Consider the following 72,089-nt stretch of genomic DNA (forward strand, 5'->3'; position numbering starts at 1 on the left):
TTTCCCCCTCGTGTCATCTGGAGGGCCCTTTTTCTAAACTCTCTAGGATTGTTGTTAAAGTTGATTGCTGTATCTCACCAACAAAAAATTCCTGAGTTATTGAAACAATCACCTTCTTTCTGCTTGGGTTTTCTGTATCACTATACCTGGCATTGTTTGCTCTTATAAATTTTAAGGATATTTTTTTTTTCATTTTTTTCTACCTTTCTGATATTATCAAAACAACGATTTCTAAGCACTGTAGTTTGTGTTGGGCCCATGGCTTTGTAATAAACTTGGTATTTGTTAGCGCTCCAGTCCTGCAGGAAAACAGTAGAGATGGACACTCTATAACTGGGAGAAGTGGGATGGGCTGAGAGCGGCTGCGAAGGGAGTGAAGAGAAGTGTAGAAAGAGAGGGGTGGGGTGGGGAAGGACAGAAAGGGCCTTCATGAGAAATGTTCCCTTCAGGCACTGGCGCTTCTCTGTTGAGAAAAACTTCCCTTTTTTTATTTTAACTACTTGAAAGTGAATTGTGTGAAGGAAAAATGACCTCACACATTACTCTGCTTTCCATGAAGTAAAATAATCGTGGTGGAAAATATATAAGAAAAACATTTTGATTTCTCTATTTCCCTTGCTGTATGATTTTCAAGATTACTCAACACGTGGACCATCCCTGCTAACGGTCTCTCCTTATTTACCTCATTTGTATTTCTCAATGACTTTATTTAGCAGCTTGCTAAATATAATGCCCCCTCACCCTGGGTCTTCTTTTAAATAGATAAAGGATGAGACAGGAAGTAGTGAGGTAATTTCTTTGGACTCAGAGGGAAGAACTCAGACCAGCTCTTTCCCTAACTTTGTTCTGGGGTGTGAATAGTAGGAGACAGGCCGCCCCTCCAGGGTGGAGAGTGTATCAGAGGTTAACAATTCATTCTTGTAGAACAGGGATGGGTAAACCACAGCTGGGGGTCACATCTGCCCTGTTGTCTTTTTTCTTATGGCCCTTGAGCTAAGAAGGGTTATTTGCATTTTATAAGCTTTTTAATGGAAAAGAAGAATAATATCTCATAACACATGAAAATTATATGACAGTCAGCTTTCGTGTCCATAAATACAGTTGTATGGAAACACAGCCACACTTGTTGTTTACATATTATCTTTGGCTGCTTTCACGCTACACTGGAAGGGTTGAGTGGTTGCAACAGAAACTCAAAAAGCCTAAAATAGTTTATGATTTGTAAATTAGATGGCCTGAAAAGCCTAAAATATTTACTGTAGGGCCCTTTACAGAAAAAACTTGCTGACCCTTGATATGGGAGATTCTGGGAAATGAGGCATGGGATAAGCATTAATTTTTTGGCTCATGTCTAGCGGCCCTTCTCTGTAGCAATGGGAGGCAGAAAAGGGTGGGACAGTGGATGAAGCTACAGGAAGATTCTAATTTTTCTCAGAGCACATCCTGTACGAGTTCCTAAGTACATGAAAGAACTCCCTCCTCCCTTTTTTAAAAAAAGTCGGTTCTGGCTTTTTCAGTTACAGAAAAGAAAATGACACTTAGGGAAGGTTAGTGATTTTCTGAAAGCCACACAGCTGATCAGTGGTCCATGTGTGACTTAAGCCTAGATCTTCTCCTTCAAGTTTTCCATTCTTCTACACGCTGGGGTAGCCAGAGAGAAGCCCTGTTTACTGGTGTATGCCAGGAGGAACCAGAAAACATGGCTTCCCTTCTTTTATTCTGTACTGAAAAATAAGGGAGGGCTTATTCTTGCTTGGTGCCACCAGGGCTTCCTCCACTGCTCCCTCACTGTGCCACACTGTTCTTGGCGTGCTCTGCCTTGTAGTGCTAATGGCCCATAGTCACATCTTTTTTTCGTCGGCTGGAGGATGAGTCCTTTGAATATGTTTTTAAGATTTAACAAATTAAAATACAAGATGCCCAATTAAATTTGAATGTCAGATAAGAAAATTTTAATGTATGCATATCCCAGCAATATTTGAATTTATTTACCTGAGATATATATTTTAAGTTATATTAAAAATTATTTGTTGCTTATCTGAAATTCAATTGTAACTGGGTATCCTGCATTTTTTCTGATTACCCCTTTTGAGGGCAGGGACCAAGGACTTTATTTAGTATTTGTTTACCTCCCTTCCTTCAACATTACCATTATTCCCACAGTCCCATAGCACTTAAACATTGCTTTTCAAAAGATGTATTTCCTGAACTAAAATGTAATGAAAACCAACCTTTTTCAGAGTAAGCACTAGCACGTGAGGACACAGATGTGTAAATAGATTCATTTCACTGTATTCTGATACTTGTTATAATAGCAGAATAAGAGTTGTGGGGATCTCAGGGAGAGAGTGTCTCAGCCTTCAGGGTATACATTTGAAAGGTTTCCCAAAGGATGTAATCTCCAAGGTGGGTTTTGAAGTAAGGATAGGAGTTTACCAGGACAGGGAAGGAGGAACAGGAAGAGGGAGTAGCATGTGCCAAGTTATAACTAAAGTAAAAGAAATAATATGGCCAGCAATAATGGGAGGAGCTGGGTGATTGGTATGCCATATCTGGGATGTAGTAGACATTTGATAAATAGTGACTCAAAAGTTAGTCTCCCACCCTGGCTGGTGTGGCTTAATGAATTGAGCATGGGCCTGTGAACCAAGGGGTTGCTGGTTCGGTTCCCGGTTGGGGCATGTTCCTGGGTTGCAGGCTGGTCCCTGGTGGGGGGTGCACTAGAGGCAGCAACACATTGGTGTTTCTCTCCCTCTTTTTCTCCCTTTCTTTTCTTCTCTCTAAAAATAAATAAATAAAATCTTTATAAAAATTATAAAAAATTAGTCTCCAAAACTAAATTAAGCAGCTCCAGAGAAGTGGCCCTGGAATTAAGACCACACATGAGCCTTGTTCACAATACTGTAACTCTTAACTGCCAGTTTTTGAGCCACTAGCCTAGCAGGCTTTATAATCAAGCATATGTTCTTGGTAAGTTCCTGTCTGCTTCAGGTTAGCTGCCTAATATAGTTTCCATGTCCTTTGCCATGGTGTGAAAGAAATCACATAGTGAAGTCCAACATTCAGTCACTGTACTTGAACTGGTAATCGGAAGAGGCCTGTGGCCTGCCTGGGCCTGAGGTTGGGCATTTCTTCTACCCTGAAGATCTAACTGGCCATAAGTGACTCTTTGTGATGTAAAGAAGTCTGTTGTTAGTCAACCTATCTCCGTTAACGTGAACTTCATGCAAAATACCTGTAGATTTTTTCCCCAAACAACTCTAACATAATATGCACGGTATCTCCTCAGTATCCTTCTTCTCCATACCTCTCCATCTTCCTGGGTACCCAGAAGGTTGCACTGTATGGGCTGTCTCAATGGTGAATGAGGTGGCTCTCTTCCTGTTGAGTCACTCTAAGTTCATGGCATCCTCTACAAAGTGTCACAGCTTCCATCAGGTGCCTTTTCCGTACAACTGCCCTCTCTGGTCCTAGTAAGTGCTCCAGTCTCTTGTTCCTCTCCTACTGCAGGCTTCAGGTAGACATGGCCCTCAGTCTTGCTTAACATGGGGTATGCACTTGTCCTTCTTGGTTTTGTCTGTGCCTTGATCATCACTTCATTGACTCCCTCAGTTACTCAGTTTGAGTGTGCCATTTGTTCTTGATGGGGCCCTTACTGATACAGATGGAACAAGTATTACAACAATCCCTTATTTGCTTATTACTCATATTTGTAATGTTAAAGATAAAGAAAAGGTTAGTTCAAGGATATCTCATACTTAACTTTATCATACATGTAAACAATGTATTGTGTAAGGAAATATGCTGGTTTTGAAAACAAATTGTATTTCAACTTAGTTAATAACTCTAGGAAATTACAAGTGTTAAAAATTCAAAACCAGAGTTCTGACCAAGATGGAGGCATAGGTAGAAATGCTTTGCTTTCTCACACAACCAAAAGAAGGATAACAACCAATTTAAAAACAATATACAACCAGAACTTCCTAATATCAAACTGCATGGACTACCAACGAGTTAAACATTCATCTGGACCAGTAGGAGGGGCAGAGATGGGAGATGGGCAGCCGAACAGGCAGGATGTGTGGCACAGTGGTGGACTGCGTAGGCAAAGTGAGGCTGGTTGAATAGGAAATTAAAGACTCAAAACCTCTAGCTGTAAAATACTGTGGGGGTTGCAAAGGTGGGAGAAACTCCTAGTATCACAGGAGAGTTTGTTGGAAAGCGGGGCTAGAGTGGAGCAACCGAGTGGCATTGTTCCCTCTCTGACCCCTTCCCTACAGGCAGTGGTACAATGCACAGCAAAGAGGGTTGCCCTGCTCTGGTGAATACCTAAGGCTCCACTCTCTTACAACATAACAGGCACACTGAGACAAAGAAATCAGGCCCAAATGAAAGAACAGATCAAAGCTCCCAAAATAGAACTAAGCAATAAAGAGATCACCAACCTACTAGAGGTATAGTTCAAAACACTGGTAATCAGGATGCTCACAGATTTGGTTGAATATGGTCGCAAAATGGAGGAAGAAATGAAGGCTACCCAAAGTAAAATAAAGCAAACTATATAGGGAACAGTGAAGGGAAGGAAATTGGAACTCAAATCAATGATTTGGAATAACAGGAAGAAATAACCATCCAATCAAAACAGAATGAAGAAACAAAAATGCAAGAAATGAGGAGAGGCTTAGGAACCTCTGGGACAACTTTAAATGCTCCAACATTCAAATCATAGGGGTGCCAGAAGGAGAAGAGGAAGAAGAAGAGAAAGAAATGGAAAACTTATGTGAACAAATAGTGAAGGAAAACTTCCCCAATCTGGCAAAGGAATAGACTTCCAGGAAGTCCAGGAAGATCAGAGAGTCCCAAAGAAATTGGATCCAAGGAGGAACAAACCACACCAAGGCACATCATAATTAAGTTACACAAGATTAAATATAAAGAGAAGATTTTAAAATCAGCAAGAGGAAAGGAGAGAGTTACCTACAAAGGAGTACCCATAAGACTATCAGCTGATTTCTCAAAAGAAATCTTACAGTCAAGAAGGAGCTGGAAAGAAGTATTCCAACTCATGAAAGGCAAGGAACTACATCCAAGATCAATCTATCTAGCAAAGCTATCATTCAGAATGGAAGGGCAGATAAAGTGCTTCCCAATAAGGTAAAGTTAAAGGAGTTCAATATCATCAACTCCTTATTATATGAAATGTTAAAGGGACTAATCTAAGAACTAGAAGATGATCAAAAACTATGAACAGTAAAATGACAACAAACTAATAACTCTCAACAACTGAACCTAAAAAACAAAAACTAAGCAAACAACAAGAACAGGAACAGAATCAAAGAAATGGAAATCACATGGAGGGTTACAGTGGGGAAGGGGAGGGTAAGAATGGGGGTGGAAAAGGTACAGAGAATAAGAAGCATAACTGGTAGGCATAAAATAGAAGGGGGAGGTTAAGAATACTATAGGAAACAGAGAAGCTAAAGAACTTAAATGTACAACCCATGGTCATGAACTAAGTGGGGCAGAATGCTGGAGGTCAGGGGGTGCAGGGTGGAGGGTGGATAAAGGGGAGAAAAAATTGGGAAAATCGTAATAGCATAATCAATAAAATACTTAAAAATACTCAACACCAAGTGAATTATTCAATAGACTTGCTCTTTCCTTGTAGGTGCAGATATCATGGTAAAGCACATGAGTTAGTGTCAGAAAGATCTAGTTTTTAATATGAGCACTTTTAATTACTACATTGTGGTTGTGGGACAAATTATTTTGCCTCTCTTGGCCTGTTTATAACATGAGAGTGATAATTCCTCTCTCACAGGATGATTGTGAAGATTAAAGGTGATCCTGAGTAAAGGGCCTTACTAGACATTTTCCACAAAAGAAATACAAATGGTTAATAGGTGTAGGGAAAGGTGCTTAACATCACTAATCGTTAGGGAAATGCAAATCAAAACCATGACAGATGTCACCTTACATTGTTAGAATAACTATTATCAAAAAAAATAAGAGATAACTAACTTTAGTGAGGATGTCAAGAAAAGAGAACTCGTGTGCACCGTTGGTGAGAAGGTAAATTGATGCAGCAGCCATGGAAAACAGTATAGAGATTCCTCAAAAAAGTAAAAATAAAACTATCATGTTATCATGTTAGCAATCTCAACCTTGGGTATATATCCAAAGAAAATGAAATTAGGACCTTGAAGAGATATAGCTGCATTCCCATGTTCATTGCAGCATTATCCATAATAGCTAAAATATGGAAATAACCTATGTGCCTGTCAATAGATAAATGGATAAAGAAGATGTACTGTATTTATAATACACACACACAATGGACTATTGTTCAGACATAAAAAGGAGATCCTGGATAAATCTGGAGGGCATTATGTTAAGTGAGATAAACCAGACAAATAAAGACAGATATTGTATGACATCACTTATATGTGGAATTTAAAACAAAACAAAACAAAAAGCTAATCTCATATAAACAGAGAGAATAGTGGTTGTCAGGGCATGGGGAAGGGTGAAATAGGGAGATATAAGTCTAATGGTAAAACTTCCAGTTCTAAGAAGGATAAGTTCTGAGGATCTAATATAGAATGATGACTGTAGTTCATTTCAAATATACAATACTATATTGTATACTTGAAATTTCCTAGAGTAGATCTTAAGCATTCTCAGCGCACACACACACACACACACACACACACACACACACATGAATCATTAAATGAAATAATGTTTATAAAGCACTCAGCTTGTTGCCTGGTATGTAACAGGATTATTTAAATGCCTGTGTGATGTTTACAGACACATCATTTTCATTGTGTCCAACCTTGGGATCTAGAACATCACCTTCCAGACCTTTCTGAAGTGATGGAACTGTTCTATATTTGTGCTATCCAATATGTGTCTATTGAATACTTAAAATGTCCAAATGTCATTTCTGATCTTACAAAATGACTGATTTTTTAAAATTCTCACCCAAGGATATATTTATTGATTTTAGAGAGGAAATGGAGGGCAGAGAGAGAAACTTCAAACTGAAACCTCTTGTTGTACAGTATGAGGCACCAACCAACTGAGCCCAAACTGTCATGATATGGTGTATGCTATAGTCATAAAAAATGTTTTTTTTTGTCCTCAACAAAGCAGGTAAATTGAAGTTATACACAAACAAACATACACATCCTTAAAAGGAATATTTTGGATAAATTTATTTTGAACCAGATTACATGGATAATTTTCTCAATTCTTACTTTTGCCTTGGTTCGCTAGATATACTACGCTCACACTTGCGGAGGTGTCCCTGGTGGGCATTTCTCATCAGCACTGCACTTATTCCTGCTGAGCCCAGTGGGGCCTCCCAATCCGCAACTCAACACTGCAGGCAGGTGCGACCCATTGATCGGAATTGACATGTGAGATAAAGCCCATTTCCCACTCTGGGTTTAGACACATACTTTTAAGAGAGTACTTGGGCAATCTGGAAAGAAAAATATCAAGTTATCTAATTCAAAGAATATATTTAAAGTTACACAATTCTAGAGCTGGAGAAGACTTAAAGAAATATCTTAATTTTCATGGATTTGAGTTACTTGAATACACACAAATGTACATTATCTGCTGTATGTCTGCTGATTTCCCTCTAGGCCCAGTGTCCATCCTTCTTTACCTAGCTCTGTGCCCTGGTAGGCTGCCCTGTGGACTTGCCCTGGGCTTCCTGTTGGAATTGGTCAGTTGGAGGCACCAGCAGGAGATTTGGCAATCAGATTGGAATGAAATTAGGGTATTTCTTCCCCTAAATTGCTTCCTGTGCGGACAGTGTGGGCTGTTTGGGTCCCAATACTGTTATATCTCCTGCCTCCTTTTAGGGACCCCTCCTCACAATTCTCTCTCTTTAGAAACGGGCTCTTCTCCTTTGCCTCTCAGGCCCAGGGATAGTGAGGGGAGCATGTCTGCTGCTAGCCCTAGATGCCACAGTAGTTCTTATTTCCCCATTCCCTGACCATTTCTCTGAAAAGAGTCTCTTTATCATAAACTCTTCTCCTGTTACACAATTTGAGTGTGCCATTATTTATTTTCTGCCGGGACTTTGTCTGATATATCTGTGAAATAGTATCTGGATGCCTTCTCTCTGGGCCTTTCTTCCTAGAGGCAATTGCTGCAGGGATAATTTAGGACATTGCTTTTTAAAGCAGCTGTTTAATCTCACTGCCTTACCAGACACCAACTCAGACCCCTCTGGGGGTGAGTCATTCTATTTGTGTGGGTGGGGTTGTTGAACTCCCCAAAGTGTAAGATTGTCTTGATAATGGTGACAGAGAATTTTCTCAAAAGTCCAAGTCCATAGCCCCAAATAAAATAAACAACCAAAAAAAAAAAAAAAAGCCTTGTGCATTTAGATGCCTTGGGCAGTGACCCACAGCTTAGCCCCTCCTTTCTGGGAAGGATGTGGTCAGAGGACTGTACACGGTTAAGAAATTTCCCTTTTGAACCTCTTCATCCTGTAGTTTGGTGTGGATGAAATCAATCCCAAGTAATGCCTAGAAGTTGAAATATTATATGTGCAGAATTAGTAAAAGAGTTTTGGAAGAATCAGGATAGCACGTTATTTTTCTTCTGCTCCAAAGATGATTAAAAATGGCTCTCAGCAGGACTCCCTTTATTTTGGGCATGAGCAGAAAGGACTGGCTCTCTACAGCAGCAGTGATGGTATGTCACCTGCTCTTGTCTATCCAGTGTAATGCTTGTAAAAGTGCTAAATGCCCCTCCTGCCCCAGACCTGACATACCTTTACTCCCAGAAACTGGCACAATCCCAGAAATTCCCATTATTTGTATGATACCTTACGGGTATTACAGACTGGTTCATTTTACTGGTTTAAGGCATCATTTTTTGGGGATTGGGCATTACATTTCAGCTGGTTGACATCTTGGAGTGATTAACCTATTGCCACCTAGTTTCAAGTGCAGGGAGAACGGGGAAATGGGAGTCCTTCTTCGGAAGGTGGTAAGCAAAGGTGTGAGACCTACAGAATCACTCAAGAATGGCAGACTTGTTGGGGACAGCACAGTGGTGTAGCTGGTAACAACAGAAGGTACTGAATACCTGAATGTGTCTGGGTATGATTAACACTGTCATAAAAGACGAACTCTGCCAAAACATGACAATACATTTATTTTCCTGGTCCACTCATAATGTGGCTGAAAGTGATTCCAAATAGGAGAGTGTCACGGGCTACCTAAGGATGTGTCTGATCTTGAAGAACTAAACCATTATGATAAATCAGGAGACAGAGTGCCAATCATCTGTCAAGTCTGACTCTAACTGATAGTGACTGAATGAAGTGCTGTATTGATAGGAGTGTGAGGCAGCGTCTAGTCTCAGTGAATACAAATGACATTGTAGATTAGCAATGGGCTCATGGGTTTGGACTTGGAGGTAGAGGGAAGGGGGAAGTGATATAAGTGCCATGTTTGCCAGGTTTAGCAAGGGCCTTTTTCTGCTTTAATACATAATCAAAATGTGGTTTCTGGGTGTTCAGGGACCCTGCACTGGCTTCAGGAATCCCTAGTCCTGACCTCCTTGGAGTTTACTGTCACTGGATCAGTTTACAAGTGCTGTGAGTTGCTAGCACAAAGAAGTTAACATTGAGACACTTTATATCTCAGATGGAAAGCTTCCTGAATGCTTTAGGCTGGAACAGGGGCCACCATGTAGGGCCTGAGTAGGATCTGAAGTTGAGCTCAATTCAGATTCAGAGATGGTGAACTGGTCTATCCGAGGAAATTGTAGAGAGAAGCCCACCTGCTATGAAGCTATCATTGATCAATCCCTTTAATTCTGTGGAGCCTGGAGAGAGATGTGCATTTTCCAAAACCAGTTCCCAGCATTACCAAACCCCCTTGCAGATGCTCCTCACAAAAACAATTACGCAGTGGAGATGTCAGCTTACAACGAGTATATATGCTTGAAACTTTTCACCTCTTCCCATGATTAAGTCTATAATTCGAACTGAGGTCTAGTGGGCTGAGAGGCTCGGCCTTAAAAGGGAGGAACTGATAAGGAGCACATTTCATGCACTTGTTTTCTCATTTCTTACCTCTGAACTAGGTCAGTACTGGGAAAAGCCCTAGAGGTCGTCCTTGACTCCTCTTTCCCTCGCATTCTCCAGCCAGCTTATCAGACAGAATATATGCCGATATGACTACATCTCATCAGCCCCACTGCCATCTTTCCTTTGGTCTGCTGTCATAGATTCCTATCTGGCTCCCCACAATCTGTCCTCCACACATGTTTTGAAAAGATGAATCACTTCATATAATTCCCCTGCTTCAAACCCTTGACAGGCTTTCCAACACACTTGGAATCCAATCAAAATGCCTCACCACAGCCTCAGGTATCCACAAGATCTGTGATCTGGCCCATGCCTGTCCTTTGGCCTCTATTCCTCCATTCTACGAATCTCTCTCAATCTCTTCCAGCCACCCTACCTACCTTCTGTTCCTCCATCTTGCCAAGTTCATGTTCACCTTGGCCCCTTCACCAAGTCCCCCCCCTAGACCTCCACATGGTTTTCCTCCTCATTCATCCAGGTCTCCTTCAGCTGTTATCTCCTCCCTTGACAACTTTATTTGAAATGGCATCCCTTCCCAATGATGTTATTCCCTATTCTCTAAGCTTACTTTATTTTTTATGGTCCTGCTCATTACTACTAAATCATATGTTAATTCTTTATTTATTTGTAGATTTTCTTGCCTTCTTTCTGGAATGTCAGTCATTGAGGGCAGGGACTTTTACCTGTTTATTGTTGTAATACCTAGAAGAGTTCCTAGAACATAGTGGATATTCAGGAAATACTTGTCAAATGGTTGACGGACTGTTGAAAATAAGGGGTCTTTCCTAGGTTATGGGATTGCCTGTCAAATCATGTGGAGAATCAAGGTAGTGGTGCACATGGATAAAGATGGAAGTCCATGCTGCAAGGAGTGTGGGGCCTGAGACCAGGCCCAGCCAGCTGGTGCTAAGGGCTGATGTGGGAGCCATAAAGCAGGGGAACCGTCAGAAACTACAGAGCTTCCAGGGAATTGTGAGTCAATGGTGGAATCCAACTGAACAATCATGACAGCAGCTGGGAGTTCCTAGCACAAAGAAATTAACATTGAAGCATTTTCTATCTCTGGTGGAAAGCTTCCTGTCTGGAACAGGGGCCACCATGTAGGGCCTGAGTAAGATCTGAAGTTGAGCTCAATTCAGATTCGGAGATGGTGAACTGGTTTATCCAAGGAAATTGTAGACAGAAGCCCACCTGCTATGGAGCCATCATTGATCAATCCACTTAATTCTGTGCCTTCCAAAACCAGCTCCCAGCACACTATAACCAACCCCCCTTAAAGATGCTCCCCCCAAAAGTAATTATGCAGGGGAGATGTCATGGTGCCAACGGTCCCCCAGAGACCAGTGAGTTCCATGGCCCACTCACTTCTCATGTCGGGGAACTCCACTCAGCAGCAGGGGCCTCTGTGCTGGCTGGGATTCCCCACTGCAGCAGCAGCAGCCTTTGTGGGGTTGAGATGCCAGCTACTTTTCAGATTTAGCACACAGCTTTATTAGGAGGCAGAGCTGTGTTGCTTCTGGTGAGCAGCAAAGCCAGCAATGCCAAAATATCTGGGAAATAGCAAGATTCTTTCTAGAGGTTGGAAGCAAATGTCCAGACTGGGAGTGTGGCAGGAACTGGTTTTGTGTAACCCCACCCCATTCTCAACTCTATTTGTATATTCCTGGGATCTACAGAAAGAAGTACATTGCTATCTGTTCATAACTCAGCTGCTCATCATTTGAGGGTAAGAGGCAAAGAGGTATGGCATGGCTTTGAGAGGAAGTAAGGTGAAGATTCTTCTCTCTCAACCTGCTAAGTAAACCACTTCTGGCTTTCATGACTCAGAAACCACAGTCCCCACAGCCAACATGCATCTATTCATTCTTGTCTACAAATATTGATTGAGAGCCTATTGTGTGACTAACACAATGCTTGGGTTAAGGACGTAATGGTAAAATAAGATTCACCGTCTCCCCTCAAAAGTAGATAATCCCATTTTACATGTCTGACAGGGAGGGCAGTATAACCTAGCAACAAGGAATGTAAGCTGAGTTTTGCCACTAACCAGACTATGTGACCTTGGAAGAGTCACTTCCCTTTCTGAATTTAGATTTTCTTATGTATATTTCAAGGAAATTACCCATGTTATTGTATTTAATAAAGTAGTGAGTAGCAAGTATTCACCCCACATTTCAATAAATGTAAGCCCTGATTCTCGTTATGCTTTTGTGGTAAGAATTAGTAGTGAATGCTGTGCAGACACATTTATATATCAAATATCATGTTTCTGAGCAAATATATTCATATTCAGGGCCAAACCCAGAAAAAAATTAATTAGATGTATTGTTTTTTTGCTTCTTGCCTGAGAGCCCTCTATTCAAGTTTATCTCCTTCCCTCTTTCTTGGAAGCCCTGTGTGCTCCAGAGTTCCCTCTTATCATCTCTCACTGTATGGACCGATTTGAAGGAATCTAAGCAAGATATGCACAATACACTGTCACTGATTTAGAGAATTGCCCTTCCTGGAGGTGTTCACATCTCACCCAAAGAATGATGTCATACCTGGTATCAGTAAGAGCTTCCTTTTCTGAAAACGATGGAAGAGTTTGCTTTTTGAGCAGGGAGAGACAGATAGACTAATGGAATAGTTCCAGAGACACACTCATGAGTCCATGGGAACTTAGCTCCTAACAGAAATGGCAATACAAAGGAAGAACTATTCCATTGCTAGGATAATTGGCTGTGGGAAAAAAACATCCCTACCTCACACTATATAGACAAGTAAATTCCAGATGGAATTAAGACCAACAAATGAGAAGGAAGTTTAAAACCTTGAGGAGAAAAAAATGGGAATTTTTTTCTTTTTTAAAATATGGAATTTTAAAACATAGAGAACTATGTCTACAAGGCATACACCAAAAGAGAAGTTTTAAAATATGATTAAACTGAAATATCACTCTTTTGTACCAACAAAGACATATAAACAAAATTAAAATACAAGCTGAAGACTGGAAGAAGCTATTTATAATGCCTACAACCAACAAAGAACTCTTAATGAAATTTATTTTTCAATTTCTAAAAATCAATAAGGAAAGACAATCTAAGAAACACGAACAAATAATATGAGCTGAACAGTCACAGAAAAAGAAAGAAACTCAAACTCATTAATATCAAGGTAAATTCAAATTGAAGCCATCATGTGATACCATTTTACACCTCTGAGGCTGGCCAAGTTACAACATCTGATGAAGCTAGTTACAGCAAGGCTGTGGGGGAACAAGCGTTCTCACACATTGCTGGTGAAAGTATAAAAAATTGTTAAGACTACTCTACAGAGCACATTGGCATTATCTATCTAAAGATCCAGCAATTCTACTTCTAGGCATATAACCTAGAGAATCTCTTACACACACGTACAAAGTGATGGGCACAGGAATATTCCTTGCATCGTTATTTGTACAGGTAAAAAATTGGAAATAATTTAAATGCCCATCAATAAAAAAATAGACAAATCAATTGTGAATTAGTCACATAGTGCAATCTGTACAGCAGTGACAATGAATGAGATAGAACTACATGTACTAATATGGATCAATCTTTGAAAGGTAATTGTGGAGTAGGAACAGCAAACTATAAAAGGAGTTATATGAATTATCATGCATAGTAATTCATATAACTCAAATGGCATTACCATTACCATTTAAATAAAAGTGTGAAAATTACCAAACTTTATATCAAGATTATACATATGTGTATGTGTATATATATATATATAATATGCTACATTATCTATTATGTTATATGTGATATATATTAAATATGATATATGTAGCTTATGTATTTATTGTGTATGTATATCTAAATCATATGTAGTTTTAAAAACACATACATGTTGTTTGTGTAAAAATACATAGTGAATACATTGTGTTTGATAGTGAAACTATCAAACACAAGCATGAGCAATACATAGTGAATACATAGAGTGTAGAAAATACATAGTGAATACATTGTGTTTGATAGTGAAACTATCAAACACAAGCATGAGCAAAACAGATAACCACTGGGGGAGAGTTTGGAGACAGAAGAAAGAAAAGGGGATGGTAGTAGTTTGGTGCGGGAGGGCTAAAGAAGCTTTGAACCAAATATGACAAAATGCTATTGTTAAATCTAGGTGGTTGATAGTACATGGACAGATGTTTATACTTTTCTGTATGTTTGGCATTTTAAAATTAAAAAACAAAAGAACTTGCTCACTTCTATGTTCATAGCAGTGCTATTTACAATGGCCAAATGCTGGCAACAGCCTAAGTGCCCATTGGTGGATGAGTGGATCAAAAAACTGTGGTACATTTTATACAATGGAATACTACGATGCAGCAGAAAGAAAGAAGGAGCTCCTACTGTTCATGACAGCATGGGTGGAACTGGAGAACATTAGGCTAAATGAAAGAAGTGGTAGAAGACAAATACCATATAACCTCACCTATAAGACAAATCTAATGAACAAAATAAACTAACGAACAAAATAGAGCCACAGGTATGGAAACATAGACAGACTGACAGTGACCAGAGGGGAGAGGGAAGGGGAATAATGATGGAAAGAAGGGGAAGGGACCAGACAAAGAACATGTATGAATGGCCCATGGACATGGACAATGGTGTGGGAATTGACTGTGGGAGCGGGGGTAGGATGGGCAGAGGAGGGCAAAGAAGGAAAAATTGGGACAACTATAATAGAATAACAATAAAAAAATCTAAAAAAAAAAAAAGCAAATGGGAAAGAACCTGGACTTCCTTGTGGCTTTTCCAATTAGTTCTCCAATTAGATAATGTGAAGAGGTCTATTTATTCCTTACAGTACCTCATGCATTTGAAGTACCTGGTTTGGTTCCATATTATGTTCTCTTCTTTGCTGTAGAAAAGGCTCATCTAGGGCGTGGATGCCATACAGGGATGTGCAGTCCCTTTACTTCACAAGGGTGCTAATCTAGGAGAGAAAGGGCCAAAATTGCTCCTCGGGCAGTGCCCCCTGGCACAGGACTGCACCCCTTATGGGGTTGCATTGTACCAGTGTGGGCATCTTTTGCTAATTCAGGTGTCTGAGAAAGAGTCTCGTTTCTAATCTGCACAGATAGTAGGCAGTGCCTTTTTCTGTTTACACAAAGGCACAATCTAGGGGGAAAGCAAACTTGACCTAAGAGATCGAGGCCATGACCAGGGTTTCCCAGCTCTGTTGAGGTGGCTATTAATCAAATCAGTGGGATAAGGATGAAAACATGCTTATCCTGCCTGGGACAGCCAGACAGAAGGGTGAGGAGGATGGAGTTTGTCTACTAGTCCCTACCTCAGCTCTCCTTAGCCAGTCACCAGTTCTTTCAACATTGCCCAAGACTATAGCACACGGGAGCAATGCAGGTCTCGCTGACCAAGAGGCACCCATGATTGATGGACATATGATGAATTAAACCTTAACTGGGAATGCAAACTGAGGTGTCAGCAGTTGTTTGAGGTGAATTGTTCAGATTCACTTTATTCTATCTGGTGTGTTTACCTACCATCTGCCTTGGAGTAGGTACTATGAGGCCAGAACATAAAATAATCCTCAAGATGCTAATATATTGGTGCTACTTAGGGACATGGCACACCTCACTATTTATTCCCTGCCTTAGGAGAATGACAGTGATTACCTTCACTCCATATATACCTCTGAGCATCATAAGACAGCAGAGGAAAAATGAGCTGTTGAGTATTAAATAAACAGATATTTATAATCTATGTCCCAAAAGCTCAACAAGTATTTTAAGAAATCTGTATTGATATTGCCCTGAAGATGATGCTTATTGGATTAATACACTTATAATTGATTCCTTCTCTCTATATAAAGATATATATATATAACTTAAAGTTAGGATAGTTCAGATTCTATAAAGTATCTGATTCATTCACTGGTCCATCTGTTCAGTGTCCACCATGTGCTAGGTGCTAAGGATAAAAGATTAAATGATAAATTGTTTCTTTCCTCAAGGAAGTCAGACACTCCCATAGTTACACTCCAGTGTGTTCAGGACAGTAAGAGAAGGGAACCCTGGAGAATGTGGGATGCCTAACTCAGCAGCTGGTGAGTGTATATGTTTGGGTTAGGGAGGGCTTCCTGGAGGAGGGGACATCTGAGTGGGCCTCAGAGGTTGAGTAGGGTCTTCAGTAAGGAAGGGCATTTCAGCAAGAAGAGGCAGCCTAACCAAAGGTAGGGCAAGTGGCATCTATTCTTTTATTGTCCACTAATATGTCATTTTTCTTTTCCTGATAACCCCTTGGGGAACTCCCCCCTCCTCTATTTGGTGCAGTCTAGGTGGAGTTGCCAGTCGAGGTGCCCTGAAATCTAGGCTTGAGGCAGCTGAGCCAACCTTGCCCAAGAATTTAACTTTTCTGCTCAATTATTGCAAAGAAGGAAAATAGTTGTTGCAGAACCCTGAAAAGAATGTTCATAATTCTTACTACCTGGATCAAGACCTATTCTGGTTCTCAACCTTTTCATGCCTGATACTTTAGTTTTTCCTTCAATTCTGTGAGCTATCTCATATTCTTACAATAAAATCTCTTTTTTTTATAAAAAATGGAATTCAACTTATAGTTTGTTATACAGAACCAGTACCTATAGCTTGCAACTAAAAATCCCTAACTGTTACCAGGGGGGAAAAATCAGCAGTGGAAGCTGTAATTAGAAGTTTAGGAAGTTTACTCTGTAACTACCTGAGTTCCTTGAGGAAAATTTCCAAACCCTTCATAGATGAGGGGTGGGAGGGAGAGAGAGAAGGAAAAAAGAAAGAACAAACTGTGAGAAAAAAGAAAGGTGAGAGAGAAAGAGAGAACCTCTGGGGATGGCTGGGTTTGCAGGGTGGATTCCGTTTGACATCATATAAACTTCTGCCACTGGCTGGCCTCTGTCTCCTTCCATGGAATAGTTGTTACATGCAGCACGCAGAAGAAAAGAAATGGTTTGATTCTGCTTCACATAGAACCCAGTGGGAATTCATCAGAGACCACTCTGCCTCTGGAGACTATTTTACCTGGTTGGTCTTTAGGACAGAAGTGTGGATACAAAGAGCCAAAAGGATGTCAGATTATGAGGCTGTGGCTGGCTGAGCTTCTTCAAGCCTACAAGCTCAAGGTCTTACAGTGGAAACAATTAAGAACTCTGGGTTTTTCATTGTATTGTAATTACAGCAAGGACTCTGGTACAAAGTATGACTCATTAACTCTTTAAGGCAGTTAGCATCTGCACTGCCATCAAGGAAACCCTTTTTATGTTGCAGAGTGGTATTTTGGTGCCCTCAGAAAGCTGGAAGCTCCAGTACATGAAGGAAGAGGCTTTTGCTCAATGCAGGAAGGTGGGGAGAATTACCCTCCTCATAGATGGGGCATCTCATTGCAAATACTAGAGCTCTGACTACCTCCTGGAATGTTATTGGTAGTTACAAGCCCTTATTTTTATTTTTTAAAAGATTTTATTTGTTTTACTTTTAGAGAGGGGGAAGGGAGGGAGAAAGAGAGGGAGAGAAACAGCAATTTGCAAGAGATACAACAATTGGTTGCCTCTCGCACACCCCCAACTGGGAACCTGGCCTGCAACCCAGGCATGTGCCCAACTGGGGATTAAACCAGTGACCCTTTGGTTCCTTTTGGTTCACTGTCTGGCACTCAATCCACTGAGCCATACCAGCCAGGGCTATTGTTATTTTTAATATTGCATACATTGCTATAATCAAAACTTATCTGCAAAATGACCATGGCAGTTTAGCCTACAGGGAAGTATCTAATGAATTTATGTGAATTCTTTTCACTTCAATTTCTTCTTCTTTTCCATTTCTCTGTTGGAGGCAGCAAAGGAGGGTCCCTTTGGCAGATATATAGAATGTGGTATCTAAAAGAAAGCAATCAAAATTCTGTCGCAGCTCTTGGAGAATCAGGATTTTATCTCTTCTGGTTAGTACTTACATACTCTCAAGTTGCCTCAAATACACAGGTGGCAAACACAAGGCCTGCGGGCCAAATCCGGCCCTCCATCTTGTTTTATGCGCCCTGGACACCTTGTTTCTGCCTGGCAGCAGCACCAAGTTCCTTGCCCCTAGTTAAGGAGTAGTTACACTTATACAGTCCTAAAATTATGTCGGCCCTTTGAAGGCAACCATGAAGCTGAGGTGGCCCCCGGTGAAAATGAGTTTGACACCCCTGCTCATATCAAGCACAACTCTTGCCATTGACAAAAATCTGGGCTTGAACTGGCCTAAGCACAGTCTACTCTCTCTGGTCATTGGAAAACACAAGATGCTGGTTTGACTTTGACTGGATTTGGAGTTCAAGCCTCTTTCCTCTTGACTGTGCCTTCTCCTGTGTCAGGTTCATTTCCAGGTTCTACCTCAGATCTCCAGAAGTTCCATGTTTATTTGATCACAGGCCTAACCCATCAGAGAGCAAACATTTTGACCCAAAATTTCCTGCTATATCTCTGAAAGTCACCAGATTTGACCAATTTAAGTCACATTGTCCACCCCTGAACAAATCCCTGTGACCAGGGAAGGACCACGATCCTACTGGCTTATGTACAAGGTAAGGATAGAATCTGATACCCTGGGGGGCTGAGAGTCAGGGAGAATCGGTCATCATAAGCAAACCAGCAAACCAACCAAGAAATCAGCACCTTCACAGAAGGAAAGGGGAATAATTTCTGGAGACAAAAATGTCAGATGGCCATTGGAACCTCTTTATAGTCTGGGGTACCTCTAAGGATAGTCTGAACAACACAAGGAGGGCAGGGGTAGTGGGACCTCTGTCTTGAGGTGCTGCCTTCATTTAATTTTGTTAACTCCCCAAAGGTCTTCATTCTGTTGAACCCAGACATCCATAAGGCAGCCCCAGCCACAACCCTGCTGTGAGGGTGTGAGGAGGAATGAACTAACGGGTGAAAGGGGCGTTCTTCCAGTTACTTGCAAACTTTCCCAGAGAATGTAAAACAGTTTAAAAATTTATTCTCTCTGAAGGAATTTACGCAATCTGGTGATTTTTAAGTAGGCCCCTGAAAACTACTAACTTGAACTCCCATTGACCAAAGACACCCTCAATCGCCAGGGTTGATACTAGATGCTTGGTTAACGATTTCCCACAGCAGCCTGCTGGGAAAAGTGTTGTTGTCTCTTTTTCAATCCAGGTGCAGAAATTGCAGGTCAGAGAGGTTAAGTTTCTGGGTCCAGGAAGGATTCGAGCCCCATCCTATGCAGCCTCAGAGCTCCCAGGGTTGACTACCGTGCTCCGTCTGCTCTGTCATCCTCTGTGGAATTACAAAACTGAGAAAATCCATCTCTTTCCCACGAGAGAGCAACAGAGATGAGAAAATCTTCCTTTGGTGGTGTTAGGGTGCATTTTTGTACCTTTTGCAGTGGGAAAGGGAGAATAGTATTCAACACTTCTGGAGCATCAGTTGGATTTGGGCCACTGGGAGTGGAGGGAAGAATGCTTTAGAGTCTGTTTTGAATACTCATTTTGAGTGGAGGAGTATGTGATTTCACTGGCCTCTCGTTAGATCTGGTTCCTGCACCGGGCTGTGGGTAAATTGTAATCAGAACCAATGGGAGTGCTGGAGATCAGCGTTAGCAGACACCACGTGACTCTCCACCTGCCTAGTAGCGACTCCCGAGCACTAATGAAATGATGCATCACAAACCTGACTCAGTACTGGAGTCTGTCCACAGCAGCCTCTGCCACCCCCGCTCCACAGAGACCACACTTACTAAGATCGCTGAAGATCCTCTCACTCCTAAACCCACAAGGAAATTCTTCTCTGTGCCTATTTCTGGTCTCCATGGGGCTTAATCCAATGGGTCCCTGAGAGGATTGATGCTCAGTATCCTCTCTAATGAGCAATAGCATCATTTCTGGGCTGTCTTCTCTTCCAGGACAGTTGTAAGGTATTTCCCATAATTACTAGGACTTCATAAGTGTTCTATCTGGGATTGACAGTATTAATGACAAACCAGGACCCTGAGCAGTTCCCTGCAAGTTCAACTTGTATATGTGTGTTCAATATGCAGGGATTCTGTCAGATAGACTCAACAGTAAATCTCAAGATTTTAATAAATGACCTGACTTCTACATAAAAGTCATCCAACAAGAGTACTAGACACACAAATCTATTTTTGACCCCCTATTCCATTGTAAACCTGCTATAGAACCATGTTTATATTTTGAACTCTGATGTGCAAATGTTTTGTCATCAATTTAAGGCAAGCACAGTCTATCTTCCTTCACTTAAATAGAACTTAATAAGGAATTAACTAAACAGGTATTGAAGGGTTGGAAATGTACAAAAGGGAATGCTAAATTGTCACAGAAGGCTTGGCTACAGAAAGTAGCTAAGGAAACAGGGAAGAGGTTGGGATGATTAAGAACCTAGAAGCTTAGAGAAGGAGATACACAGAACTAAGAGCAAGACTGTGGCCAGCTGGTGCAGGCACCTCTGTGGGGGTTCTAGGAGTGTAGAAAAAACTCTGGACCCTGAAACTAACAACTGCTAAGTTAAAGGCCATAGAATAGAAACAAAATGCAAGTCCCTCCTCCCTACCCCTCCTGTCTCCCTCTGCCTGCCCCCCTCCTCCCATGAAGAAACCTAAAAGGATTCAGCTGGCAAAAGTGAAGTATGGTTTGCAGAGTCCCAGCTCCAGCATTGCAGAGCAGAGTGTGGAGGAATAGACTGCAGCTGAGACACAGCACTTAATAAACACATCTCTGACAAAGTCCCCTTCACCATTCACTCTCGCTACTGCCTGAACTTTCTGTAAGGAGCATCATTTGTCCAGAATTTCCATTCTGCAGCCCTGCTGAGTCATTATTCCTAAACATGAAAAATCCAGATATCCAGTTCCCTCCTGAGATCTGCCTGGACTGATCAGAGAAAAAGGGAGGGTTGTCCTTGCCGATCGTGTTGCACACACTGCTCCGCAGCCTCCCTGCCAACATGCACAGTGATGTAAGCATCTTTTCCAGCTGTATTTCCTCTGCGGTTTAAAGGCGTTCTGTGTATTTGGTGTACTGGGACTGGCTGAAATATCATCTCTCAGCTATGTGCAAACAATACCTAATTTTTTAAATGAAAGTACTTACGTTTCTTTGACAAGTGCCCATTCCCTCTTGGAAGAAAGGATACTAAATTCCATCCAAACTGTGAAATCAGGTCAGATCCTGAAAAATTTAAGGATGGCTTACTGTAGTCTCGTCAAATAACTATTCAATTCAAATCAAGTGTTTTTTTTTAAGTTTTTATTTATTTATTTTTAGAGAAAGGGGAAGGGAGGGAGAGAAACATTCATGTGTGGTTGCCTCTTGCACACCCCCTACTGGGGACCTGGCCTGCAAGCCAGGCATGTGCCCTGACTGGGAATTGGACCAGTGACCTTTCAGTTTGCAGCCTGGCACTCAGTCCACTGAGCCACACCAGCCAGGGATCAAATCAGGTGTTTTTATAGTTAGCCACTGTCTAGGTTAAAACACTAATTTCATGGTTTCCATCCATTTCTGAAGGACTCCCCCTTACCTTGACATCCTTCCGGGAACCTTGGGCTTACACCTCCATTGCAGGGAGGAGACTGAAGACAGTTGCTCCCGCAGGTGCGGTTACATGAGTGGGAAGGAAACTGATCAACTGAGAGTGCTTTTCAGCAGGGCCCAGCTACTGGTATTTTACCAGTCTGCTGTCAGGTGCTGGTGATGCCAGCATCCTGACAGGTGGGTCTCTTAGCTCTGATAGCACCAGCTGCGTATTTCTCATGGGGCATGTTGGATGGTCATCAGTTTTTTAACTGGCACATGTTAGCCTGGAAGTGTCAGGATGCCATCGGGTAGCGCTGCTTCTTTTCCCGCACCCTTGGAGAGCTGTCTTTCAGGACCTACCATACTCTTCTCTCCAACAATAGGAGTCTCTGGGACATGGCGAGCTGGCCTTCCCTGCTCTGCTATCCTGTGTCAGTCTCAGTCATTTTACTCTTGGTGTCATTTTTCATTCTTCCCCTGCTACCCTCTGTTATCACAAGGGACTGATCCAGATTTTGTCCAGATTTAGCAACTGGGAGGGTTGGCAGGAGGTTAGAAGTTGCAGGTGGCATTACTGGCAGCCACAGAGTATGGTCTGTGGCTCCAGCCCCTCCTGGATGGGTGCTCCATGGTCCCTGGCCCTGCGCTACCTCCTTCCTGTGTCTCTCCATCCTAGAGCTAGTCTTCATTCCTACTTTGCTCATTTCTACATTGTTTCGCCATTCCTTGTTTGACCACTGGCTCCTTTATATGCTTTAAGGAGCCTTAAAGAATATTTCACACTTTATATCACATATGTATCTGTGCAAGACCCGCCCATAGGCTAAAGTCTTAAAGACAGTCCTAGAAAACTGTAGCATGTGGGGTAAATCCTATCACACTAATGTGTTGGATCAAATTTAAATGAGTATCAAAGGAAAACTTGTAGGGGCAGAAGACATCACAGACAGGAAGCTTGACTCTTACAGGAATGTGGTTTGCAGAGAGAAAAAACAAAAGTCTTTCCCTTAGTGATACTATATTCCTGGATCTTCCTAATACCACCTGGTAGAAGGTACCCCCTTTCCCAGGGACCCACACCCCCATCACACTAGCATATGCTTGCCTGAGAGTAAACAGTTATCTGTGGAGATTTATCTTTTTTTCCCATTTCTTGCCCCCTCACCCTTAAGCACTAAAAGGCACTTTGAAAAACAAAGTGGATCCATGGAGGTTGCCTATGAAAAGTGATTCAAAGTAAAACAAAAACCCAAACTCCACTGAACTCAAACAAACAAACAAAGCCCATTAGTTCTAATTCTATATGTTATACTAGACACAACGGATTAAAACTGTGACACTTACACTTATCAAGCCCAGGCCTTGCTGAAATCCCTTTAGTTTTATTTTTATTGTCTGAAATTCTCCAACGATTCAATGTCACTTTTCCCCCTTGGGACCATTACTTTTCAGGCTTAGATAGAGGTCAATAGCCAGAGTCTGAAATTGGCATCTTTGGAGGAGAAATATGTTGCTCCTCCACAGTCCGTAGATTGGATGGGTCCTGGTTAAGATAATGGTGTGCTCTTTCATGATCGTGTTCATCGACAGTACCACAAGCATTATTTTATCCTGTTGTGAAGATTCTGACAGTCTCTTGTAGTATCTTATCTATCACCAAATTTTCTTTTCTCTCCTTTCATACTTGGTTTCTGGAGTGGAACTTTATTTAAAAGGTCCTGACAGGTGGAAGAATGGCCAAGGCCAAGCCATTCTCCTTGGGCACTGAAGAAAGCGGCCAAGTGGTCAAACACCCAAGTCAAGGACTCAGTCTAGTGTCCCTGCCCCCACCCAGGGTGTGGCTAGCCAACTAAACAATCTTATCGGGCAGACTATATGACAATGGGTACTTTGATCTTCTATAACCTTGGGCAAACTTGGCAGGGTCTTCCTGAGCCTGGTCACTGCCTGATGCCTGCCTCAGAAGAAGACAGCCCTCAGACTCACTCATCTGGGAGGGAGTAATTAAATTTATTCGTTTGTGCTTTGAATAAATATTTGTTAAGCTCTGGCTAGTGTGGCTCAGTGGTTGAGTGCCAGCCTGTGAACCAAAGGGTCACTGGTTTGATTCCCAGTCAGGGCACATACCTGGATTACAGGCCAGGTCCCCAGTAGGGGGCATGTGAAAGGCAACCATACACTGATGTTTCTCTTCCTCTTTTTCTCTCTCCCTTCCCCTCTAAGAATAAATAAATAAATTCTTTAAAAAATAAATATTTCAGTACCAATAATATGACAGGTGCTATAAACACAGCAATAAACAAAATTGATAAACATTTCTGCCCTTATGGAAATTATATTTGTGCACATGTGCATGTGTGTAGACAGACAATTTAATAAATTAACCAAGAAATTATCTATCCTTTCTATCTATCTATCTATCTATCTATCTATCTATCTATCTATCATCTATCTATCTATACTTCAGATGGTGATAAATATCGTGGAGAAAAATAAAGCAGGAAAGATTATGCTAGGGTATATGTGCAGGAGAAGAGTTGCCATTTTAAACGGAGTGGCTAGAAAAGGCATCATTGGCAAGGTGACATTTGATCAGAGACCTGAAGGAGGCGCAAGAATAACTTATGCAGACATTTGGGGGAACAGCAAATGCCAAGCCATGGGAGCAGAAGCAAGTTTGAAAGACCAGCAAAGAGGCCATGGTGACCCAAGGGAAATGATTGGAGGAGAAAGTGGTAGGAACTGAGGTCAGAGAGGTGGTGAGGACCAGATTGTCCAGAGCAAAATCTCTTACTGGGGTTCTGCTAGATATTGTTGTTCAATGTAATAAAAAAGCCCATGCATTAATATATCATGCATTTGGACTTAATTTTTGTTCACTGTATTTCAGTATAGCTGGTTTCTCTTTTAATCCCATGTATTTTATTTTCTGTATTTAAAAATGTTATTCTGACAAGATAGAAACAAACTCCTAGATACAGAGAACAGACTGATGGTTTCCAGATGGGAGGGGATTGGTGGATTGGGTGACAAAGGAGAAAGGATTAAGATGTACAAATTGCAAGTTATAAAAACAGTCATGCAGATGTAAAGTGCAGCATAGGGAATATAGTCAATAATATTGCAATAACTATGTATGGTGTCAGATGGCTACTAGACTTAATGGGGTGATCACTTTGTAAGTCACATAAATGTCTAATCAGTATGCTGTACACCTGAAACTAATATCAACTGTAAATGAAAATTTTTTAAATTAAAAATAAAAGATAATAATATGTTTTTAAAAAATAAAATGTTATTCTGAGAAGTAATCTATAAACTTCAACAGTCTTCCAAAAAGATTCACATCACAAAGAAGGTTGATAATTCCTTATTAGGGCCTTTAAGCCGTTGTAGGACTTCAGCTTTTATTCTGAGTGAGATAATAAGCAATCAGTCTGCCTGCCATATTGATTAAAGAGTGACAAGTTTGGCAGCAGGGACACTGGATAAAAAGCTGTGGCAATAATTGAGGCAAGGGGTGGTGGTGGCTTGAACCAGAGTAGTAGCAGTGGAAGTAGTGGAAAGAAGTCAAATCCTAGAGACATGGTTGGGTTGTACATGTAAGTTCTTTGGCTTCTACATTTCCTATACTATTCTTAACCTCCCCCTGTCTATTTTGTACTTAACATTTACGCTTCTTATTCCCTCTACTTTTCCCCCCATTATTCCCCCTCCCCAGCCCTGCTGTTAACCCTCCCTGTGATCTCCATTTCTGTGATTCTGTTCCTGTTCTACTTGTTTGCTTAGTTTGTTTTTGGTTTTGGTTTTGGTTTTTCTTTCAGGTTCAGTATTGATAGTTAAGTTTGTTGTCACTTTACTGTTGATATTTTTTATCTTCTTTTTCTTAGATAAGTCCCCTTAACATTTCATATAATAAGGGCTTGGTGGTAATGAACTCCTTTAACTTGACCTTATCTGGGAAGCACTTTATCTGCCCTTCCATTCTAAATAATAGCTCTGCTGGACAGAGTAATCTTGGATGTAGGTCCTTGCCTTTCATGACCTGGAATACTTCTTTCCAGCCCCTTCTTGCCTGTAAGGTTTCTTTTGAGGGATCAGCTAATAATCTTATGAGAACTCTTTTGTAGGTAACTGTCTCCTTTTCTCTTGCTGCTTTTAAGATTTTCTCCTTTTCTTTAATCTTGGGTAATGTAATTATGATGTGCCTTGGTGTCTGCCTCCTTGGGTCCAACTTCTTTGGGGCTCTCTGAGCTTCCTGGACTTCTTGGAACTCTATTTCCTTTTCCATATTAGGGAAGTTCTTCATTATGTTTTCAAATGAGTTTTCAATTTCTTGTTCATCCTCTTCTCCTTCTGGCACCCCTATGATTTGGATGTTGAAGCATTTAAAGTTGTCCCAGAGGTTCCTAAGCCTCTCCTCATTTCTTTGCATTTTTGTTTCTTCATTCTGTTCTGGCTGAATGTTTATTTCTTTCTTCTGGTCCAAATTGCTGATTTGAGTCCCTGTTTCCTTCCCTTCACTGCTGGTTCCCTGTATGTTCTGCTTTATTTCACTTTGCATAACCTTCACTTTTTCCTCCATTTTGTGACCATGCTCAACCATTTCTGTGAGCATCCTGATTACCAGTGTTTTGAATTGTGTATCTGTTAGGTTGGCTGTCTCTGCATCGTTTACTTGTATTTTTTCTGGAGCTCTGATCTGTTCTTTCATTTGGGCCATATTTTTTTTTTAATCTCGGCATGCCTCTTATGTTGTAAGGGGAGGAACCTTAGGTATTTGCCAAGGTGGTTAGTCAAGTAAGATGACGCTTGTGTGTTGCTAAAGCAACTTAAAATTCATTAGTGACCTAGTAGAGAGTTTTGGCCAAAGGACTGAGACAAAAGTCCAATTGGAATAAGTTCAAGAAAAAAATAAGGAGAGAGAAGTTGGAGACAATGGGAATAGGAAATTCCTTTCAGAAATTTCCCTCAAAGGAAAATAGAAAAGTTAGATGGTAGCTGAAAGGAATATGAGGATCAAATGATTGTTGTTTTAAGTTGGGAGAAATTTCAGCATATTTGAATGTTGATAGAAAATAATTTTTTAAAGAGATAACACAGATAATTCAGGTTAGATGGAGGCAATCGCTGAAGCAATGTTTTGGGTAGACAAGATGTGGTTGGTAACTAGTGAAGGAGTAGAGAGGTCAACCTGAAACAGGACCTGAAAGAAATGACCCATAGTAACAGTTGGGAGGGCAGAATAGATGGGTAGAGTATTGTGGATAGAGATGGTAGTGAAACACGTGGAATTTCTCTTCTGATGCCATTTTTTTTCTTAAGGGAAAAAAGAAATCTGGTGACTAACTAAAAGTGTGAATGGATGGGGAGAAGATGTTGGAGGTTTGAGAAGAGAGGAAAAGGTGTTGAGTGGTTTTCTAGCATTGTGGAAGAGTGAATGAAATAGAAAAATGCATTAGGATTGCCAGGCACCATTAAGATTCCTCTTCAGATTAGTGGTGAGTACTTCAAATGAGTTTATTCAGAATGTTGTTGTTTTCCCCAGTCATATTTAACTCTTTGAGGACAGACCTGAAGTAGGTGAAGAGTTAGATTCAATCAGGAATGGGCTTTGTCATGTTAAAGGGAGGACAGAGCACGAGAACTGAGGTAGACCAAAAGGAATAATTGATTAACTATGTAACTTAAGTAAAAGAATGAGGCTATAAAGATGATGTGAAATGGTGGTAGAACCCAGTGGATTATAGGTTCTGGTACAGTGGAACAGCTTCCAGAGTTGAGGCACTAGGGGAAGAGAATTAGAAAGATAGCTGATGGGGTACAGAGAGTAGGATGGCTAAAATAGAGATTATGGGAGGGATGTGGTGACTGGTAAGTACTAGACTAAAGTGTGGCCATGACAAAGTGGAACCAAGTTAGGGTAGAGAGTAAGATCACCAGAGGGAAGGCGGTCAAGGAAGCAAGAGGGCAGCTTCCTGGAAGGATCATCTACTTGGATACTGAAATCACTAAATATTAGGTCAGGAGTAATATTGACAGTGACAGTAATTGAACCTGGAGAGGAAATTTTCAAGAAATATTGTTTAAGTGATGGTAATAATGGTTTGTTAGATGTCTGCAACAAGTAGAAGAGTATAAGATATATAGCCTAAAAGCATAAGATTTAAAGCTGGGGGCTGGGATAGTGATGTTCTGCCTGCCAGGGCCAAGGCGATGACAATGATCTTTGACCCAAATTCTTAACTCTGTCTCTGGAAACTTAGTTCATTAAGGAGGTAGATGGAAGAAGCAGATAATTACCCTTGTCTTTTTATTTCAGGAAGATTTTATATTTTTTGTCTTCATTTTGGTGGCTCACCTTTTTTCATCATTTACTAGGATGGCAGACTATTGTGAGTAATGGTGAGGGTTGACCTGACATCCATAGGTCCTTTCTGCCTAGTCCCCTTCTAGCTGGTGGTGGGTATGTGACACCATTCTGGCCAATGAATATAAGACATAATTGAGTGAGGTGTCTGAGAAAGTTTTTCCTTTCCTGAGAAAAAGAGACAGACTCAGCAATCATTTCCCTTTTACCCCTTTATCTTCCTACTTCTTTTCCTTTCTCCAAATCAGGTGGGCAGCCTCAAGGTGCAGCAATTATCTTGTAACTAGGAGTGCCAAGCATGAAGCACTGAGTATGTCTACACACTGAAGGTGGCACAACACAAAGATAGTAAGAGTCTGGGTCCACGATGGCATTGATGAGCTGTCACTCCAGTCCTCAACGTCTACTTCTGTATTACTTGTCACATGAGACAAATAAATCCCTCTTGCTTGAAGCCAGCACATTGGTTTTCTGTTGTTGTTGTTGTTGTTGTTGTTATTTGTAACTTATTGCTTCCCTACCTCATAAAGCTACTTTCTTATGAAGATATAAATGGTAGTCAGTTAGATTTAAGAGGTAGTTTCACAGACTTATTTGTGAGTACACTTATTTTGATACATCTCTCAACCAAAACTGTCTCTTCAACTTTACTTCTTAAGTTACTGCCATATTCTCATTCATCACTTCACTGTCATATTTCTTGTATGAGTAGCCCACTCATGCTTTCTCCATGCCTTTGCTTTCCACCACATATCAGGTCCATAGAGTTGATCTCTTCATAACTGCCATGGCAGCTGTCGTAACTAAGATTACTGATGACCCTGTGACATCTTTCCTCCCTCCTCCTCTTCCTGCACTGGCTTTGGCAATACTCATCTTTCCTAGTAGAAGTTCTCAACTTCTGAATTATTATCTTGATCCTTTACATAGCTTCTGGTTATCTTCCTAATTTTCACTATTTTTTCTCCAGTGCATTCCCTTTAATCCTCTCCCCTCTATTTTCACAACTCACCCCCTACCCCATCTTCTTTTCTTTCACACTCCACATTTTTCTGAGATGATTTTATATACTACCAGGTCTCTGCCAGCTTCAGAGAGGTCTGTCAGTCATTTATAAATTTGTAATTTCATTCCAGAACTTTCACTAGTGTTTTAGATTCCTATTTCTGTTTCCATAACATTTTACTTCAAACACTGCATTATCAAAACTGGATCTAATTATCCTATTCAAAAATCTTACCTGTTCTTTCTTATTTTGTTTCCTCTATCACTACCATTCATCCAAGTGCCCAAGTAAGGAACTTTGAGAACAACTTCAACTCTACTTTCTCTTTCCCTCATTTTCCACATCTAATTGGTGAATAGCCCTATTAATGGTGCCTTGGAAACATTTCTCAAACAACTTCTCTCTTCTCCATTCTCATCACTTCTGCCTCTGTTGTGAACCTTCCTTTCCTGTATGCTCTCCCTTGGCTTACTTTCAGTGAAGAAAGGCTCTCTTTTTGTTTCCCTCATCCTTATGAAGAGCTGCTCTCAACTTTATAAAAGATACCAGTCCTTTCTTTAACCTGGTTATCTACTAAGACAAAAAGATTTCTAATCAAGGGCAGCACAGAGTAGCTTTTGGCTCCTGTTAGTTGAGCCGTTTCTAAATCCGGACCATTCAGTTTTTATCAAGAGCTCAGCTCAGAAATGCAATATGAAGGAAGGATGGCTAGAAGGACCCATCCAGGGGAAATCTAACCCTATATCAAACCAGATGTGCAGAGAGCTAGATGAAACAAGATTATCAAGTGTTTTATCGATGACTTCTCTGAGCCCTACTTTTCACTCAGGAGACATTTCTGTCTGTGTCAAGAAGAATGAATTGTACTTCTCTTGGGGAATTGGTAACAAATATGTAGAGCATTTATTTTTTAACCCTTAATTTGTGGGGCTTCATCGCTAATGGAATCTTTTGCCTCTTGTTTTTCATTTTTTGTTTGTTTGTTTCACATTTATTTTATGCCACTTTATATTTTATGTATTCTCGGATGCTACCTTCAATTTTCCATAGAATGAGGTAGAAAACAAACAAGCAAACATATAAATTGTCAGATCCTCATTACCTCTTTCCCCACCTTCCTTGCCCATCTCATGTCTCTCCTTCTACAGATCCTTTACTTAGTAATCACACTTAGTAATTCTCCTGTTTGGAAGCAGGAGAATGCTTCCTTTCCCTGTTCCTTAGCAAGGTCCCTCGCAATCCTATGACTATCTTCTTGCAACCTTGACTCCTGTGCCTCCCTCATGTCCTTCTTTCCAGCTATGCCAAGCCACTCACTTGCAAATGTATGTTTTAATTCTTCTAAACTGGTAAATGCTAGATATAGTTGTTTATGTATATATGCTATGCCTGCTACTCATATTCATTACCCCTAGTCATTTTTCAAGACCCATATCAAAAGTTACCTTCTCTGAAAGTTTTTCTTTCCTATAAGTGCTCCTGTAATACTTTCCAGATTCTTTTGTTAATGTAGTGATCACATTGCATTTTATTGATGTATTCTTTTGTATATTTCTTAACCAATTATTAAAATTCACCTCTGTATACTTTGGTCTTGGCAGAGCATAAGCTTAATAAAAGTTTGTTTTGATTGTGCAAGTGAACATTACAGTGTGATTTTTGGTGGATGCCTGTGGCTGACATTTCACCATCTCGTGATGCTCTGGCCACATGACTTTTTGGATTTGTGGGTTTTGGTTGTTACAACAATAAATTACTTTTTTTAAAAAAAGCTTTGACTCCAATAATAGATCTACTGAGTCATAATAATCATCTCTAGATCAAAATAACTAGAAGACAATATATTAATGGCTTATACTAGTATCTTTTGGGACCTCCACCATTCTATCTTTAAAAACATCATTCAATCAACCTATAACTCTCTATAACAGTTTCACTGACTGGAAGGGTAGTAAGAAATCTGTGGTGTCTAAGATTGTTGAATTAAAATTGAAATGCAGGCTATTATTAGGGATGCCATGTAGATAACTACATAATGAACCATTATAAACTGAAAGATTTTTGAAAAATAGATTTTCTGTGTTTTATTAACTAGTTCTTAGGCATATATGTTAGTACCTGTTTGCCAGCAATTTACTAGTCACTTTATATATATATAGCTTATTCCTTCAACTAGATTGAAGGCAATCTGAGATCAGGGATCATACATTATTTACTACAGGCTACAAGCTGAGCATACCAGTGGCAAGTACCACCTGCCATAGCCCCTTGAACATATGCATAACATAGGAGGAATTCTTACTGCATTGTGGGAACACAGTTTAGTTTAAGCGGCTCTGAATGTGGAACATCCCTCTTCTTCCTCTTGCCACAGGACTCAGTGAGCTCTGTTTTGCTTTGTTTTCTCCATATTTGGCTCTGTAGGAAGTCATCTGACCTTGGGCCCTACACGGGACTAATGGGCACATGAGATCTTGAGGGTTCTTTCTTGTCCAAAATACAATAAAGAAACACAACTGACTGATAGACTTTGACAAGGCAGGACCAGCCAGCTCTGCAAAGGCACCGAAGAAATGAAACATTCCCAGAAAACTCACAATGAGGATTTTCCTGATCCTGGGCCTAAGTTGTGACTACATTCATGCAAAAGGATCTCCTGGGGACAAAAACCAGAAAATATTAAACATAAGTTTTCTGTCAGGAGTTAGAACACACTTTTAAAGAGAAGAGCTGACCTAGAAAGTGAAGATGTGATCTTAGGAGAGTTTGCCTCAGTACCCTTTCACTACTGGTTAGCTCTTGTCTTGCAATGCGTGTTAGAGATTAAGCATTTTCCCTGTATTAATGACATCAAAAAATGGAATAAAAATATATAAATATACAAACTCAATCTGCTAGTGCAGCAAGAAAAGGTAGATTAAACCAATGCAATAGAATTGACTTCTTTGTATGCTAAAGCAACCAAAACCAACCAAACAGCAACAACAAAAAAAAAACCCTTCAATGTTATTATGCTAGTTTGAATCCCCCAAAGGTCAAATGATAGTTGAGTGGTTCTAGTTATGAAAAGATGAATATTTAATTTAGCAAATATATTTTCTTCATTGGTACTAGGTTATAGTTATCCATGGGAGCCAAGTTACTTATAGTCTCTGACGTATATTTTTTAGCATCTGATTTTTTTTTAGCATTAGTAGACACTAATTTTAGATAATTTGCATAGCATTCGTAGAACATGGTCTCTCCTAGACATTCATGAAATCAACAACTGAACCAAGAAGAACAAGACACAAAAGAGGCATGTTTATGGGGATCATTTAGTCTTTGCTGAATAATACATCTAAAAGGCATACTTGAAAAAGTAATTTGGAGGGTCCTTATTGTATATGTCAAGGGGTTGCTTCTTTATTCAATAACCTTTTAGATGAGACTAAGTTGTTAGAGAAGAAGCTTCCATAGCTTTTGTGTAAGGTGCCGTTAACATTGAGTACATAGGACAGCATTCAAAGTGATGGAAAGATTTCATCACTATGAGTGTCTATAGTTCCTAATAAGTGGTAAAGGAAAGGACTACCAGTTTGCCTGTGTGGTATAGGCCCACAGTAGAACACTGGCAAAGAGAATTGAATGGACTGATTAAATATTTTGCAGTTCTCTGATCTTCTATTCCTGTGTTGTTGTTTTTTTAAAGATTTTATTTATTTACTTTTAGGGAGAGGGGAAGGGAGTGAGAAAGAGAGGGAAAGAAACATTAATGTATCATTGCCTCTTGTCCACCCCCACTGGGATTTGGCCTGTAACCTAAGCATGTGGCCTGACTGGAAATTAAACAGGTAACACTTTGGTTCACAGGCCGGCACTCAATTCACTGAGCCACACCAGCCAGGGCTAATCCCGTGTTTTTGAATGAAGTACAAGTACCACCACTTTTCCTACAATAGGCATAGAGCTATGGATGCTGTCCATATTCAGAAGTAAGCCAGTCTTTTTTTTTTTTTGCTTAAAATACCAAGAATCTTAAAGTTTAAATATTATAAAATTAAATTTGCAAATGAAAATATTTTTGATGTGTTTTCAAACAATGCAGTTATTCTATTAATTTAAAACAAAACTTAACTAACTACATGCCTCACTTTAAAAAAATTTGAAATATCTTTTGCTGTTCTTAAAGCTTTTACACTCTTCAGTCAGCTGATACAGAATAATACTAAAGATAGTGAAATCTACCCAAAGGACCTTTTAAATGCCTTAATGCCTAAGCAAACTCCCAAACCCAAACATGATTCATGGATCAAGAGCACTAGTAGTCATGCGGAAAATGCCAACAAGCCAAGAGTTAGTGCTATGTAGCATTTCACAGAGAGTTTGGCCCTCCTCACATGTCTGTCTACATATATAAGCTTCTCTAACTCAAACCCCAAAATGCCAATCTGGTTCTAATTTTATTAAAATTTTGTCAAAGCTGTTCCTGGACTGGAAACTTGCCTGCTGAGTTTTAGCCCAAGGCAGATTTTAATGGCCAAGTTCTACAGGCATCAAAGGGAGGAGGAGTTAGCATGAGGGTGCTGTCTCTTCCCAAACGTGACAGCCTGCTCTCATGCAAAAACTCCATAGAAGTATCACAAGTTAGGAGAGACTGGAACATCTTTGACAGGCAGCCTGGAGTTTAATCACTTCTCTCTCTTTTGCAATGCCACCTTGGTGCAGGCATTTCATGCCCGCAGAAGTTTTCAAATTCTCACACTGATCAAAGCATTTAGGAATCAGAGCTAATTTCACCTTTACACATTCCTTCATCACAAGTTGTACCTTTCATGTATTAATTTACTTTTTCTTAACTTGAATTTAGCTTTGATTATCCACTCATCATTCATTTTCCCATTTCTCTTCTCTCTGAATGAGACCCATGAAGACAAAGGAAAGGGGATTGAGATGTCTGAATTCCTTTGATGAATTTTGAGTGATTATGATAAAATTTTTTTAATGAGAATGTACAGACAGGCCATGGCCCCAGGTTTACCTTCCCATTGTCCTTATCTTGCTGTGGGCATAATTTTAGTTAAGACAAGATAAAGAGAGACGCAGAAACCTGATTACTTTTGTACATTTTCTAGTGGCAGATGCTAAGGAATGCAACTGGATCACGTGTGCTAAAGGGCACCGCCTTCCTGATGGCAGAGTGGTTCAGAAGTAAGTAATTCCCAACCAGAAAGGAGTTGACTAAAATCTGCATGTTGGCGGCAGTTCAGGAACAGCCACACAAGGCACAGCTTCAAGACTGATCAACAGCTCTGTTCAACTTCCCTGAGTTCAAGGTAGCCAAAGAAAGGAGATGTAACTAGAAGTCGAGGCTACCCAGTTCTATGTGATAATTTCTGGCCCCTGTTTACTTGTGTATTTGGATAAGGAAGTAAGGGAAGAGTAAGAGGCTAAAGGAAAATCTTCATGACTCGGGATCTAGGTTAACCTGTTTGAAGAAGGGTTAAACAGCCTCAAACCCACTACAGACACATCAACTTCCTTCCCTTCCAACTACCCACCTAATCAGTGACAGGTTCATGTGTGCTGGGGAGTCTGCAGAAAAAAAGACAGTACAAGTTGGGAACAAATATACCCTTTCTCTATGGTATTGACTCCTGACACCTTCACAGCCTTTGTCTTCCACAAGTGGTGGGTTCAATGGCTCATCCCTGGATCTTCACCAGGAGTCCTATTACTTAGCACACAGTATTTCTCAGAGAGAGAGAGAGAGAAAGGGGCGGGGGGAGAGAGAGAGAGAGAGAGAGGAGGGAGGAAGAGGAGGAGGAAGAAGAGGAGAAAGAAGAAGTCAGGTACTACCATCTTAGACTAAGTCTCTCCCAGACTAATTGAATCAGAATCTCTGGATATGGAATCTGTGCAGCTGTTGTTAACAGCATCCCGGATGGCTCTAACTTACAACCAGCGCTGAGAACCAAAGAACCACAGCCCTCTACAATTTTATGCACCTGTGGATGCAGAATGACTGCAGGGTCGCTGAATTAAGCCAAAGCTAGCACTGTTTTTTTTTTTCTGTTTAGACAGCTATATATCCAGATATTTACTATGAGCTAGTCATGTCCAGGTCCTGGGGTATGTGATTAAATTCTCACATTTTTAATGTGCACAAGAATTATCTGGAACCTTGTTAAAGGTTAGAGTCTGGTTCACCAGGTCTGGGGTGAGGCTGAGGTTCATGTCCTACAAGCTCCCAGTGGATACTGGGACTGCTGCTGGTCCATGGATCCCACTTTGAGTTGTGAGACTAAGAAGGCCCCTTTTCTCTTTCCTGTAACAACTTCTTGAGCTTCCTTCATGGCTGACACAAAACCCATTTGCATACAGAAGCCAGCTTTCCCAACCTGGGTCCCCCTCCCCTGCCCCACTTCCCTGTGGCTTCTCATGATCTGTCCCTTTTCCTCCCATCAAAATCTAGTCTCTGAAGAGAATCAACACACAAGTATGTTTTATAAGGACAATGACAGTTTTGCTTCCACTATTTAGCTCTGTTCTCTCTTACTCTTTCCCCTTGCCCCTTTTTGACTAGGTTATCAAAACTTAAGCTAAGTTTTTAATGAAAATATTTCAGGCATGCTTGAGGCTGCCTGAGAGACAGATATTTAGGTGTGTGGGGGCAGGGCAAGAGGGTCAACACTTTGACAAAACCTCTAAGATCACATAACACAGCAAGAATAGATGACATTTGTATAAAAGCAGCTGTATGTATTACTGCTCTGTGTACTGACACCTTATCTTTCTCATTGCAGCAACATTGTGGCCACAGTGAAGCCATACTTCTTCCTTGGCACCTCCTATTATGACAGCTAATATGTACAGAGTGTACAAAGCACCCTTATTGCAGAGAATTTGACCATCCCCTAAAAGTAACACTATGTGTGCTCATCACTCAGCTCCACCAAACATCATTCCGAGGCTGGTTCTGCTCCATTCACACTTCTGTCTTTCCTAGACAACACATGGATTACTGAAGCTTTACATATGAGCCAGGCATTATTATTCAAGTGATTACATATGTTAGCTCATTTCATTCTTACCATGCCCCTATTAGGTAGGCTCTATTATTATCATCACTGTTTTACAGATAAAGGAACAGAGGCACAGCAAGACAGAGTGACTTGTGAAAATCGTACAGTTAGGAAGTGATGGAGCTGCCACTTGAACCATGGGCAGCCTGTCTCTGGAGAGAATGCTGTGAACCTTTGGACTGTACAGCTCAGCTGATTCACATTTGGGAACTTGAGCTTTCTTTTCCATGCACCAGAGTCTCTGCTCCCCATGAAAGGGCTAGAACTAGTGATATTTCAGTTCTGGTTTTGTGCCCAATGTTAGCAGCCGATCTACAACACTGTTCTTGGGGAAAATGAGACAACTTTCCGGTTTTCAGACCATTCACAGGGAGCTGTGGGTCCCAGGATGATCAAGCTTCCTGGCCTTGTGCCCCTTAAGGCTCTTTGACAGCTTGGTTGACTATAACATTTATGGCATTTTGGGTAGAAAAGGCAAAACGGTACAGTATGATCCCATTTATGTGAAGAAAAAGAATATAAAACAGTTTTTTGTATTCAGACACATACCACATATACATACACACAGATGCACACCAGACACACAAAGACACACCAAACAGACACAGAAAATGTTTACACAGAGACACACATATACACATTAGCTTTCTATTTAATTTCTATGTTTTTACAGACATAAAATTAGTAAGTACACTTTGTTTCATTTTTTCTTCTATTGGTTTAAAGTTATATACTCCATTTCTATTATTTTATTGGTTGTTATTATTTTACATTTAGTCTTTGATTATGTATACATGAACATATATTTTTATGACAAAGACAAAAGTTAATCAGTCTATGTCCCTCTTTACACCAAAACAAGAACCTTTACTTTTCTTCATGCATCCTCCATTTTCCATGTTATATAATCCAGAATGTTACTTCCAAATTGCTATGACAAACCATCCTTTTAAAGAAATACTTATTGAGAATTAATTCATTTATTTTACTCTGGACTTAAAAGTACTTCTTACCTTCCACTCCTTTCTTCTGTGTTCATTTATCCCTTGGCTGGAGTGCCTTCTGTAGCACTTCTTTAGAAGATCATCTGTAAGCGCTAAACCTTCTGAGGCTTGAATGTCTGAAGATATTTTTTTAATTTTCTCTCTGCAAAAGTAGTTTTCCTTTTAGTATTTTCTATGTGATCTTGAGGTTCTGAAATTTTACTATATCTATACAGAGAATTAAAAAATTCCTGTTGGTTATGTGGGTACTCGTTCAATCTAAGAATGTTTATCTTTCTTTGGTTCTGGAAAGTTCTTGGTGATAATTTCTTTACACATTGCCTTCCTTCCATTCTTTTACTTCCATTTTCTTCTTGAAACAGTAAACTTCCCATTATTACCCTTGAGCCCTTGGTGTTCTTGTCATTTATTTTACTCCTACCAATTCTATATATGCCATGATGTGTTGTTATTATTTTTACTTTAAATGATTTAATGTATTTAAAAGAAATTTATACATACATGCATATATGTTTAAAAAATTAAAAATGTTTAATATACTGACAAATTTTCACTTTCTGGAATTCTTCATTCCTTCCTGCAGAGTTAGCTTTTTTCCTGATTTCTCTTCAGCCTACATCATTTCTCTTTGCATTTCATGTAGCTCAGGTCTACTGGAGCTGTAGCTATGTCTGTCTAAAAATGTCTTTATTTTACTTTCATTTTTGAAGGACATATTCACTGGATACAGAATTTGGAACTGGCAGGAGTTATTTTTCCCCCCAGCACTTAAAGATGTCATGCCAAGGTCTTTTGGCCACTGTTTCTGACAAGAAGTTAGTTATCATTTTCACTCTTGTTTTCCTGTATGAAATATGTCCTGCATCTCACCCCATGAAGTCCCCATTTGCTTTCAAGATTTTCGTTTTGTTTGTTTTCAGCAGTTTAACTATAAAGTACTAACGTGTGGATTCCTTGGTTTTTAGTTTGTCTGAAGTTCGCTGATCTTGTATCTGTGGGTTGATATCTTTCAATATATTTGGAAAAGTTTCAGCTACTATCTCCTCGAATATTTCTTCTGCCCCTTCTTCCCTTCTCCTTCTGGAATCCCAGTTACACATGTGTGTCTATTATACATGTTGCTAATATTTCCCTCCACACTGTATCATTTGTCTCTCAATCTTATTTATGGTGTCTTTTTCTATTCTGTGCACAAATTTGAATATCTTATATAGATGTCACTGAATATTATAACTCTATACTTGTCCTTTTTGCAATTCAGTCTTGTCCAACACATAAAACTGGGTAACATACATATGCCATTGTCAACTTTAGAATAGTCTAATAGTCAGTTGAGGGATGAATACATAATGAGCCAGGTTGTGATGACATACTGAAGGTAGTTTTAGTTCTGTGTGGTCTTCGTTTTTGTATAACATTACTGAAAGTACTTATTCATTTATATATTAGAGTTCAGTTTAAGATTTTGTTTCAAAAGTATTCTCTTTCTACTTTTCTGAAAAACCGCTAGTCTAGATAATATTTTGAGGGTCAGTTTTTGACTGGTTGTATTTATGTGAAAGTCTGTTTTGAGTGTTGTTTGGACTTGTGTTGTGTTTGGTCTGAATTGACGGAGCACTCTTCTGCTCTTACCTCTCTGTGATAGGAACCTAGTTCAGTATCCCCAGTGGCTCTGAATCCTAGGCCATTCCTCTGCTTGAAGAAGCTGGCATAGCCTCCTGAGGAAGGTTTTCTTTACTGTCCTGATGGAGTAGAGCACTCTAAGGATGGCAGAGGGCTCTTGAGATTGACTCTTTTTTAAAATATTAAAAATATTTTTAAAAATGTAACATATTAAAAAGAAGGTGGCTGTCTGTATAAAGCAGAAAATTTCCCAAATTTTAGTAAATATATTAATGACCATTTATTGAAGGTTCTTACTAAATAGAAATAAAATGGTTCTTTTTGTAGTGTTGAATACCTAAGTTACTTTCTGGATTATTTGATGTGGGATGCTACTATTTAGATAATTTTATCTTTAAAAATAGCATCTGGCTTTGTGTTTCTCCAGTTTTTCCTCTACCTGAGGATCAGAGCCAAAGCTACTGTGGAATCAGTGAAGCGTAAGCTCCAGTGTCCTTCACTTCCATGCACCCCCAAGAGAGCTGACGACTGCTGGGAGCTGGAAAGTGTTCTGGTGGCAGAGGGCAGTCAGGTTGCAATCACAAAGCACTTCCATATAAACATTTCTGGTACATTTCCCAGAGAGAAAGGACCTAATCTCTAAGGACTTTTTTTGTCATCTATTTTCTCATTGTAAACTGAAATTCACATCTGTCTCTAATTTTATGATTAAAAAATTGTATTCTTTTCACAAACAAATCTCTCTAAGTTGTATAAACCTCAGGCTCCACATACACTCTTATCTACCATTGGTATAGATGGTTGTTATTTTTTATATTAGGTTTTTTATGTCTAAAAATATGTAACAGAGTATATACTAGTATCCTGCATGGTGCTATTGTATGAATTTAAACATAACCAGTATATTGCCTGGTGCCATTTTATGAATTTAAAAGGGTGCTCTCTCTGAACAGATGTCGTGCATGGGTACACAACTTGGAAGGGCCCACAGGCTTGGTTCTGTTCTTCAGGGTACAACCTACACAACTGCATGAGGCAAGCTTGAGGTCAATGTGAGGATTTAGAAAATGCAGATTCATAATTGCACCCAAAAATAACCAGTGTTCGAATTTTGATGTGCAATATTTTCATATCTACACATACATACATAGTTCTTGTCATATTGCATGTCTAATTTTTATCACCTTTTTATAGCATTATATATTAAGTATGTTTCCATGAAGTAAAATACACTTTGAAATACCATTTATAATTGGCAACATAATAGTCTACCATAGGGCTATTCCTTAACTTATTTTATGTTCTTCTAATATTGGCCATTTAGATTGGTACTTACTTTTTCTATTATAAATAACACCATATAGAATACCTGTATGAATACATTTTGATTCCAGCTTCTGACTATTTGCTATGGCAGATCCCTGGAAGGGGAATTATTGGTCAAATGGTATGAACTTTTGTTTTCAATAAAATTAAGGCAGGTTCCTAAATCATTGTCCTGAAATGTGATTCAAACACATGGACTAACATGACCTCATTCTATTCCATGCTTCCATGCATGACATAGTTTTAATAAAAACAGTGGCACTTCTCAGGACCTGTTAGTTTCTGGTAATTCTCTGTAGTGCTGATTTGGTTATGTAACTCTAGACTAGAATAGCAGTTCACCCCAAACAATTTAATGTCTGACCTAAATTTTGCAAAACTATCTCATTTCTATACTCTGAAGTGAAGCAGACACTCATGTCTGACAGCGTTATAAGTAACTCAGATCAACGTATTGATCAGGAGTGGATATGTTGTTTTCCAGTGGGAGAATAAGGATGGAGAGGCCAAGGTACGATTGCTTCTATCAGCTCTCTCACTGAAAAGTAATTGGGTTAATGATACTAACTTATAATTGTCTATTTATTCTAGCTAGAAAGTCAACAATAACTCATCGTATAGTCATGGCATCTGTTAGGAGGATACTATTGAAGATGGTAGGTTCCAAATTTGATGCTCTTCTCTTTTCATGTACTTATTTTTAAAGTAACAGAGACAAAAAACGATCTTTTTTTTTTAATGGAAAGCACAGATGACTCTTTATCTTCTCTTTCTGAACTCTGAGAACATGTATTTTGGCATTTGACTTCTGACTACCTTGTCTTTGCTAGTGTCAGAGTTCATTCTCTTCAATTAAATTGTATAGAGTTAATCAGAGGCTAATCAATCTCTTGCTTTCATAAAACAGAATCACAAAACCTTAGGGAACCTGAACAGCCCCTTGAAATTCTGTAGTTCAGAATTGTAAGCTTCTTGGCTGAATATGAACTCCAGATATATTTAGTTTGGTTTATGTTGTTTTATATCTTAGGGATAATAATAGCTAATATTTTTAAGCATTTACTATAGGCACTATCTTAGGCCCCTTATATATGTTGTGTCATTTAATTCTTATTAAAAGATTATTGTAATCATTTAATTATCTCATAAGACAATAATCTTATGATATGGGTGCTATTACTGTCTTTATTTTACAGGTGAGAAAACCAAAGCATAGAGGTGATAAAGATTTTGCCCATTATTGAAGTTAGCAAGAGGTAGAACTAGGATCCAAACTCAAGCAATCCAGCTTCAGAACCCACTTTCCTAACTGCTGCACAGTGTGAGTTGCCAACATCAAAAAAATCAACAGATTTCACATAATCATGCAATTCATGCCTTCTCTTGGACAAATGTAACACATGGTGAAGGTCCATTGGAAATGAGGCATGCTCTTCCCTTTTGATAGCATGTGTGCAATTGAATTTGCCTTTCTTTTTTTAAAATATATTTTATTAAAAATGCTATTACAGTTGTCCCTTTTTTCTCCCCTTTGTTCCCCTCTCTCTTGCATACCCCTCCCATTAGCATTTCCTCTCCCCTCCCCCGAGTTCACGTCCATGGGTCATACATATACCCTGTTCTTTGGCTTCTCCCTTTCCTATACTATTCTTAACCTCCCCCTATCTATTTTGTACCTACCATTTATACTTCTCATTCCCTGTACATTTTCCCCCATTCTCTCTCCTCCCTCTCCCTGCTGATAACCCTCCATGTGATCTCCATTTCTGTGATTCTGTTCCTGTTCCAGTTTGAGTTGTTTGCTTAGTTTTGGGGTGTTTTTTTTAGGTTCAGTTGTTGATAGTTGTGAGTTTGTTGTCATTTTACTGTTCATAGTTTTGATCTTCTTTTTCTTAGAAAAGTCCCTTTAACATTTCATATAATAAGGGCTTGTTGGTGATTAATTCCTTTGACTTTACCTTATCTGGGAAGCACTTTATCTGTCCTTCCATTCTAAATGATAGCTTTGCTGGACAGAGTAATCTTGGATGTAGGTCCTTGCCTTTCATGACCTGGAATACTTCTTTCTAGTCCCTTCTTGCCTGCAAGGTTTCTTTTGAGAAATCAGCTGATAGTCTTATGAGATCTCCTTTGTAGGTAACTGTCTCCTTTTCTCTTGCTGCTTTTAAGATTTTCTCCTTTTCTTTAGCTTGGGTAATATAATTATGATGTGGCTTGGTGTGTACTTCCTTGGGTCCAACTTCTTTGGGGCTCTCTGAGCTTCCTGGACTTCCTGGAAGTCTATTTCCTTTGCCACATTAAAAAGTTCTCCTCTATTTGTTCAAATAAGTTTTCCATTTCTTGGTCTTCCTCCTCTCCTTCTGGCACTCCATGATTTGGATGTTGGAGCTTTTAAAGTTGTCCCAGAGGTTCCTAATCCTCTCCTCATTTTTTTGAATTCTTGTTTCTTCATTCTGTTCTGGTTGAATGTTTATTTCTTCCTTCTTCTCCAAATGGTTGATTTGAGTCCTGGTTTCCTTCCCTTCACTGTTTATTTCACTTTGCATAGCCTTCACTTCTCCTTCTATTTTGCAACCATACTCAGCCATTTCTGTGAACATTTTGATTACCAGTCTTTTGAACTCAGCATCTGATTATTGGTTATCTCTTTATTGCTTAGTTCTATTTTTGGAGCTTTTATCTGTTCTTTCACGGGTGATTTTTTTTTTTTTTGTCTCAGCCCACCTATTATTTTGTAAGGGGCAGAGACTTTGGTATTTGCCAGAGTGGGGCAATCCACATTGCTGTGTTGTAGCACTGTATGTGGGGGAAAAGTCAGAGAGGGAGCGATGCTGCTTGTTCAGCTCTCCACCATCTGTCAGTCACTTCCCCCTCTTCCCATAAGCAAGTTGGGCCCTTCTAGCACTGATTCCCAGGTGCGTGGGCTTGTGTAAATTCTAGGGCTCTGTAGGTCTCTTCAGGGAACTCTCCTGTGAGGCTGGGAGTTTCTCTCATTGCCACAAATCTGACAGGTTTTTACTGCCAGAAGTTTTGAGGTTTTATTTCCCTGCACTGGAACCCTGGGTTGCTCTGTCTCTTTCTCTCCCTTGTTGTTCCTCCCGGTTTATCTACACACAAATGTGGGACTGCCCATCCACCAGCTTCCACCTTGCCTCGAGTCCTCTCTGCCTCCACTGTGCATCTCCACCCCTCCTACTGGTCTGGATGAATGCTCCTTTTTTAACTCCTTGGTTGTTGGACTTCCGCACAGTTAGATTTTCTGTCAGTTTTGGTTGTTTTTTGTTTTTAAATTTGTTGGTGTCCCTCTTTTGGTTGTGTGAAGAGGCAAAGTGTATCTACCTATGTATGTATCTTGGCCAGAAGTCTCAGAATCCAAGTTTGCCTTTCTTTCATCTGCCCTACTTCTCTTATTTTTACAACAGCTTGACCTTTGTTGGCATTTTAACTCCTGATCTAATTCACTGGTTCTCAAACAAGGTGATTTTCACCTAGCTTCCCCCAGGGGACATTTGGCAAAGCCTGGAGACATATTTGATGGTCTCAACTGGGGTGGGGGTGGGGGTGTTACTGACATCTAGTGGGTAGGTGCCAGGGATGCTGTTAAACAATCTAAAAAATTATCCTAGCCATGTCAGTAATGCTGAGGTTAAGAAACCCTGACCTAGTTCAACCTCCCATTTCATAGATGGGAAAAATGAGAACAGAAAGGATGTAACTTGCTCCAGGTCCCAAAGCGAGTGAGAGTCACAGATGGGACAAGATTCTATGCATCTCAATTCTCCCTGCCCATCTCCTGGTTATAGACTTCGTAGGACTTCAAAAGAGATTACTTATAAATTATTTCTAGTTTGTTTTGTTAAAATGGGAGAAGAGAACTAAATATTACAGTGGTTGTAAAAAATCTTTATTATCTAATCTATTGGATGGAACATTTGCTAATTAAAAATCTTCTAATTAGCCTTAAGTGAAAAATTGAATGCTTCAAAGCAGCTGCTAGGATCTAACTATAAATCACTTCCTTTTCAAAGTATCTATAATATGTATTTATTATATAACATGCATGTGTTGGCGGGGAATATTATTGCCAGCCAAGATCTTCCTAAAGTGTACAGTTTACAAGGAAGAAAAAAGATACTACTTTCAGTTTTGATTCAGTTAATAAACAAGGCCAGGAAATTCACAGCAAATCTGTAAACTATGTCCTTTTTTGTGGGTTTTTATGATTATGTAGTCAGGTGAGATAAGGCAGTAAAATAACTAAATTTCTTTGCTTTGTGTAGATTCCATTCAGACTGCTGCCATGGTTCATCTAACATGTTTTGAGCTTGAACACTTCTGAGACTTCTTAAAGACCTGAGATGGGTTACACAGGCCAATTGCCTTCAATATTAATTAGCCTTTTTAGTAGAGGGTTGTGGGGTAAGATGCAGAGCCAGGAGATTTTCACACATATGACAAATGTCATAATAGCTAAAGTTCCCTTTATGGCAGGCACTGCTGAAAGTGCTGTGTGTGGATTATCATTTTTAATTTCATATAACCAGTGTTTCCTGTACTGCACTGTTTCTACATAAGGAAAATATCTTATATAATCAAAAGTCCAGGGTAGGACAGCCCTAGCACTGGTGAATTTGGTGACTTAACCAACTTCTTTCCATCATTCCATCCTGCCCATCTCAGGGTGTTTGGGTCAGTCCTCAGGGGAGATAACCTAAGGTGGCAGCATGCCTGCTGCAGCTCCAGCCATCACATCCTGTCTTGACAATTTCCAGTGGAAGAGAAAAGATTATTACTTTCTCTCTGTGTGTCTTTTAAAAATCCAGTACAGAAACCTTTCCAGAGCCTCCCTGTATATATCCCTTCACAGCTTATTGGCCAGAACTGTCACTTGCCCATTCCTTAGCCACTCACTGGTGAGGGAAATGGCGTTACCATGGTGGATATAGTGAAACATTAGAGTGTGAGGGGGAAGATTAAACAAAATCAGTGTTCTATTAACAGAAAGAAGTTGGGGAAGGGGTACTGGTGGAAACTAACAGGATCTCTTACAACCATTTTGAGTGGGGTTCAGTTTGTTACTGTTGCCTTTCCTCTGAGAAGGATAAGAGTCCCCTCCTAAGCCTTTGGGTCAAATTCCATGGGTAAGGATTGCCCATTTGAATTTCTAGGGACTCAGAACAAGCTAGTGCCTCATTTAAGCTGAGGCAGGGCTGAAAAGCTGGGTTACCCCACCCTACGGACAGGCTCAGGAGCTGAAGCCCTATGTGCTGGTTTTGACAGGCAGTGCCCTGGTGCTCCTTACTCTGCCCAATGGCAGTGCCTGCTGGAGAGCAAGCAGTGGCTCCAAAACCTGCCATCAAGAAAGAACTTAACTCATACACACCTCACAGGAAAAGTTTGGGGCCTTCCTCATCTGCTTTGGTGACATTCTTTTTACCATTAAGACTTGCTGTGAAGTTCATTTTCAACTGATTTCATCTCGATTCACATTGGTGAGGAAGCCAGTAATGAATGGCTCACTCCTACACTCAATGGTTGGTTCCTTCTGCTGCAGTAGTCTACACTTCTGGACAGCAAGTTTCACATTGCCTATACATGGACAATGGAGTCTGAGCCTGAATCCTGACTCCAGCAACCACTAGTGGGGGATGTGGCGAGTTACTTAACTTCTCTCAACTCCAGTCTCCCCAGCTATAAAATGTAGATAATGATACTAGTAAGGATGGTATTACCTGTGAGGATTAAAATATTTACGTAAAGTGTTTAGAATAGGGTCTGACACATAGTAGGTCTCTAAAAATAGTAACTATTAACATTATTATTTAGGACATATGCAAAAATTCTAGAGTGGTCCATAACTGACCAATGAACACAGTGTAGTATACACTGTCAAGATTTAGAATCAGACAAATATGTTCCTTCTAATTCTGGCTGATCCTCGTAGCTTTCATTTGGTTCCCTGACAAATGTCCTGTAAATGTAAGATGAGACTGTTGTGAGAATTCAGTAACATTGTGCCCCAATGCTTAATTAACTGCTGTTAATAATCCAGTTTTCAGTGACAGCTCGCCTTTGCTCTGTCAAGACTAAGTGTATCCATAAGCCTGAGCTCTAGATTTTGGGGGGTTTCACTCTCCTCCCCACTCAGTGTTACAGATGTCCTCTCCAGGTCTCCTGAGATTGTGGAAGTTTGTTTAAACTGATTTACAAACTGGCTGTGAATGCCCTCCTCCCCAACTCTTCAAAGCCCTGGGCCTAATTGGGATGCAAATATCTCCCTGGTAGCTGAGTATTGCTCCTGTCACTGGAGGAAGGCCCTTGGCCATCCAGAGCAGGATGATGAGCAAAAAGGACCCCTCCCTGGGGCTCCCCACCTTTGTGGGGAGAAAATGATGATGATGTATGAGACAGCTATGCCTTTGGAGTCCTAGGAAGACATGACAGTCAGGATAATATGGGAGGAAAATACTGTCTTCCTAATGGAGACTGATGGCCTTTGCTTGTCTTCCTGGCTTTGTTAGGGCTGGGGCTGAGCTGAGCCTTCCTCATCCCATGGCAGGGTCGGTATGTTGGCCACACTGCCCTCAGTGGTAGCCTTCAGCCAAGGTGGGTGCTGGGAGAAGCACACAGAGGGGGTTTGCGGGGGCGTTGAGTGCAGGTTTCAAGCCTCTGGGCTTTGACATGTTTGTCAGGAATGACAGGCCTCCCTTGATGGGTCCGTAATTGCTGGCTTTGGTGTTTTTTTTGGCCTCTACTCTTAACTCTTTTCTGCCCAATTCTCAACCTCCCCCTCCCAATAATAAAAAAAAAAACTAAGACAAACTAAAAACTCTAAAAAAAAGGTGGGGGAGGTGCCCAAATCCCCACCAAACCACTCCTACTCCCCCTCCAGGCTCCTATTTGGCCGCAGGAAAGAAAGCCTAAGCCTAGCGTAAGAATGTCATCTTTAGAAATCATCTTTTGGAGCAGTTTTATTAATTTCACTTCTCTGTGGTTACCGCATGTTTGGGGAAGACAATTGATTCCACAGATCTGTGTGGGAGGCTGAAGACTTGGCTCTGAGGCGGCAGAGAAAACCGACAGCAAGAACAGGCTCGCTAATTGACATACAGCAAAGACGTTCTTGAAGAAACTTTTCTCTTAGTGCCTGCTTCTTAAAATTTTAATTAAAAAATTTTAGGCTAATTTTATTTTTTTTAAAGAAACTCTGTCTTTTTCTTTTCCCCCTACCCATCCGGTTGTTTCTCCAAGATTTCCACTTAAGAAATTCAAAGGAAAACTGGACCAAGTGTTCAGTCATAATTTTGTCTTCAAAGGCACTGCCAATGGCTACCAACAGGTCCAAGGCCAGGGCTCCAACAGAAATGAGCCTTCACTGCCTTGAAAAAAATCATGACTTCTGCTTCCACTTTGGACACCTTTAATTGAGGTGTGAGCAGGATCTCAGCAAGGTAGGGAGAAGCAGTTGATTCCAGGCAATCCATGAGTCCCCTTCCTTGTATTTGGGACATCTACCTGCTGCTGTGGAGGTCACTCTTATAGAACCTCGCTGATATTTTTAAGGGAGTGGGACTGTACTGTTGGATGCTTTTGAGATGTCAGCTTGAATGGCTGCATCATCCAGACAGAAATCAGTCCTGATTCTAAATAAATAATAGGCCAAGCTGAAAAAAATCTCAATTGCTGGATCTGTGGGTGGTGGTGGGTGAGTAGCTGCTGTTTTAGAACTTCAAATGTGGGTTCCTTGGCATTAGCTTTATTTAAAATCGAGTGGTAGTTCTTCACACCCTCTGAAAAGTTAATAGCCCTCCTTAAAGGAGATGGTAGCCTTACAGTGTTTTGTGGGAGAAGTACATACTACATTAGAGAACTTACAAAAGATAGGGTTCCTCCCCAAACAGCTTTCATGATACTCTCCAAATAAATTGATCAGCATTATGTTTGGGAATCTGATCTGAAACTGACAGGAGTGGGGACGGGGACTTGTGTCCTTGCCCAAACATTCAAGAAATCCCCCAGCCAGTCACTCTGGAGCTGCTGAAATCCAGCTGTGGTCATCTTTTTCATCCTTATTGTTCTTTCATTTGCTCTGTCCTCTACTACTTTGTTTGGTGTGATCAGGTCCAAATTGAGGTGGGCGGGGGGGGGGGGGGCAGTTTGTCCCCACCATCATGGTTCTGCTCCCAAGTTTCCCTGAGTAGCATGAAAATGAGCAGCATGGTTGAGCCGGTCATAGAGGTGGATCCTGAAGAACTGGCTCTGTGAAGTTATGGGAAGGGAAGGAGACGCCTGAGAAGACTGGGCGTGGGTGGGAGGCCTTTCCAAATTCAGATGATGACAAGAAAACCGCTATGGGGCTCATCTAGAGGCTCCTGGGGTGAGGAATTGAATGTCAGCTCTGTTGTTTCTAACCCTCTCTGTGACCTTGGCCGAGATCAAAATACTCCCCAGAAAAATGGAAGTTGTATCATATCAGCCTGCCAGAGAGGGGTATTATTTCAAACACTAAAGCACTGCATTAAAAAAAAAAGTGAGACCCAGGGGAAGGAAGGAAAAAGGGGGCTGTGAGTGGAGAGGAAGTGACACGTTTCATGAAATTGGAGCTTTTTAAGGTTGTCTTGGGCACAGTTTCAAGAGGAAGTGCTGGTTATTAAGACAAACAATCGCTAATCTAATCTCTATCAGGAGACATATTTAAGTTCAAGCATGCATTTCTTTCTTTCTTTTTTTTTTTTTACTCTTCTGGATTCTGGATTTTCAATTGAATGCTGGAATTTGAGTGTAAATTCGGTGGAAGAAAAACAATTTAAGGAAGAGCCTTTTCTGATTTTTGCTGCATGTATGAAGTTGGAGAAAACTGATCAGCAATCAAGAACAATCTATTTTTTTTTTGGACCTTTGCCTAAAGCCCTGTTTCCTAGTTAACTAGTTAACCTTCTTTAACTAAGATTTCCGCCTTTGTGGCTTCTCATGCCCCTGTTCTGGGCAGGCTGCCCTTGTCTACACTCTGTGGCCCCTCGACCATTCCTACAAGTGAACACATCATACTTAGCTGGAATGGTGTGCCAACTGGTCCACTTTCTTCACTAAACTGGCTTCTTGAAGACAAAACACCTGGCCTATGTTAGATGTTCAATAAACCTTAGGTCAGTGTTGAATGGAGTAGATGGGAGATAGAGAAATGAGGATCATACCTGTGCTGGTTTTGTATTGCTTGTGTAACAATATACATTAGCCTGTTAGACAGGAGTCGGGACACCGCTTAGCTGGGTCCTCTACTCATGGTATCAGCAGGCTGCCAGCAGGTGTTGGCCTGGATTGCCGCCTCACCTGGGAATTCTGGGGAGTGATCTGTTTCCAAGCTCATTGGAGTTGTTGAAAGAGTCGGAGTGTTTGAATGGCTGAGGGTCTCTGCTTCTCACTGGCTGTTAGCTAAAAGCCACCCTCTGGTCTTAGAGGTTACCGGCAATTCACAGCATGAAGGTTTACTTCTTCAAGGCTGGCAAGAGTACTCCACGGGAGTAAGGAGTACTGGAGTACTCTTACTCCAGCTGCCTAAGACGGAGTCTAGATAACACCATAACCAAGGAAGTGACATCCCATCACCTTTTCCATATTTTATTTGCTAAAAGCCATCCCCAGTCTTGCCCCCACTTGGGGGGATGGGATTATACAAGGGCATAAACCGATGCGGTAACCTTAGGGTACATCCGCCTCAATCTCCACACATAACTCCACTGTTACAAGTGATTTCACCACACACACACACACACACACACACACACACACACACACACATTTCTTTCCTTCCAGGCTGCAGGATAATAGCTTAATATTTCTAGTCTGTACTCCATTATCTGAATCAGTTTATATATTTTTGATTGCTTGTTCAGAAAATAAATAGAGCAATCTGATAATTCTCAAATCATGTGCTATATGAAAGTCCTCATGTTAGCTATTCTGTTGATTCTCAACTCTAGAACCTCCCTTCCAAGTCTTTGCAAAGCTGAGACTCTGCAAACTGTATTTCTCCTTTGTAGATAGCTTCATGTTGGGACAGGAGGGCAGGAGCAGAAGGGTGGGGTCTTGCTCCTATTTTGCGGTTCTTGCCAGCATGACCCCAGTAATGACCCTTCACCCCAGCGGTGGTACTTGGTTCTAATTCAGCTTCTTCTAGCACTCTCAGAGGCAGCTTCAATCCACCTGTCAGAGAGCAGCACTAGCGGGACAGTAGTCCCTCCAGGGAGGTCTGAGCCCCAGCTGGTAGGTTCTGATAACGCAATTTTGGTCTCTTTGTTCTCCTTAGTGGTGGTGGCCGCTGCCTGCAGTCATTACCTTGTCATTAACTCAGTGTTTTCATTTTGTTTTTTCAGTTCTCCACAACTGCTTAATCAAATCTCTACATCATATTCTGTCTGTTAAATTACCTAATGTGGTTTATTTTCAGGCCTGCCACTGACAGATACAGTATTATAATTTTCATCCAAGTTGCCAAAAAATTATAGGGACTCAATAACTATCACTGGAATTTTATTCGCCGAATGAACTGATATTTACCAAACAGATAAAACTCATCTTCTGGTTTCCAAGTTGATGCTTTTAGAAAGGGCCCATAGTTGACTTTGCCAGTCTATTTAAGGCTTCCTGGCTAAGTAGTAATAGATATAAATAGGCTCACAATGGGTGATTCATTCATTTACTCCCAAAATTACAGTGAATCATGACTAAAGGGACTCCAGCCCCTGAGAAGCCCAAACTTAGAAATCAGTGAAGCTATTTGTGCAAAGTTGAAAGGTATTCAGCCATCCCCATTTCACAGATGAGGGAACACAAAAATTAATTTCCATCCAAGGTCTTAGCCAGGAGAAGCCTTAGAGTCAGGCACTACAACTACAAACGTCTCCCTCCTCTAAACTGGCTTCCCTTCCTGTGTTACCTGACTTATTTAATGGGATCTGTACCCAAGTTCAAAGTCTGTGAGTCACTGAAAGATGATTCTACATAACTCCTTCTCTATTAAAGTAAGCCTGCTGATCTTTCTCCAAAATGTTTCTCCCATCTGTTCCCTTTATTTGTATTTTACAGTGTCTGAGTTTTGACAGGCACTCACTATCTCCTGCCCAGGCTATTAAAATAGCCTTCTGATCAGTCTCTCTGCTGTTGTCCATTTGGCCCACTGCTACCAGAAAAAAAGGCATCTCAGATATAACTTAGAGAATATTATTCTTCTCCTCAAAACCTTCCATGGCTCCCTATTGCCTATAGGATAACATTCAAATATCTCAACCGGGACAATAACACTTCCTTTACAATTTGAGCTCAATCTCTGTTCCCAGCCTTACTTCCTGTATCCTTCCTGCCAGCCAAACCTGTGTATGGCCTCTTGAACCTGGCCTACACTCCAGTTGAATCTGTCCTTCCTCCAGTTGAAGCTGAGATACCCCCTTATCTAGACTCTGCCTCCTTCCCCAGCTCTGTCTCTTTATCCTGAAATCCTGCCCATTCTGTGAGATCCAGCTCAAATTCTACCTCTTCCATGAAGCCTTTCTTGAATCTCCTAACTGAATAATCTCTTCCACTTTCTGAAATGGCTATGTAAGGCACACGCAGATGGTGACAAGAACTATAAGAGCAGTACAACTAACATCTGATGATGACCTATTTCATTTCCCCACACTGTACTATGCTCCTTACCCACATCATATCCTTTAATCTTCACAGAGATTCTATGAGATATGAACTTTCTGTTCTATAGGTGAGGAAGCTGACTTAGTAAGGTTACATGAATTGTTCAAGATCACACAGATTGTTTTCTGACTTATGTAAATTATTTGTGTTCCCTCTTATATATCCTCCAAATGGATGGCTTTTAGAAAACAGGGAACATTCTCTATACAGCTATGCGCTGCTCTTCTAAGCTCATGGAGTATCTTGTGCACAGTGGGCAATAAATCACCGATTGGCTAAAAAGTCTCAGAATTCACAGCTGTTATCACCAAGTTGTTTTGCCTTATTGTTTCGGGCTTGATTTGATTTTTTTTGTTTATATATCAAGCATACACCTATGTTCTATGCAATGTAAGTCTGTGGAAGGGGGGACTGTTTCTAAAACTTTTGGAATAAATTTATTCTTGTGTTACTTTTGTTATAGTTTGATAGACAATCTTTATTCGACATTGGTTCCTGAAGTCTTTGCTTTAAGGGACCACAAACAAACATTGAAATTCAGAAGCACTTTCAATTTGTAAAGAAACTTCCTTGAGTGCCCATCATACAAAGAATGCTTCTTAATGTCTGTGAGTGATCACTTTGTATTCTAAGCTTGAATTTTTGCTTACTGGCATATATTTTTAAAGCAGGGCATTGCCTGATACACAATGAGAGGGGCATGTCTCTTTGGAAAAACTAAATGTAATAATGGTTAGAGTGGGAATTATTCAAAAGCTACTCTTAATGACTTATTAAACAAAAAGTCAGGAGCATAGACTTAGGGTCACGAGTTAGAGCTTTGAGATCAGAAGGAGCCTTGAGGTTCTTTTGGGAATAATAAGGCTGACCTTTTAGGAGGGCAGCTTTGTGGAGATGGTTGTATAGATAACACCTCAGATTCACGTGCAGAAGGACACATTTTGGGTAAATGCATTCAGCTGCCTTTGACTTTGACTTTAGAGCTGCGACAGCTGTGGGAACTGCTCCTGGGTTTGAGATGGCTTTCAAAGAACCAAAGGCTCCTTATGTAGCTCTGCTTAAGGGTGGCCATTTGGTATTCTTCTGAGAGGCTCAGGGAACAGAGATGGAAGTGTCTGAGATGCGGGGGAGGAGGAAGGAAGCTCAGGAAAGAGGCTAGGGCAACCAGACTGCTTTGTCAAATAAGTAGAAGAGGCGTGGGGGCAAATGGTCATTCAGAGTTTCTCTTTTCTAGGCATCTTGTCCTGGAGCCACTCCTATGACCCATGATAAGAGGTGGTTGCTGTAGTGAATTACTCCCTTTTGTGCACAACAGCAATTTACCATCCCTAGTGGGGCCTGGATTTGAAGGATTTCCTGCTCTGAGCCTGGGGTTCTGTTGCTCTCTCCCCACTGCCTCCCCGCTGCCTCCATTAGAGTTGTTCTGGATCATAGATAGTGCAGAAATAACTGGTAAGCATGGGAGTGCATCCTCCTCAAAAGCGTTGCTATGCTGGGTGCTTTGATTGGCCCTAGCCCCCTGGGGCTTCGTGGACACTGACAACTGAACCTGCATTGCCAGCTTCTCCATTCTGGCCCCACTGCTGTTCAGGCCTGGCCAGGGGAAGGCAGGAGCAATGGTCTGCTGGCCAATACCGGGAAGGGAGACCCTGAGCAACATCTATGGCTGGCCCCACAGATAGGCTGACCAGATAGCTACCAGTGCAATATGGTTCAAAGAATGCTGATAGGGCAACCCTATCATTTATTATCCACAGGGGGTCACTTCTGAGAGTGAAAAGGGGAACTAATTAATAATTACATTAAGACCACAGGCAAAAAACTGGAGTTGTCTGTGACAAACCTAGAATCACTCTACTGAAAGGTATCTTGGTCCCAATTTAATTTAACAATGTTTCTTAAGCACCTCTGTACAGGCATTGTCCTCTTCCATAACTGGACACAGATATGTCAATAAGTAATGATAGGATAGAAGGTTAAGTGAAGTAATGGAAGCAGGTGCAAAGATGACAAGGGGAGGGTGAAGTTACTCCCTGGGGCAGGGGTGGGGAGGATCCATAGGGAAGGTTTTGGTCTAGGAGTTTTGAAAGGTTAATGTTTCATAGGCATTTAGATGGAGACAGGGGTTCTAGAAAGGGAGAGCAGTGAGTGCAAAGCCGCAGATACTTGAAAGTGCAGAGCACATGTGAGGGAGTTGAAGAAGTATGGCATCAATGGTGAGTGACATGTGAAGTTAGAGTGTCAGGAGATAAAGCTAAACAAGGCCAGGCCATGAACAGCCCTATACATCATGCCAACTAGCTTGGGCACAGTTGCTCAGAGCGAGGTTGGACTGCAGTCCATAAACTAAATCTAGTCTGCCACTTGTTTTTGTAAGTCCAGTTTTATTAGAGTACAACCAAGCTCATTTATTACGTATCACATAACTGCTTTCACACTGCCACAGCAGAAGTGGATAATTGCCACAGACCATGTGGCTCACAAAATCTAAAATATCTGCTCTTTCTTTACAGTGAAAGTTTGGTGACTCCTGGCTAAGAGCCATGGTGGAACCATTGAAGGAATTTAAGTAATAATGTACACTCATCTCTGATTTAGAAAGATCTCATGGAGAGGAGAGATGATAGACTGATGGGGGAAGAAAAGTGGGAGGCTCCTGTGGTAAAGTTTTATTCATGCAATTAACTTTATTGAGGACCCATTGTATGCCAGACACTGTAGGAGGCTGGAAATTCAGAGATGAGGACACAATACACTCCCCATGGCAATTCCAAGTCAGGCAAGAAAAGGTAAGGACCTGGACCAAGGCAGTAGACATGAGGATGGCAGGAGAGCATGAATCAGAGAGAGGTTTAGAGAGATAGAGCTGGAGATTCTAGGGCTCTGTCTGGCTAAGTCCTTAGGAGTTTTCTAGAGGTGTAGATGTATTCACTAAAAATTTTTTATTTATTGATGAGAGATGGGGGGGCAGAGAGAGAGAGAGAGAGAGAGAGAGATGGATTTGTTGTTCCACTTATGCATTCATTGGTTGATTGTTGTGTGTACTATGACCAGAGATCAAGCCTACAACCTTGGTGTATAAGGACAATGCTCTAAACAACTGAGCTACCTGGCCAGGGCTGAGACATAAATGTCTTAACTGGATTCAGATTTCTCTGATACTGACACCTGAACAAGAACCAATTTAACAGAATGTACACTATCTCAATTAATTTTCACCTAGAAAAGAGCCAAGCTCTGATCAAAGTTAGAGGGAAAGATTCCATATAGATCCATGGGAAAAATTATCCTGTAACTACTCTCCCTAGCCAAAAGATGGAAGGGACTGACTTCCTCATGCTGGCAACTCCAGTACCAGGTTGACACCCAGAACATAGTAGATGTTCAACACTTGTGCACAAGATGAAAATCTAAGGTTGAATCACTCAGAGTCCTAGCAAAAATAGGTGGTACACTCAAGGTTTTCCATCAAAGTCTGTTTAGTGGAAAGTTTATTTACAGAGGTGAGGGCAGGTGAGTGGAAGCAATGGAGATGGTGACACAGCCAGAGACTAGCAACAGTGGAAATGGTCCCCTCCTCTAGACCTGAAGGGGAAGGAAAGGTGTCACCAAACCCAGGGTGAGTCATAACCAGGAAAGAGGAGCCATTCAGAGAGAGTTGGTGCTGAGCTGGGGCTGCAAGGAATTTCAGCCACTGAAGAAACTTCCACCTGGTATGGAGCGAGGGGGTGTGGATGGGGAAGAAAAGGGAATAAATACTCCAATCTCTTACTCTCACCCTCTGATCCGCTGATGTCACCAGTGGCTGACCCCATCAGAAGCCCTAGAGCAGGGAGCCAGGACAACACACTAGGTAGTGGCCAACCTCCTGGCACACAGAGCAGGGAAGAAAAGAGCCTCTTTGATAGCTTTTAGTTTTATAGAACTTGGGTTGGGACACACTCACAGTACTTAATTGTTAGTGGCAATATTGAAGTATTGGACAAGCACATCACTAGTTCTCTAAATAAATATTTATCATTTGTATATTCCAGCAAGTGGTTCTGGCATGCCTAACAAGTGCAGGTACTTTACTATGAGTCATGGACAGAGACGGCTAGAGGATCTTGTGCAGACAATGCTAGGTGTGAGCATCCTTGTACATACATCTTTTTGAGTATTCCAGGAGTATAGGTGACTGGAAGTGAAATCCTGGGTCAAGAGGAATTCAGTTTACTTTTGATAGACACTGACAAACCACCTGTCTAACAGGCCAAAGTATATTCTAAGGGTATTTGAGCAGATCCATTTCCCATACCTTCTCCCTGATCCCAGGTGAGGTTAAACACCTTTTCATATGTCCATCAGTCCTTTGTAATTTTCCTTTACAGAAACTACTGGCTTAGAGCTTGGTGTCTGAAGCCACATTGCTATGTGGGTTCAAACCCTGTCTATGTTACTTATTTGCTGGGCCACCTGAGGCAAGTTATTTTTCCACATTACTAATGTGTGAAGTGAATGAATGCTGCCATATACCTTTCCAAATTTTGGAGACTGCTAAGTGCTTACACGTGCTCAGCGCGCACACAGGGAACTTGATGTAAGGATTAGCTGTCATGTTTGCCGACATCACTTGTGCGGTTTTCTTTCCTGGCAACACTGAAGTGCAAGCAGGACTAAGGACCACCAGGCAGAATAGAGGCCATTTCTGTGGCTCTGGTCCTGTTTTTGAAATGGTCTGCTGTGCCTCTAACATGACCTTGCACTGATGTAACACTTTGCTTTCCTACCTGGACCACAAACAAGGGCATATTTTGAATGAGCAGAGGTCATCTCAGTGGCTTGGTTCTCCTGCCTTGGTTCTCAGTGGCTTGGTCATCTTTGGGGTCCTGGGCTTTCGGGATTGCACTAGAAGCTCTCTTAGAGTCAGTTTTGCCATGAGGAGTGACAGCCAGATCCTATGCATTCCCTACTCTGAGCAAGCCCAGAGGCCCCTGAGCTAGGTCAGCCTTTTCTCTGACAGCCACCAGATGGAACTCCACCAGAGCTCTGGGCCCCAGAAGGCCAGGTGCTCTGCACTCATTTGCTCACTTGCAGCAGCTGAGGGCTGTGGTTGTGGCTGCCTGAGCTATTGCAGCCATTGGGGAGATCACACGCCCACAAGGGGAATGCCTTAAGTTGCTGAAAAAAAATCTGGAGGAAGAGAAGAGTGACTTCCTTTATAGGCCAGTCTCACAGTTACACAACTCTGACTGTACGCTTTCAGACTTTCCGTACTAGTGAGGGTCACCTGAAGAAAAACGGAATAGCTTGTATCATAGTCACAGGAAAGTCGAGGGTGTGAGCCATGTTTAGGTGTTACTCAGAGATGAAGGTGTGTGCATAGTCCTACGGCTGGGACTGAGGCTGACACAGCAGTGGAAGGAAGTCACTGTCACGCCCCCAGCACAGCCAGTACCAGCACCAGCACCAGCATCGCTCTCTTTTGTTGAGTGCTGGGTATATTAGCTCTAATTTTCATAATAGTAGAGCAAGGAAGGTAGTATTCTGATTTTAATGATGAGAAAGCTCAAGTTTGGAAGGTTTGTCATGACCAAGACCCATCAGGTAGAAAGTGACAAGTCACATTTTGAAAACAGATCTTTTTTTTTTAAGATTTTATTTATTTATTTTTAGAGAGGGAAGGGAGGGAGATAGAGAGAGAGAAACATCAATGTGTGGTTGCTGGGGGTCATGGCCTGCAACCCAGGCATGTACCCTGACTGGGAATTGAACCTGCGACACTTTGGTTCACAGCCCACGCTCAATCCACTGAGCTACGCCAGCCAGGGCTTGAAAACAGATCTTTCTAATGTCAAAGTTTATGTTTGTTCTGATGCCCAAAACTCTGCATAGAGTTGCAGAATTTAGAATTGGAAGAGAACTTAGAGTTCATAATTTCTCTGGGCCTGAGATCGCAAAGTTAGTTAGTGGCAACATTGAAAGTAGAATCTTCTGTCTCCTATTCAAGCACTTTTTCCAGTAGACAAATCTGATTCATAAAAGTCTTGGTTAAAAAATTGTTAAATAAGTAACGTGTAATAGCTGGGAGTGAGCTGGGGAAAGTGGAAAAGAGTTTTAGCTTATAGAGTCAGATTTTGGTTCTACTGCTTCTTAGCTGTGTGGGCAAATTACCTAACTTATATCAGTCTTGGTTTATTATTGCTGAAAAATGGCAACAATAATAACACTGAAATAAAAGTACTGAAAATGTTGATGTAAGTTACGGTGTACAGTAGGTAGTTAAATTACCTATCTCTAGAAGAATGATTTCGAAATAGCGTTGGATGCAGGATTTTCTTTTTTAAACTCAAGGCAGCTTGAAAGTGGGAACTGGAAAGGCAGGGCTGTTGGTTGGCAGTGGAAGCCGCAGGTGGGAGCACAGGCTCGGGGATCCCGTCTGTGTGTGTTCCAGCACTGGCCAGCTGTGTGACTTCAGGCAAGTCACCTAACTGTGCTTCAGTTACTTGTCTGTGGCTGAGAGTAGTCATGATACTGATCTCATCAGAGCTGTGCATGGATTACAGGAGAGAACGCAAGAAAAGCATGAGCATGGCATATTAGTGCCGAAGATCCCCAGCAAAAGGTAGTCGTCATTGTAATAATTAGGAAACCTAGGATCTGAGAGCAGAACTAATGTCGTAGAGTAATGATAAATACAAAAGCAGAAAGATCTGTTCTGTGGCCTCAGAGTCCATTTTGTAAAACAATAATTTACTGTTCTGTCTAGGTACAACTTGATGTGGGGGGTGGGGAACTCTAATACTGATTGATACCATTTGGTCAATTGTTTTACAAACTGCCATTTAAAAAGCAAGTAATGGTTCGGCTGAAAACATGCAAAAGGGAGTTCTGCCCTCTACACACTAGTGATGACAATGGAAACAAACCATTACTACTTTTCTGAAGGACAATTGAACAATATATGAAAAGTCTTAAAAATGTGTATTTTTTTATCCATATTTTAGCTTTACTTATGAAAATAGTTAAGGATGTTCACAAAGATTCATTCATGTATGTATTGGAAAACAACCATCAAGTGCCTACTGTGTGGCCTTGCTAGTCTCTGGGGATAACACAATAGAAAATGGAGTCACGGTGTTGCCATCATGAAACTGATAGTCTAGAGGAAGATCGCCATTAGAACAAGAATTACAGGACCAATTATTCAATTATTCATTAGATATGTTAAATACAGTGAAGGAACTGTGTAGGGTCTATAAGCACAAGCAACCAAGGGGCCTGATCTAGTCTGGGCAGCCAAGGAAGGCTTCCTGGAAGAAGCTGCACTTTAGCTGAGACCTGAGTGGCAGTATGAGTTAGCTAGTGAATGGAGAGTGAGGAGGGGTGCTCTAAGCTGATGAAGCATCATGTGCCAAGGCCATGCAACATGGCAAAGGATTTAGTGGTTGAGAGAAGCCCATTTAGAAATCCTCAAGCACACAAATGTTTATCATAGAATTATTCATAAGAGTGAAAAGCCAAAAAACAAAACAAAATAAAAACAAACCCCTACGTGTCTAACAATAAAGACTTGGTTAAATAAGTTATTGTGCATGCATTCAAAGAATAAAGGGGACTTGCTCAGCCTCCTTTGTCATAGAACACTATTTTATGTTAAAGAAAGAAATGCATATTATGTTGTTTCATGAACAAAAGTCACAAAACTGCATACACTATATAATCCCATTTTTATTATAGAAGAATTGTATATGTAGGCACAGAGAAGCCTCGGAGCACATATGCTAACATGTTAACAGTCATTATTTCTGGAGGGTAGGATAATAGCATTTTCCATTTTCTTCTCTTTTGTTTGTATTTACGATGAACACACACACACACACAGTATGAGCATCCTACTTTAGTAACAAGAAACCTTTTTTAAGGGATGTACTGGTTTGCAGTTTAATATAGTGGTGAGTTGTAGGGCGCTCTAGAGCCAGCCTTTCAGACTTGGCTCTACCCATCTCAGCCCTAGGACCCCAGGTACATTTCTGTGAGCCTAACTTCCTGTCTGAAGGATGCATTGTGATTGTTGTGATGATTAAATAATGTAATGCCTAGAAAGTGCTTAGCAGAGTCTGGCCCATTATTAAGAGCTGAACGGTGTGAGTTAGTAATACTGAAAAGAAGCACAATCAACGTTAACAAACACCCCCCGCCCCCCCCCCCCCCCCCCCAGAAATGCTTCTTTAGGCTGCTTGGTTTTGCATTTAGGTTTGTGTCAGTGGAGGAGCATCACATTCTACAACTGTGGTTGCTCACATTGTGCCTGTGTACCTAGCAGGGGTGTGTGAGGACAGTGGGCCAGGGTGAAGCAGACAAAAGGTTTCCATGGCAAACCATGAGACTGGCAGCTTCCTTCCATAGCCTACACCCAATTCCTCTCCTCCCCTCTCTCTACCTCCCACCCTTTTTTCTCACCTTCCTCCCACCACCTCTTTCCTATTTCCTATGCTTAAGTGTGAATTCCTCTGAGGCCAGAGACCATGTGGTAGACCAGTCCCCCCTTAGCGAACACATTTTGCTATATTGTATACAGCTGCACCCTTTGGTGGTTATAAGAAAGGAGATTTGTTAGAGACTCCCCCATTGAGTATGACATTAGACAGGAGGGGTAAAGGGGGGAAGTGGGTGGGAAAGGTAGATGCAAGAGATAGTTAGAGGTGAAGGGAACACAAACTTTGGAGTCAAATACACTTGAGTTTAAATCCCAGTTCTATTTTTAAGGCTACTTTTAGCTCTACTTTCTAACTTCAGGCAAATTCTTTAACCCCTCTAAGCCTCTGTTTCCTCATTTAAAAATGGAGACAATTTTGTCTGCGTCCTTGCCTATTATGAGGATTAAATGAGGCAAGGTGTGAAAATACCCAGTGTGGTGCCTGGCACCCTGTTTAGATCAGTTTCTTTTCTCCCCTCCAGGGTTTTGAGAAGGTGGTTGACAGAAGAATGCTGGTGCTTGCTGTTTGGAGAACTAGGAAAGCAGAAAGCCAGCTTATTTTGTGGGTGAAGATGAGTCTGACTTCAGGCATGTTGACTTTTAGGCCAAGACAGCCGATTGGAAGATTTGGTGACTGAAATGAAGGATGGGCAGAAATTTCTGAACCATCTTCAGAATTTATGCCCATCATTTTGGGAGCAGGTAGAAGGAGATGATAGCTTTGGAGAGAGAGCACAGAGAAGAAAATTCAAGTTTTGAGTTCAAGATTGTGGAGGGGGCAGTTTTAAAGTTTGATGCAGGATTGATGAATGGATGACTTTGGGTGAAGGTCAAAGTCATCAGAGTCAAGGAAGTCCAAAAACTAAAATCTACACTTCTTTTTGTTATGAGGGAAAAATTCTCACAATCCTTCAACATAATTCATCTGCCAGAGCCAATATAAACTCAGCTCTCACTCCTGTGCTCTCTGAACATAGTTGGTACACCCTCCTCTGCACACCGTTGCTCACTCTCCCCCAGGAAGTTACACGAGAGTCACAGCTATTCTTCAAGGTCTTGTACTGGTTTTACCACTGTGAAGACGTTCTCCTCTCCCCAGCCCACTGCACTAACTCTCCTGCCTCAAACCCCTGAAGTGTTTCTTGACTACTGCTTATATAGCATCTATTCTTTATGACTGGAATGGAAAGTGGTTTTCATCCCACCTGCCAATACTGGTCAACTCCCAGAGAAGAAGATGCTTTCAAATTCAAAGGGAAGACATCACATGCAGGTCTGTCAAGAGCAATGGCACAGGGAAGCTGGTACACATACTGGGTATTTGCTAACCACAGTAAATGGCTATCTTAGTCTGAGTTCCCCAAAAGATGCTGAGACAGATATGTGGATGCAGATTATTTATTTGAGAAGTGATTTTTAGAAACACAAATGGTACAATGTGGAAGATGAGACAAAGAAGGGAGAAAACTCAGTAAGTATCTGTTAAAATGTGGCTACCACTGGAGCCCAGACCTTCTGAAGACTCTGGGAAACTGTGTGCCCACTGGAGCCCAGACCTATCTCAGACTCTTCCACTGGAGTGTCAGAAGCTGGGCATTTACCTATCTGTTCTCACGCTCCATTGACTGAGGGTTGTAACCAGTGGTGTGCAGAGAGAACCTCAGGCAGAAGGCAAGAGGAGCACAGGTACCTGAATCAAAAGCTGTTGGAATATGATAAAGGGTCTCCCACAGGTGAGTCCAGGTGAGTATGGGAAGGGTGTCCATAGATCCACTGCAATGTCCTGGTCGTATCATCTGTTCACTGCTTCTCTTCTAATTTCTGCTTGCTGCCTGTGAAAAGCAGGTGGCACAGTGTTTAGTCAATAAAAATAAAATTATTGTTGATTTGCATATGAAGTAAGAGAAAGGGGAGAACAATTAAATTTATCAGTTATCAATTGAGGTTTCTTTTTAAGGCTCAAGATTGTGCTGGTTATGTTGGTTGCTATGAAATCCAGCTATTGAGCTGAAGCAGCATGCTTCTAATCTAGGCCATTTTCATCACACAGGCCTCACCCAGGTCAGAGAACAAGACAGACAGTGTGTTCCCTGGAGAACAAGTCTAGGTTCTGAGAAAAAGTGGGGGATGGTTTGATGAAGGCACTTCGATGTGGAGACCATACCCTCCCACGAATGGAGCAGTGTGAATCGCCTCCACGGAAAGGGCTTGGTTAAGGCAGGGAACTGAGCCATCCAGTCACATGACATTTATGCCCTTTACATTTTACAGCTGCATTTTACAGTTAGAAGTGCTTACACCTTCAACTTGCCATGGATAATGACTGCCAACAAAATAAAACTAAAATGCTTTAAAAGTGTGTACCCATGAAGAAATCTGCACCAAATATGAACTTATTTGTGTCCCTCCAAAATTCTTACATTGAAGTCCTGTCTTCCAATGTGACCGTATTTGGAGATAAAGTCTGTAAGGAGGATCAGGGTGGACCCTTGATCCTTGTAAGAAAAGATACCAGAGAGTTAGAGGTCTTGCCCTCTCTCTCCATCTCTCTCTCCTTACTCACTCCCCACTCCCTTCCCCCAACTGAGGACATAGAAGAGAGCTCTCACCAGTAACTGAATCTGCCAGCACCTTGATCTTGGACTTCCGGGCTCCAGAAATGTGAGAGAGTGGTTTTTGTTGTTAAAGCCACCCAGGCTGTGTCATTTTGCTATCACAGCCCAAGCCAACTAATACAATCACTGTAACCCAGCGATATTCAACCAGTGTATGCAAGAATTTTCAACCATGCAATACCTGACTGTTTGGTCAGGGGCACTGACCTCTTTTCCTTTAAATTGTCAAGTAAAAAAATGACCACAGTCAACACAACAAAGCTGTCTAGTGTGACCGAATCAAAATTATAACTATTTTTTGTCAAATTTGAAAAAATTTTGGTGTGCTTCTGAATTATAGTAATTAGTTTATGTATGCCATGGGATGAAAAAGTTTAAAAATTGCTTATCTAACCCCATCCCTAATAGTTCATGCCAAACTCCCAGAAAGAGTGCTACCAAAATGAGTCTTACCCTGGAAGAGGGCCTTCTCATCTAACAATCTCCCTATAATTTCCACCACAGCCTTGAAAGAGAATCTGGCCACGAATTTTATGTGCATCCCAGAAATAGAGAGCTGAAGTCCCCTAGTATTTAGCCCAATGCCTAAATGCTCCTAGTAGAAACTCAATACATGTTTGGTGATGTAACCTTGGAGCACCCCAGGTCTAAAATGATGGTATCCCAGCTCCTCTCCCAGGGCCCTTCTGTCCCTTCTGCACTGCTTTTCCCCACTGTCACAAAGTTTAAGGTGCTAAGAAAGGGCTTCTCAAAGCTACCGACAGGCAGTTGTTATCTGGGTTCAAGTTCCTAGTTGAGTGATCTCAAGCCAGTTAAAAGTCTTAGTTTGGGTCCCCTAAGAAAATTCCAGATCCAAGCAGTTTATTTGAGGGGTGCAGGAAACACCAGTATGGTGGTGGGCAGGTGACAGAGAAAGGAAGACAGCTGGTCAAGTTGTGTTATCAAGCAGATCACCACTGTGGGCCTCTGGAGCTTAACCTCCCTGGGGACCTCTGGGGATTCACAGTAGATACATGCCCTTGAGTTCAATCTCACCCTGCCACCAAGGGCTAAGGGAGCCAGGGTGTCTCTACAATTTCTGTCAATTATGTGTTGATGACTGCTCCTGGAGAATGTTTATTTCCCAACACCCCTGGCTTGCTGGAACATAGCAGGCAGAAGCTCTCAGGCCACGTTCTGACATTTGGATGTTGAGATAATAGATCCTGAAATAGTGAGGACCAAGGAGATATGGGTGGGGCACAGACATCTGTAAAAGTAAGACTGGTACCCAATTCATTGAATGAATTAATGTTTGTGATGCACTTAGAATATTCTCTGGCAACGATTTTCAACTCTTTTCATTTCACGGCACACATAAACTAATTACTAAAATTCTCCTGCCCACCAACAATGTATTTTTTGCCCATCTAACAAAAAATAGGTATCATTTCGATTCATTCATATCAGATGGCTGTTGTTGTGTTGGCTGTTGTCATTTTTTTATGTGACAAACTGAGGGAAAAGAGGTCAGTGCTCCTGACAAAATAGCCAGCTATTGCATGTTTTAAAAATTCTTGTGGCAGGCACACTGGTTGAAAATCACTGCTCTATGGTACACAGCTGCTTTCGGTGTGGCAGTATTCCCCACACAGAAACAACAATTTTCTGGTTTCATATGCTCTTCAAGAACCTTGCCACTCTCTATTGAGGGGTGAGGTACATTTCCCCTTCCCTTAAACCCAGTGGGACTTCATGACTGCCTTGACAAACACAAGGCTGAGGACGTGAAACTGCTGGTTTTCAAGGCTAGATCATAAAAGGTGATATGGGTCCACCTGTGTATCTACTTCTGTCCCTTTTTGTATGTCTACACAGGTACATAGACACACACATACACACACACTCACACCCCTTGGGGGTCCTACTCTGAAGCACTACACAGGAGAGACATCATAGGAAAAGATAACATGGGGGCAGAAAGGGATGGCCAGGGAGCCTGCACTGTTGGAGTCATCCCAGATTGTCCCAGATCAGGTGCTATATGGGTGAGTGAAGAAGCCTTTGAGATACCCTAGCCATGGTGATCTAGTATTTACAGCCATGGAAGAGACTCTGAGACTGACATGCTCAATTATGCTGGATCCCAGTTCCTGGTCAACAGAAACCATGAGACATAATAATCACTGTTATTTTAAGATGCTTAGTTTGAGATAACCTCTTATGTAGCCATAGTAACTGGACCAATGCTTGATCAATAAAATAAATACAGCCTTACCTCCTCTATTTACAACCCCTCCTAACACATGAAAAGGAACATTCATATACTGGATTCCACATTCTAGAAGATAGTTATAGCCCAAGCTCATGTGTTTCTAAGTCATATTTGTACAATGTGGATATGGTAATGTTTTATGTGAAGGTTAATATGTGAAGGTTAATATGCACAGACTAGGTTTAATATTGGACTAGACATTGTAGTGATTTCTCAGTACCCACTTTTCTCATCTTTCTGGTTGTTTGATCACTTACCTCCAGCTCCAGAAGTAGGGCCCTAGTGATCTAAGTCATCAGGGAATTTTAGGGCTTTTATGGACCACAGCGATGGATCAGTACAAATCAAGTATAACTACCAGTACTTTGCTTTCCCTAGGACTGGTTAAGGATGGTGTAATCACACTACATCCAGGACTTTTGCTGGAGATTCTGGGGTGTAAAAGCATTCTTCCTCTGGAAAGTGTTGGGCTCAGACATGTACAATCCAGTCATTACTATCTTTTTGCTGCCATGAGAGAATCCGGCTGAAGGATGGAACCAGCACAAGAAAGAGGCAAGATTGAGAGAATCACAGAGAAATTAAGAGTCTTGAGCTAATATGCCTAAAGCCCAGACTACATCTGCATTTTCAGATATGGGAGCCAAGAATTTACCTTTATTGTTTAAATCATTTTGATATGGGTTTTCTATTACTTATAACCAAAAGTACCCTATTAATTTAAATATCAACATATCAGACACCGTCACTAGAACTAATTTATTAATCTAGTGACTAGTGTCACTAGAACTATTCTTCAGAGGTGGGAGAATAGAGCAATATTTAATCTATATAAAATTTCCTTTTTATAAACTAAATTTAGTTAATTTTTATTAAATTATTAGGGTGACTTTGGTTAATAAGATCATATAGATTTCAAGCGTACGTTTCTGTGATACAGGAGTTGTATACGTTGTGTGCCTATCACCCAAAGTCAAATAACCTTCTGTCACCAAACATTTGACCCTTTTACCATTTTCATAAAATTTTCTCATACTCTCTTTGGACATTTTTTAATAAAATGTTGAGTTTGCCAAGAAAATAACTGCTACTTTCCTGCCTACATCTTAGGCATGTGTATGTACTCCAAAAGCACTAAGGAAGGATCTCTTCTAAGTCTGTAACCTAGCTTCTGGTGGCCTTAAGTGTTTCTTGGCTTGTAGATGACCATCTTCTTTCTCTCTTCTCATATCATTTTTCCTCTCAGGGGTCTGTTTCTGTGTCCAAATTTTCCTTCTTTTAAGGATACCAGTCATATTGGATTAGGGACCATCCTAATGACATAATTTTAATGTGATTACCTATGCATGGACCTGATTTCCAAATAAAGTCACATCCTGGGGGTTAGGGCTTCAATGTATCTTTCTGGGGAGACACAGTTTAATTCTTAACAGTGGAGTAGTGGATGTGGCTTGGTAGGAGGTATATAGAAATGATAACATCAATTATAAGAAAGCTTAAAAAATGCTTTATTGAGACTTCCAGTCAAGATGGAGGCATAGGCTTATAGCCATCTGAAGATTGCTCTGTAGCTTATGCAGGGTGGCCCCGGGCAGAACACAGGTGGACCTGCACCACCTGGGAAACCCTAGAGCCTGCACAACCAGTGGACAGCTACAGACCACATTGGAGCACCACCACCCTGCCCCTGCACAGCTGATCCTCCATGGAGGGTGGAGGTTGGTGGTCAGTGGTCACAGTCAGTTCATGTAGCTGACTGATTCAGGTAAATCCCTCCCATTGACCTGCCAACAACTATCAAGGCCCAACTACAAGAGGAGGGTATACTCAACCCACACAGAAGGCACACCTCAAGTACTCAGCTTGGGTGATAGAGGAGGCTGTGCCACTGGACCCCACAGAGTACCTATTACATTAAGTCATGCTACCAGGACAGGGAGTCATAGCAGCTCTACCTAGTACATAGAAATAAACACTGGGAGGCTGCCAAAATGGATAAACAAAGAAACATGGCCTAAATGAAAGAACAGATCAAAACTCCAGAAAAAGAGCTAACTGAAATGGAGATAAGCAATCTATCAGAGGCAGAGTTCCAAACACTGGGTATTAGGATGCTCAAGGAACTTAGTGAGGACCTCAACAGCATAAAAAAGAACCACTCAGAAACATAGGATACACTAATTGAAATAAAGAACAATTTACAGGGAAACAACAGTAGAGTGGATGAAGCCAAGAATCAAATCAACGTTTTGGAATATAAGGAAGCAGAAAATAGCCAATCAGAACAACAAGAAGGCAAAAGAATAAAAAAACAAACGAAGAAAGAAATAAACAAACAAAAAACAAGGCTAGTGTAAGGAGCCTCTGGGACAATCTCAAGTGTTCCAACATTCACATGAATGTTGCAACATTCATAGTGGTGCCAGAAGTAGTAGAGAAAGAGCAAAAAATTTGAAATCTATTTGAAAAAATAATAAAAAAACTTCCCTAATTTGATGAAAGAAATACACATACAAGTACAGAAAGCAGAGTCCCAAACAAGACGGATGCTAAGAGGCCCAGTCCAAGACACATAATAATTAAAATGCCAAAGGTCAAAGAGAAAGAGGGCATCTCAAAAGCAGCAAAATAAAAGCAGTTAGTTAAATACAGAGGTGTTCCCATAAGACTGTCAGCTGATTTCTCAAAATAAACTTTGCAAGCTAGAAAGGATTGGCAAGAAGTATTCAAAGTCATGAAAAGCAGGGACCTACTGCCAAGATTGCTCTACCCAGCAAAACTATCATTTAGAATGGAAGGGCAGATAAGGAGCTTCCCAGACAAGAAAAAATTAAAGGAGTTCATCACCACCAAACCATTATGCTATGAAATGTTAAAAAGACTTATTTAAGAAAAAGAAAAGATCAAAACTATGAACAATAACATCGCAATAAATCTAAAAAACAAACTAAGCAAACAAGAACAGAGACAGCATCATGATTATGGAGTGCATTTTGATGGTTGCCAGATGGAAGGGGAGTGTGGGGGAATGGGTGAAGAGATTAGGGTATTAAGCAGTACAAATAGGTAGTCACAGAATAGCCATAGGGATGTAAAGTACAGTATAGGAAATGGAGTAGCCAAAGAACTTATACATAAGACCCATGGACATGAACAGTGGTGTGGGGATTGCCTGAGGGAGTGGTGAGTGCTGGGTGGAGGGAAGCAAAGGGGGAAAATTGGGACAATTGTAATAGCATGATCAATAAAATATAACTTAAAAAATAAATAAGTGGACAGATTTTAAAAATAACTTATCAAGCATAATTTCGGATTTGTCCACATGTCGGAGGCCTTGCTTTTATTTGTAGGAGAGTGGAAGGCAGGGGGTCCCCGAGGAAGACACTTCTCTGCTGAGACAGGGTAATGGAGATGAAAGAAGCAGAGCCAGGTTCATGAAACACAGAGCCTGTGTTGCCCTTTTTTTCTAGCTTAGATGTTTGTATTACAACAATCTCTGTTTTGTTGGGTGCTTTTTTTTTTTTTTTAGGGAATACACACAAAGCTTTGACTTATATTATTCCCATTGTATCCAACTGAATGAAATTTATGGAGCTTCTTGCACAGTGTGTTCATTGTTTGGATTGGGATAATTGAAGTGTCAGGAATACTTGCTTATTGAAAACAACTCAGGAAGGCCCTGAACACTCAGCTTGACCAGGGCCACAAGGCACGCTGTATTCAGGTCAGCTCTGTCCCAACGCCTTTCACAGCAAAGGTGCCTTCCCAGGTAAATTAATGTCACGCCTGTGGAGAAACACTGGATTAGGGATCAGAGGACCTTATTTCTAATATAAACCTCACAATTCACTTGCAGTTTGACTGTAACTGGGATAAATTGTTCCATTTTTCTGGGCTTCAAAGTTCAATAAAATAACATGCCTAGTAGTAGTAGATAACTACTTCACAGGGATACTCTGTAGCTCAAAATGGGGAGTCTGTATGAAAACACTTTATGAAGTATAAAATGTTACACAAATATGTACTATTGATAAAAAGTAGTACTTCTTTTTTACTTCTCCTCAAAGGATATTGAACTAAGAAACTAATGGGTTAACATTCGGAGTAGTCTTCATTTTGTTCTCAAGTTCCATTTTCGACCCTTTTCTGCCCTGCTCTGTGCCTTGAGAGGCTGAACACTACAGATCACATTAGCTGAACTTACTCGTCTGTGGCTTCTGGTTGAGTGTGGCCAATGAGAACTGCCAATAGGAAAAGGGAAGGTAGGAGGAGGGAAAAGCTGGAGTATTTACTCTTTTGTTTTCTGCTTGACATTAGAAATTCAGGCAGTAGCTGTGTTCTCCTACAGCTGCAGCTCTGATCGTAAAGCCTTACATCCCTGTAGCCCTCACTGGGCTCTGGATAATATCATTCCCTTTTTCATTCAGGTAGAGGACCACAGTCACTGCTATGACTGATCCTTGATGCCTGTCTCTCTAAACAGTCTCTTCATATTCATTCTTCAGCCTTTTCATGTATGACCTGATTCTGGGGGACCCTGACTGCAGCCATCATGACCATAATGCAGACACTAACTCAACATTCCCTGAGTGAAAAGCTATCTCTCTTGTTTGGGATGGTCTGTGTTTTCTTTTGTCTTGAGCCATTGGGCAGGGCTGCAAAATGATTCTTCTCTTGTAGAAATGAGTATCATTGCTTCTCAAACAATTATAGGGATCTGGAGGTCTTAGCTGTTTCCCGTGAGCAAAAGGTATGCTGTCTTTAGGTTTACGGATGGCTAAGTCTGTGTCTGTTCTTTCTCTGATACCTCCTGCTACTCCCTGTGTTTGTGTGTTCCCCAAATTCGGTCACCCCTTCTCTCACACTCATCTGTTCTGCTCTCAACCAGCCCACAAGGAGGTGATCCCAGATTTTTGTTCTGGCCTCATCTCCTGACCCACTTGCCAGTGGTAGTCACTGAATCCCCACATGAAACGCAGCCTCTTCTCTCCTTTCCACTCCTCACCCTCAACTTCTCTTCATGCAGTCTAGGCTTAGAATCTTGGTTCATCTTTAGCACCTTGTTCCTTATGTGCATGCAGGCACCAAGAATTATTGCTTCGTCTCTTCAAAATATTTCTGGCATTCCTCTTTGCCCTCTCATCATTTCAGTGCAGGTCTTTCTGTTCTTCCTGAATTTGTGTGACAGAATTTCCAACTCGCCTTTCTTTCTACAGCTTCTCCCCAGTTCAGTGCAGCCTATAGACATTTGCTGTGTTAGCTTTTCTGAAACATGGCTTTCATGTGCACTGTCTCTGTATGAACATTGGCAACTCTGCTGCCCATGAGCTAGAATCTGAACCCCTGATCTTGGCATTCAGAGCATTGCTTCTTGTCCTATTTATTACCTGACAAAACCACTCTGCTCTCCTCACTCCCTTCTGACCACACCAGGGGCTCTTCAGCCTCCAGCCTAATGTCCAGCTCATGCCCTGCTGTACGACTGACCCCTCCTGCCTCATGTGAAGACCACTCATTACTCATAGCTGAAGCTGAATGCCACTTGCTTTCTGAAACCTTCTTTGACCACTAAAAGCCACAGTGATATGTCCCTCTTTTCAAGTCCTTAAGGCAGTCATAGGACATGTTTCCTGAACTGGACTTTAACTCCTAAGAATGTTATTTACATTAATCATTTGAGGCTCATAATTTGTTTTTTAAATATTTTAAATTTATTTTTAGAAAGAGGGGAAAGGAGGGTAAAAGACAGGGAGAGAAACATCAATTGGTTGCCTCTTATACCCTGACTGGGAACTGAACCTGCAACCCAGGCATGTGCCCTGACAGGGGGTTGAACTGGTGGCCTTTCATTTTGTAGGACAATGCCCAACCACTGAACCACTCTGGTCAGGCCTATGTATTTCTTTTTTAAATTGAACTTATTGAGTTGGCGGTGGTTAATAAAATTATATAGGTTTTATGAATACAGTTTTAAAACACATCATCTGTATAATGTATTGTGTGGTCACCACCCCAAGTCATTTCTCCTTCCATCTCCATTTATCTCCCCATGCCCTTTTCTACATAGAGCAGTGCTGCTTCTCTAAGGGATTGGACACTTATAGGTGTTTTGCTCATTAGTGAATATGTGAAACTAAAGCCACATGTTTACTCGGTAGGCTTTGGGTCTAAGAGGCAAAATAATGATGATGATGATGATAGAATGATGATATCATGATGATAATTAAAATGCCTACCATTTCCCTTTTTTGACTACCTAGTATATGCCAGTGCTTCACATATATCTCCTTTTCTGCAACTAATTAACTTATAAAATAAGTGTTAACTATCTCTACTTTATAAATCAGGATATAGAAGCTCAGAGCAATTAAGTACATTGCCCAAATCACACAGCTAGCAGGGGAATGGCTAAATTCGAACTTGGGTCTAACAATGCTAAAGCCAATTCTATCAGCTAAACACTAGGCAGCCTCTGGCAGTCTTCTCAGTCATCTGGAGGTACACTGTGTGTAAATGCAGATGTGGCACCAAGTATATTTTATCTTTTTTCTAAGGAGGGCAGGATTTTTTTTACTCTCACCCAAGGACTTGCTTATGGATTTTAGAGAGGGAGAGAGAAACATGAGTGTGAGAGAGAAACACCAATTGCAATTGGTTGCCTCTTGCACGCACCCTGATCTGGGAACCAAACTCACAACCTAGGCTGTACTCTGATGGAGAATCGAACCTATGATTTTCTAGTTTATGGGACAATACTTCAATCAACCAAGCCACACCGGCCAGAATGAGGGCAGAATCTTATCTTGAAGCTCTTTGTACCCATCCAGTGATGCTGAGGACAGTGTTTAAGACATCATTGGCACTCACTAGTAGTTTATTTATCCCCAGATATAACTGGCTCCACACCTGAATTCCAAGTGTTTATTGTAGAAGAGCCTGGCCAGGGTTGCATTGTGGGTTTGAATAGGAATTCTCTTTCAACCTGCCAATGTCATAA

The sequence above is a fragment of the Phyllostomus hastatus genome, unplaced genomic scaffold (assembly GCF_019186645.2).
Source record: "Phyllostomus hastatus isolate PE091 unplaced genomic scaffold, TTU_PhHast_1.1 phas_contig_38, whole genome shotgun sequence".
In the NCBI taxonomy this organism is placed as follows: domain Eukaryota; kingdom Metazoa; phylum Chordata; class Mammalia; order Chiroptera; family Phyllostomidae; genus Phyllostomus; species Phyllostomus hastatus.